At 39.4% G+C, this 72,089-nt stretch overlaps 3 long non-coding RNA genes and 2 pseudogenes across 6 annotated transcripts in view; 2 read left to right on the top strand and 3 right to left on the bottom strand.

The window, feature by feature from the left end:
* Positions 1–20,796, bottom strand: part of LOC145550330 (protein NLRC3-like) — a 64,046-nt pseudogene extending 43,250 nt beyond the window's left edge. The window contains exons 1-4 of the transcript XR_014086237.1: positions 20,203–20,796; positions 19,400–19,531; positions 19,135–19,254; positions 17,546–17,692 (exon numbers count right to left, since the gene is read on the bottom strand). The product of XR_014086237.1 is annotated as a protein NLRC3-like (transcript). The remainder of the gene's footprint in view (positions 1–17,545; positions 17,693–19,134; positions 19,255–19,399; positions 19,532–20,202) is intronic.
* LOC145550337 (uncharacterized) lies at positions 1,433–3,021 on the bottom strand. Of its 2 annotated transcripts, XR_014086244.1 has the most exons (3): positions 2,869–3,021; positions 1,627–1,697; positions 1,433–1,539 (listed from the first exon to the last, which is right to left on the bottom strand). It is a non-coding gene; the product is annotated as an uncharacterized LOC145550337 (long non-coding RNA). The 2 variants fall into 2 exon arrangements; XR_014086243.1 differs by lacking the exon at positions 2,869–3,021 and having other exon boundaries at positions 1,627–2,860.
* A 3,196-nt stretch (positions 20,797–23,992) lies between the features above and the next one.
* LOC145550331 (uncharacterized) lies at positions 23,993–25,515 on the top strand. Its single transcript, XR_014086238.1, has 2 exons — positions 23,993–25,173; positions 25,334–25,515. It is a non-coding gene; the product is annotated as an uncharacterized LOC145550331 (long non-coding RNA).
* Positions 25,516–38,673: 13,158 nt separating this feature from the next.
* On the bottom strand, positions 38,674–62,853 carry LOC145550329 (NLR family CARD domain-containing protein 3-like; annotated as a pseudogene). Its single transcript, XR_014086236.1, has 8 exons — positions 61,923–62,853; positions 59,962–60,075; positions 48,271–48,349; positions 47,885–48,113; positions 45,950–47,741; positions 44,954–45,476; positions 39,312–39,358; positions 38,674–39,164 (listed from the first exon to the last, which is right to left on the bottom strand). The product of XR_014086236.1 is annotated as an NLR family CARD domain-containing protein 3-like (transcript).
* On the top strand, positions 56,780–59,086 carry LOC145550332 (uncharacterized). Its single transcript, XR_014086239.1, has 2 exons — positions 56,780–57,232; positions 57,356–59,086. It is a non-coding gene; the product is annotated as an uncharacterized LOC145550332 (long non-coding RNA).
* Positions 62,854–72,089: the final 9,236 nt, after the last annotated feature.

Here is a 72,089-nt window from a genome sequence, read left to right as displayed (position 1 = left end):
ATGGTTTGACAGGAAGAACAGAACCAGGACCAGAGCTCTTCTGTATCAGTGTGGAGGAAGTCAGATGATCCACAGAGCTGAAGAAAAGCAGTAGAGAACTGAGTGGCAGTGGAAGGGTTAATAATCTGACAGCGCCGAACAGCAGCACGACTTTTAACTGCAGTAGGTGTTAAACTAGCAGTAAATAAAACAGACAGGTTATCCGAGAACAGAGTCACAGATTTCCAGGTTAGTCACAGGCAGACCGCAGGAAATAACCAGGTCCAGTGTGTATCTGTTATCATGTGTAGGGCCGTATACGGCCTGTACCAGGTTAAAAGAGTCCAGAAGGTTTAAAAAGTCCTTTACCAGAGGCTTATCTGGACAACACACGTGTATATTGAAATCTCCAACAATAAGAACATGTGCATAGTTAGTTATAATCCCAGATAAAAAGACAGAGAAGACAATTATAAAATCCTTATTATATTTGGGGGCCGGTGTTCTGTCAGATAGCCATGCGTTGTCAGATTGTCATACGCGTATGACAATCTGATGGCTATATCTGTCGGATCATCATACGTTGTCAGATCGCAATACACGTAGGACAAACTGACAGCTATTTCTGTCAGACAACTGTACGCTATGATCACCATATTTTATATTTAATCATCTTTATTAAGTCAGTGTTAGACCGTCATACAGCTGCTAATGTAATAACACTTTGTTATTAGCGACTGTATGACTTCCTGATTTATTAGTTAACCTGTCTGATTGTCATACACTTTATTATTAGCTACTGTATGACGTCCTGATTTATTAGTTAACCTGTCTGATTGTCATACACTTTATTATTAGCTACTGTATGACGTCCTGATTTATTAGTTAACCTGTCTGATTGTCATACACTTTATTATTAGCTACTGTATGACGTCCTGATTTATTAGTTAACCTGTCTGATTGTCATACACTTTATTAGCTACTGTATGACGTCCTGATTACTCAGTTAACCTGTCTAATTGTCATACACTTTATTAGCTACTGTATGACATCCTGATTTCTCAGTTAACCTGTCTGATTGTCATACACTTTATTATTAGCTACTGTATGACGTCCTGATTTCTCAGTTAACCTGTCTGATTGTCATACACTTTATTATTAGCTACTGTATGACATCCTGATTTATTAGTTAACCTGTCTGATTGTCATACACTTTATTATTAGCTACTGTATGACATCCTGATTTATTAGTTAACCTGTCTGATTGACATACACTTTATTAGCTACTGTATGACATCCTGATTTCTCAGTTAACCTGTCTGATTGTCATACACTTTGTTGTTAGCGACTATGTAACTTCTTGATTAATACCAATGACATCAGTTGTATAATGCAATATATTTAACATAGAACATTTTACTTCTGTATTTTTAATAATCCACACTATCACTGATGGGGTAAAACTGTTTAATTGATGTTACACTTTTCACATTTGAACATGTCACCCATGTCTGTGGCACATTCTTTGTGTGTCCACCTTGAGCAGTAGTCACACTGTATCTGTGAAGTGGACAGAAAAAGAAAACAGTTATGAGTTAGCAAGTGTAATGTGTTTGAAGTGTTAAATTGTACAGTTTAATTGTTTACCATGTCAATGATGTTCTCTGTTGCATTATAATGAAGCATGTTGCATGCCACACAGTACTCTTCCACCTTGTCTGGGAACAAATAAAGGCATTTTGAGTGTACTTTACCAAAAATAGTCAAGTACTATCTCTTTATATTCTGTTGACAAGCCATAATGTTCTACTTGTACATAACAGAAAATACTGCAATTTAGTATTTCATATATCTTTGGATTTTTTTAATGCTTTGGACTGTTCCTACATGGCCTATGGGAAAATTTGTTCTTTTTGGAATGAGAAATTCTGTGATATGCTCCTAAGCCATCTTGTGTTTTTGATTGTTAGAATATTAACAAAAACTGATCAACAGGTTTCACACAGACTTCCACAGTTCCCTGAACAGGGGAACTGGTTCTTTATACCCAACATTAATATAATTTTTTGTGTTCTGACCAAAAACTTCTTAGAATCATAGCTGTCCAAAGCTATAAATCTCCGAACATTCACAAAAAAAAACCTTCTAATCTACATGTTTATGAATGTACATCCAACAATGCAATTCTTGAAATACTGCAGAAAACGCAACAGCGAGTTTAAATGCAATTGACAGATCCCAATTTTTATTGACAACACTGGTGGACACCATGTCCTTCCTGGCAACGCATGGTGGACACAGGGACTTCAAGTGACTCAAGAACATCTCCTGTCTTTTATTAATTGAGGCAAAAGTCACACAGATAGTGACTGTTGGCTACATAACCCAGGGGCTGTACTCGGGTATGTGATCTGTTAACCAGAAAAGCCTTCATGTTCCAAAAGCAACCTCAATTTGCAAAATCTTAATATATGTAAATGTGAAGCACATATAAAAACAAACTTAACATGAATGCTTTTCATATACATTAATAAAGATAAAGATTTATTTCGAAGGTGAAACACTGGTTTTGCCCCAGTTTCAGTGTGGGTAATACCCATACCAATACGGTTTCTGCTTGTATAGTCTGGTAGCGTGAAGAAAAAAAACGATAAGGAAAGTAAAAAAAATAAACAAATAATTCAAATTCAACATTTAAGAGTTTTAAGTAATCCTAATAAGTAAACCTATGTGTCGAAGCCCTATCTGGAAAGCCATCACTGTATCCAAGCTAGCAGACGTGTTATCCAACCCAAAAATATCAATGAACTGGGGAACGTGAATTTAAACGGGGCTTGTTTTGTAGTTTACTGCAGCTGCAGCAGCATTAAATTTGATTTATTTACTTACTTTTTATTAGGTCTTGTTTTTTCTTCTCGCGTATGACGAGCTGACGGCTCCTCTCGATATCGCAGACCTCCTGCAGAATGCGCATGCGTGCGCATGCGCACTTACTACATGTATGCTATTCTGACATGTATGGCTATCTGACAGAACACCGGTAGAGGACAGCACAGAAAACTGGGTTTACGTGTCTCATTTCAAATGACGTAAACTCAAAGCTGGGGAAAGACGTCTGTAGAAAACACTGCTTACATCAGTAGTCCTGTTCGTAAACAGTCGCCGTGCCTCCCCCTCTCCCTGAAGCCTGTGGTGAATTAAAATAAGAACAGTCCGCTGGTAAAAGCTCAGCTAGAGCACTGGACTCACCAACATTCAGCAACGTCTCATTTGACGTTGTCGTGTAAACGGGGCCTGAGGCCCCGTTTACACGACAACGATTTCGGGGGAAAACGGAAGAGTTTTGTTGCGTTTGTAGTGTGCGTTTACACGAAACCACCGAATGTTTTCTCTAACAACGGCACAGATTGAAAACGGGTTCCAGACCAGCTCATGCATAGTATGACGCAAAACATAGCTGCTTCCTACAATCCACAGAAGAAGAAGAAACTACTCACAATGCTGGTGTTACTGTTTCCCCATCAGATTCGGTTCCCTCAGCGTCTCTTCACCGCTCCGCACCGCCCAGGTGGCAAAATACACGGCTGCTTGTTCAGCGCTCTTATCTAGAGAACTACGGACCAGCCCGGCTCCAGACGAGTTTAACAGGAGGGGCACCGACTTATTTTGGGGGGCAAAATGAGTCTACGTAGCTGAACATAGACAACAACACCAGCAGCCTACAGGCTACTTGTTAACAAGCTTAACGTGCTGTATTGATATTAGCTAGTCATCTTTTAGCTAACATCACCTGCATCCAACAGCTTTACTCAACTCAGTCGGTTAGTTCGGGGGAAAAACTGTGCCAAGTTATTTACGTTTTGCTGGTTTGCTGCCATGATTCTAACACACACCTGCGCAGCAGCAGCAGGTCTCCTTCGCTGCCTCACAGGTGTAAACCCAGCGCAAGCGTCTCAGCGTTCATGTTGCGTTTGAAGGCGGCTCGGAAAAACAGGTTACGACTTGTTAGCGACGGATAAAACTGTTTTAACTGCTGAAAAAGGTAACAGAGGACACGGATATGGGACGTGCGGGAACTCCTATTTTATCAAATTGATATAGGAATAACAGACTGTTGGCCATTCCAAGGTAAAAACAATAAACAGCTTCCAGTCCGGGCCGCTAGACACCGTGAAAGCTCAAACAAGGTTTTTCGGCAAAGTTATCCCACTTTTTCCAACTGCATGCGCCCTAATCAGACGCACACAATGCGTGTTTTCTCACGCAAATCCACATGCCTTCAAGTACAACTTTTTTTAAACACATGCCCACTTTCAAAGTTTCAAAGAACCTAGCACCAACTAGGCGCAGCAAGAGCATTACACGTTTTCGATGTGCACCGTTACTGTGTAAACACAGATCGTAATCAGAACGTTATCGTGTAAACGATCCAACAAAAACGGAACAAAAGTGCCGTTTTTGTTGGATCGTTGTCGTGTAAACGCCCCCTCAGTCACAAGCAGAAAATCAAGGTTTTGGTGACTTAAAAAGTCCCGAAGAATAAAAGTTTTATTCACAAGCAACCTGGCGTCAGGCCAATCCTGACAGGAATTGGATCATGGGCTTCCCGGCACAGCAGTCTCAGGTTTTGGAGACACTGTCGGCGCATGTTGAGCCGGTCTTGTGAGAAATTCTGTTCCCCTGAGAAAATCTGTTCCCCCTGTGTCGGGAGCGCGCATTGCAGCCAGAGAAGTGGATCCGGCGGATCTGACCATATTTACGGCGCTTCTGATCGATTTCTCGGTAAAACCACTCATATGATCACGTCACTTTTGTAACTTTCAGTTTAATCGGCAGCTATCAAAATAAAAATACATACATACATAAACGTGGTCTTGTGTGGAGGTCTTTTTACGCTGTTTTGTGTTATTTTAAACGCGAAGTGAATCGATCTTTTTTTCAGCTTTTGTCTCGTAAGCCTGACAAATAAAAGTCAGTCAACAAACACAGGTTTCCAACACGTTGTGTGCATTTATAATTTTTCATTTCTCATAAAGGAGGAGGAGGGAAGCTGGCCGATAGCAGGGCAAAAAAATAAAGACTTCCTGAAAAGATCAGAGTGTAAACTTTTTGGTAAATCCCGTTCTAATGTAAAATAAGACATTACTGGATTAAGGAAATGTCTAGTATGGTATCACACATAATATTTTTGAGAATTTGGAAACAGGTGCTTTTTATTTCACAAAGGCATTGGAGGAGAAGAGGAGAGGATGGATATTTCAGCTGCCTGAAATAATGTGTTCGCCCTCTATAAAATGGAAAAAAATTAATTTACCTGCAAGTCTTTTGCTGTATTCATTCCTCTTATGATCAATAAGAAATCCTGCAAGTTTGAAAACATTTGCTCTTTTTTTTGACAAAGTCAGGATGGGGGAACAAAATATCTTAAGCGCCTGATAAAATCTGTTCCCTCTCTCTAAAATGGAAACCAATTAATTTAACTGAAAAGTCTTTTACTGTGTTCATTCCTCTTTATATCAACAATAATTCCTGTGATTTTCATAACATTTGCTCTTTTTTGACAAAGTTAGGATGGGGGAACAAAATATCTTAAGCACCTGATAAAATCTGTTCCCCCCCTTAAAATGGAAACAAATTAATTTAACTGAAAAGTCTTTTACTGTGTTCATTCCTCTTTATATCAACAATAATTCCTGTGATTTTCATAACATTTGCTCTTTTTTTGACAAAGTTAGGATGGGGGAACAAAATATCTTAAGCACCTGATAAAATCTGTTCCCCCCCTTAAAATGGAAACAAATTAATTTAACTGAAAAGTCTTTTACTGTGTTCATTCCTCTTTATATCAACAATAATTCCTGTGATTTTCATAACATTTGCTCTTTTTTTGCCAAAGTTAGCATGGGGGAACAAAATATCTTAAGCGCCTGATAAAATCTGTTCCCCCCTTTAAAATGGAAACAAATTAATTTACCTGCCAAGTCTTTTACTGTGTTCATTCCTCTTTATATCAACAATAATTCCTGTGATTTTCATAACATTTGCTCTTTTTTTGACAAAGTCAGGATGGGGGAACAAAATATCTTAAGCGCCTGATAAAATCTGTTCCCCCTCTCTAAAATGGAAACAAATTAATTTAACTGAAAAGTCTTTTACTGTGTTCATTCCTCTTTATATCAACAATAATTCCTGTGATTTTCATAACATTTGCTCTTTTTTTGCCAAAGTTAGCATGGGGGAACAAAATATCTTAAGCGCCTGATAAAATCTGTTCCCCCCTTTAAAATGGAAACAAATTAATTTACCTGCCAAGTCTTTTACTGTGTTCATTCCTCTTTATATTAACAATAATTCCTGTGATTTTCATAACATTTGCTCTTTTTTTGACAAAGTTAGGATGGGGGAACAAAATATCTTAAGCGCCTGATAAAATCTGTTCCCCCTCTCTAAAATGGAAACAAATTAATTTACCTGCAAAGTCTTTTACTGTGTTCATTCCCCTTATAATCAATAAGAAATCCTGTGATTTTCATAACATTTGCTCTTTAAAATAAAGTGTTAAAGCGGGGGAACCGTTTATTTTAAATGTCTGTAATGATCCATTCTCCCCGTAACATTGGAATAAATAAATACATTCTATTAATTCTTTATTATTTTTCCATATAAAGTTTGAAGTCCAAAATGGTTTAAATAAATATGACTGTTTCACAATCTTTATTAAATGTATTTTATGTTTAAATATTTATCAACAAATTTAGTAAATTTTTTTTCTGATATTGCATCTAACAAAGTACATTACAATATAAAGACATACGGTGTTTTCTGGAAAGTCAAAAATCACGTGACACTATTCCTTCAATCAATTATGGAAATATCCATGTCCGCTCGGTGTTTGGCAGGTTGTTTATCACTTTTTGCTTTATGTTAAGCCAAATATTTCATTAATATAAGGTAGCTATGGAAAGATGGTTTAAATCACACAATGAAGTACAAATATTTTAAAACACAGTAAAAGACTTTGCAGGTAAATTAATTTGTTTCCATTTTAGAGAGGGGGAACAGATTTTATCAGGCGCTTAAGATATTTTGTTCCCCCATCCTAACTTTGGCAAAAAAAGAGCAAATGTTTTCAAACTTGCAGGATTTCTTATTGATCATAAGGGGAATTAACACAGTAAAAGACTTTGCAGGTAAATTAATTTGTTTCCATTTTAGAGAGGGGGAACAGATTTTATCAGGCCCTTAAGATATTTTGTTCCCCCATCCTAACTTTGGCAAAAAAAGAGCAAATGTTTTCAAACTTGCAGGATTTCTTATTGATCATAAGGGGAATTAACACAGTAAAATACTTTGCAGGTAAATTAATTTGTTTCCATTTTAGAGAGGGGTGAACAGATTTTATCAGGCCCTTAAGATATTTTGTTCCCCCGTCCTAACTTTGGCAAAAAAAGAGCAAATGTTATGAAAATCACAGGATTTCTTATTGATTATAAGGGGAATGAACACAGTAAAAGACTTTTCAGTTAAATTAATTTGTTTCCATTTTAAGGGGGGGAACAGATTTTATCAGGTGCTTAAGATATTTTGTTCCCCCATCCTAACTTTGTCAAAAAAAGAGCAAATGTTATGAAAATCACAGGAATTATTGTTGATATAAAGAGGAATGAACACAGTAAAAGACTTTTCAGTTAAATTAATTTGTTTCCATTTTAGAGAGGGGGAACAGATTTTATCAGGCGCTTAAGATATTTTGTTCCCCCATCCTGACTTTGTCAAAAAAAGAGCAAATGTTATGAAAATCACAGGAATTATTGTTGATATAAAGAGGAATGAACACAGTAAAAGACTTGGCAGGTAAATTCTTTGTTTTCCATTTTAAGGGGGGAACAGATTTTATCAAGTGCTTAAAATATTTTGTTCCCCCATCCTAACTTTGTCAAAAAAAGAGCAAATGTTATGAAAATCACAGAAATTATTGTTGATGAAAAGAGGAATGAACACAGTAAAGACTTTTCAGGTAAATGAATTTGTTTCCATTTTAAGGGGGGAACAGATTTTATCAGGCGCTTAAGATATTTTGTTCCCCCATGCTAACTTTGTCAAAAAAGAGCAAATGTTATGAAATCACAGGAATTATTGTTGATATAAAGAGGAATGAACACAGTAAAAGACTTTTCAGTTAAATTAATTGGTTTCCATTTTAGAGAGGGGAACAGATTTTATCAGGCGCTTAAGATATTTTGTTCCCCCATCCTGACTTTGTCAAAAAAAAGAGCAAATGTTTTCAAACTTGCAGGATTTCTTATTGATCATAAGAGGAATGAATACAGCAAAAGACTTGCAGGTAAATTAATTTTTTTCCATTTTATAGAGGGCGAACACATTATTTCAGGCAGCTGAAATATCCATCCTCTCCTCTTCTCCTCCAATGCCTTTGTGAAATAAAAAGCACCTGTTTCCAAATTCTCAAAAATATTATGTGTGATACCATACTAGACATTTCCTTAATCCAGTAATGTCATATTTTACATTAGAACGGGATTTACCAAAAAGTTTACACTCTGATCTTTTCAGGAAGTCTTTATTTTTTTGCCCTGCTATCGGCCAGCTTCCCTCCTCCTCCTTTATGAGAAATGAAAAATTATAAATGCACACAACGTGTTGGAAACCTGTGTTTGTTGACTGACTTTTATTTGTCAGGCTTACGAGACAAAAGCTGAAAAAAAGATCGATTCACTTCGCGTTTAAAATAACACAAAACAGCGTAAAAAGACCTCCACACAAGACCACGTTTATGTATGTATGTATTTTTATTTTGATAGCTGCCGATTAAACTGAAAGTTACAAAAGTGACGTGATCATATGAGTGGTTTTACCGAGAAATCGATCAGAAGCGCCGTAAATATGGTCAGATCCGCCGGATCCACTTCTCTGGCTGCAATGCGCGCTCCCGACACAGGGGGAACAGATTTTCTCAGGGGAACAGAATTTCTCACAAGACCGGCAAGGGCGGCGGTGTAGAGGTGCTTCAACGCCGACCACTGGCACCAAGCAGACATCAGCGGGATCCAAGAAACGCCGAGGCACCCGAGAGCCCAGAAACGATCCATGCGTCAGATAAAACTTCAGCTTCACCATCCGGCCGCTTCGTCTACCGCAACGACAATGACGTCTCGGCCGTGAAAGCAGCGCAGGAACAGGTGGCTCGGAATCTCCGACAGAAGCGGGGGCAAGGATTGTTGGCCAGCAGCATCAAATAACTCCATATCCTGGACCAATGGTTGGAGGTCTAGTTGTGTGTTGTGATCGTACACCAGCAGAGACTCAGTTCCATAGATGACACAGGTCAGAAACACCTGTGTCAGTACAAACATAAGCAAACGTGAGAAAGAGAGACGAGCAGCCACACACACACCGGCGCCATCTTGGATCTTCTTCTTCTTCTTCTTCTCTTCTTCTTCTCCTCTTCTTCTTCTTCTTCTTCTTCTCTTCTTCTTCTTCTTCTTCTTCTTCTTCTCTTCTTCTTCTTCTTCTTCTTCTTCTTCTTCTTCTTCTTCTTCTTCTTCTTCTTCTTCTTCTTCTTCTTCTTTTCTATTATGGCGGATTGCAAGCAACTTTAAGGTGCATACCGCCACCTACTGTACATGAGTGTGTAGCAGCATTTCTCTACATCTTTTAAATTCTATTTATTAATCTTGTGTTTTTAAGAAACGTAAACAGTGCTTTCCTTAGTCTATAAATATCTTTTATGTTTCCTTCATTTCCTAATATTCCTTTGAGACTCCATTCTTGTCCTGTCCTTTTGACTATTCTTTTCAAATATTCCCTTTCGGATTCATATATTCTACAGTTCATTAATACGTGTTCTACGTTTTTTCTCCCCACATCCTTCACATTTATCATTATTTTTCTTCCCTATTAAATATAAGGTGTCATTTAAATAGGTATGACCTACTCTTAATCTGGTCATGATTATTTCTTCCCTTCTGTTTCTCTCGTTAATATTTGTTATAAGTACTGACTTTTGGACTTTATACAATCTTCTCCCTTTTTTTCCTTCATTCCATCTTTTTTGCCATTCTTCTATTTCTTATTTTTGATGCATGATTTCCCTTCCCCTTTCCCAAAAGGAATTCTAATTGTTATTGCCATTTCTAAGGCCCTTTTTCCTAATTTGTCTGCTTTTTCATTTCCTTTAACCCCTTCATGAGCTGGTACCCAGCAAAACCGGACATCGGTACCACCTCTATATAATCTAAATAAACTATGTATTGTTTCTAATACTAGATCTTTTCTATTATTTCCTTCTCCCTGGATGCTTTCTAAAACTGCTTTAGAATCTGAACATATCACCACCCTGTCTGGGCGAACCTCCTCTATCCATTGTAAGCTTAATATAACTGCCATCATTTCTGCAGTGAAAACAGATAGGTGGTCTGATATTCTTTTGGAGATGTTAATTTCAAACTCGGGTATATTTATTCCTATTCCCACACATCCTTTGGAATTTTTTGATCCGTCTGAGTAGATTTCAAGGTAGTTATAAAATGTTTCCCTTAAATATACATTAGTCTTTACACCTATTTCATTTAACTTCCAGTCTCTTTTCATTTTAAGAATTGTCATGTCTACATTAGTTTCAGGAAATATCCATGGAGGAATAACACTAATTGGATTAATTTGAGCTATTTCCTTATCCTCTAGTCCGTATTTTTTGGTTAGTTTATTTATCATCCATCCGAATCCATTACTCTGGAACTTTGTATATTCCCAACAGTTTTTTATTATATTTGATGTTATGTTTTCATCTCCATTACTTTTAATTTTCATCCAATATACTAAGGCTAATTTTGTTCTTCTCATTTCCATTTCCATCTCATTTCCATTTCCATCTCATTTCTCCAGTTTCTATTAGAAGTGCATTAATAGGTGTCGTTTTTACCATTCCTGTACATATACGTAAAGCCCTACTTTGTAGTCTGTCTATCTTTTGTAGTGTTGTTTTAGCTGCTGCTCTATATATGAAACTGCCATAATCAATTATTGATCTCATAAGAGCCCTATATATGTTTAATAATGACTCTTTGTCTGCACCCCAGTTATTTCCAGCCACAGCCTTAAGTAAATTTATGACCTTCTTACATTTAGTTTCTAGCTTTTCTATATGTGTTTTCCATGTATAGGACTTATCTATCCATAGTCCTAAATATTTAAAGTCTTTAACTCTTTCTATAGGTTGTCCATATAATGTTAGTGTTCCTGCATTTATATTTCTTTTATTTGTGATAACCATAAAGCAGGACTTACTTGTTGATAGTTTAAAACCCCATTCATATGACCATTTTTCCACTTTCTTAATTGCTTTTTTAATTTTTTCTACTACGAACTTTACGTTTTTTCCTCTCATCCATATGGCTCCATCATCTGCGTATAATGCAGAATTTATGCATTTATCAGTGTCAGAAAAGATATCATTGATCATTATATTAAATAATATTGGGCTGATTGCACTTCCTTGCGGAATCCCATTCTCCACATTAAGCTCTTTTGAGTAATCATTTCCGATCTTAACTTTTATTTTCCTATCCCTCAGAAAATCTGCTACCCAATTGAACATCTTTCCACCAATTCCCATCTGTTTGATTTTTATAAGTAATCCTTCTTTCCACAGTGAGTCGTATGCTTTTTCTATATCAAAGAATACTATAATCATTATTTCCTTCATTTTCAGAGCTTTCTCTATGTCATTACATACTCTGGCTAGGGCATCCATAGTTGATCTTCCTGTTCTAAAGCCACACTGGTATCCATTTATTAGTTTTTTATGTTCCAAAAAATATCCTAATCTAACTATTATTTTCTCCATCCATTTACTTAAATGCGAGGTTAAAGCTATTGGTCTATAGTTATTAGGGCTAGTAGGGTCTTTCCCTGGTTTATTAAATGGAAGTATTATTGCCCTTTTCCAGCTATTTGGTATTAGACCTTCGTTCCATATTCTATTAAATAGTTGTAATATTAATTTCAATGTTACTTCTGGTATTTGTTGAAACATAACATAGCATAGTTGATCCTCCCCTGGTGCTGAGTTTCCTGTCCCTTTTAGTACCGTTTTCATTTCCTTCATGGTTATATTCATGTCTAGTGATGACTTGCATTTCTGACATTTTTCCAATATATTTTTATACTTTCCTAATTTTTGTATTTTCTGCTGTCTATGAGTGTTTGTAAGATGTTCTCCACTGTGTACTGCAGCAAAAGTCTCCCCTAGTAGTTCTGCTTTATCTTTATTTAACACTAGTGTATCCTGTCCTCGAACTAATGCTGGTATTTTAACTTCATTTCTTTTCCCCGTCATTTTCTTAAACATTGACCAGACATTCTGTAATTTTATTTCTGAGCCTATTGAGGAACAATATTCTCTCCATGTTTTCTTTTTAGCCCCTTTAATAGTTCTCCGCGCTATTGCTCTTTTCTTTTTATATTCAATTAGGTTTTCGATTGTAAAATTTTTCTGTAATATTTTAAATGCTTTGTTACGTTCTTTAATTGCTGTACTGCACTCATCATTCCACCAGGGAACTACTTTTTTCTTACCTTTGACTTTGATTTTTGGTATGCTAAAATTTGCAGCATTTAGGATGTGTTCTGTTATCTGTTTTGTGCATTCCTCAATGTTATTATTTAATGAAATCTTGTGGCTGGTTTTTTCACAATTATTTTTGAATTTTTCCCAGTTAGCTTTTTTAAAGCACCATCTTGTTATTATGAATTCTTGTTGCCTATTTATATTGTCATTAATTAATGTGCTTACTGGAAAGTGATCACTGCCTAGTGTAGTCTCTCTGTGAATATCCCATTCACATGCACTAACAAGACAGTTGGTTATTAATGTAATATCTAGACATGACATTGTATTTTTGTATATATTTATTCTTGTATCTTTTCCATTATTTAGACAGACCAGTGACCTTTCATCCATCATTTCTTCAATTATGATACCGTTATGATTTGTTTTCTTGCTACCCCATAGCCTATTATGTGCGTTAAAATCACCACACCATAGTTCTCTTTTATTTATATTTCCTGCAATTTCTGTAAATATTTTCTTATCCAGACTTTTACTAGGGTTGTAATAATTTATACATGTAATATTTCCATACTTTCTTAGTTTAAATAATTCTATATTTACACATTCTATATCTTTATTTATTATGTTTCTCTTATATGCTATTCCATCCTTAATTAGGGTGGCACATCCACCTCCACTACCTTTACTTCTGTCCTGTCTTTCTACATTATATCCTGGGATTTTAAATTCTAGATTAGGTTTCAGCCATGTTTCTTGTATACATATTATGTCTGGAATTATTTCTAAATCATAAATATATTTTTTAAGTTCTTGTCCATTGGTAATTAAACTTCTAGCATTCCATTGAAGAATATGAATACTTATTATGAGAGTTTATTCCTGAGTATTCTCTGTCGTTTCTGTGGCACTTAAGATGGTGTGAATCTGGTCTGCTTGAATTTCTTTCATATCTAGGAATCTTCCTGCCGCTGTTACAATTGCTTTTATTTTATCACTTTTCTTCTTCATTTGCACTGTGACATTAATAATGTGGCACATAAATGCGATAAAGTTTTCTTTTTTCACCACCATTGAGTTTTCATCCACTTTACATTTGTGTGAACATGTTTTTTGAATAATTGTTGTTGGCGCTAAGCTTTGTCTTTGCTCACTCTGCCCTTGATTTGAACTCCAAATTGTGTTTCTTTGTTCCGTTTCTCCTGTTCTAATTTCTTTTGGGTCATTTTTCCTAGCTCTTTTTAAGGCTTCTGCGTATGAGACTCTTTCTGTTATTTTGATTCTTTGAGCTTCTTTAGCTTCCTTTTGTATTTTGCATCCACCATATGCTGCACTATGTTCTCCTCCACAGTTACAGCATTTGATTTTAGCTTCTTTTTCACATTTTCCATATTCGTGTGGCCCTCCGCATCTTGCACACCTGGGTTTTCCTTTACAATCTTTTGCGATGTGTCCTATTCTTTGGCAAGCGAAGCATCTGAGGGGTTTTGGGATGTATTCTCTGACTCTGTAATTCAAATATCCTAGTTGAATATTTTCTGGCATGAGGTTTTCAAATTGCAGAATTACTGCCATTGTATCTTTGAGTTCTCCATCTCTTTTACTTTTAATCCTGGTGGCATCTGTTAACTTTCCTCCTTTAATTTCTTTTTTCAACTCCTCCATTGATATTTCTGTTGGGACTCCTGATATCACTCCCCTCAGCCTTGCTAGGGACCCTGGAATATGTGCTTTGATTCTCTCCCCCATCAAGTTTTCCATTCTGATTATTTTTTGTTGTTGAGTTTCGTTGCTAGCATAGATAAGCACTCTTTTTTTACTCATGATTCTAGCCGTTTTAATTTTTCCTATCTCTTTCTCTATTGCTCTAGTCAGTTTAATTGGGTGGATAAATCCTCCTTCTTGCTTAAATTCCACTATTGCCTTATATTCCACTTCTCTATTCCAGTTATTCTTTTCTCTTGTACTCGTGCTGTCGTTAGTTTTTGTCTTTTTGTTGGTTTCTTCTCTGGCTTCACTTTCTTCCGACCAACTTCTTTCCCTTTCTTGTCTCTTCCTAAGTGTTCTTTTCATTCTTGCTGACCTTGATATCACCCATTCCATTTCATTACCACTATTCCCTCCTGAAGTAGAAGCCATGCTGCTACAGTCAATGCACAGTTTATGCAATCCGCCAAATCGCTCCTACCGTCTTCGTTTGTTTGTTTGCTTGTTAGTTTGTTGCTTCCGTCCGTCCTCGCCTACCGAGTTGAGTTGCTCAAGTGGCCATCTTGGATCTTCTTCGCCACTCAGTGTTGAAGAACTGAATAACTAAAGGTGTCACATTAAAAGCAGAAAACAGAGCATCACATGAACACAATACAAAGAAGTTAGAAAGAGGAAGATGAACTACAAGGATGAAGACCAGTAACACCAGAATCACCAGTAGACATTTTAAGCAGTTGATGCTGAACTTGGACTTCAAACTGTCCACACTGTCAGCAGATCTGATGCTGGTGGAGACAGAGTCCCAGAGCTTGGGGACAGTGGAAGTGAAGGCTCTGTCCACACAGGTCTTCAGGACAGTGTGGGACATCCATCAGGTTCTAATGACTGGATCTGAGGTGATGTGGACATGGAGGAGGTCTGAGATATGTGGGTGTGTCCATGTGGGATCCTCTCCTGGATGTTATAGAGGATTTAAAATGGATCCTGTAGATCCTGGAAGCCAGTGAGCTCACATTATATCTGTCCACACAGAGACAATCAGAAGGTAAAGGTCCATGAAGTGATATCTGGATGTGAGCAGTGAACCAGATGATCCAAGTAGCTGTAAAGATTTAATGTTCCTGCTGATCCACTAAGAACCAGCAGAACCTCTGATGGTCCACATCAGCTCAGTCTGGTTGAGTTCCAGCAGATCTCACCAACCACATCATGAAGCTTTCCTTCCTGCTGAACTGATCTCACAATGCACACAGGAACCAAGTCCTGATGGACCAGACTGGTTTACCAGGTATTTCCCAGTGGGTGGTGGAAATGTGTCCCACTGTTAGTCTGACATGGAGCCAGGAAGCAGCAGAACATCATCATCACCCAGAGATGAAGATATGAAGGTGTTTTCATTAGAACAGAGCAGCTGGTTTAGATAATGGATCAAACCTCTGTAAATATAACTGGGAACATCTGAAACTTCCTGATTCAGTTTACAGCAGTTAGAAACAGCTCACCTCTCTGATGGTGGAGATCCAGGAGATTTAAAGTGAATGGGTTCAGTCTTTGACCTGTCACTCTTAAAGGACACACAGCTGGCTCTGATGGATCAGACTCAGAAATATATACACAGAAATATTTTCTCATTCAAATATTTCTGTGTATTTTTTCTGTAAAGTTTATTTTGAATGTGGAACATTTTCAAATTCTGAGCTTTGAGACATAATAAGTCTGCTGCATATCTTAAAGACACAGCCCTTCGTGTCCAAAGCCAAATCATGGTTTCGTTCACACCGAGCTTAAGTGCAGCGGCTCTATTTCCCTCCAATAATTTTCCCTTTCCTTTATAAATCCTAATTTACGGGAAATAAAGCAGCTGCTTGTCGGCCTGTCACCTCTATAAATACATATTATGTGAAGCAGTAACCATGGCAACGTCCTTGTTTGAAGCAGTATTGGTATTTATAATAATAATAATTATATATTTTATTTAAAATGTGTTTTAGGGCACATGAAAGATCTAAGTTCAAATGGCTGTTTGAGCAGCAGATCGTTCAGCCAGGATTTAACGACAGACAGAGTCTCTGAGTGGGAAAGTGGATGTTTATTCTAAATAGTAGAATCATGTTTATAAGTTTACATTTACAGAATAAAGATGCTTTATGTCCATAAGGTTCATTCACAAAGCGGCTCGACTGAAGGATGGCTGCAGCTGGACCGGTACCGCTCGGCTCCTTCTTTAAGTTCTGCTCAGAGCTCCAGGATGATCAGTCTGGATTAATCTAAACACTAATAAACCATCAGATCAATCAGATCTGTGATTAATCCTCCCTCTGAATCCTTCCATTGTTCTCCATCAGAGCCAAAGCTCCTCAGGTAGCTGCTCACCTTGATGCAGCTACTGATGGACCTGTGATTGTCTCCACACTTGATCACCTTCAATAATCAAACCTGTTGATTGTTTTTAATCAGCAGGTTTGAGTTAATCTGCTGATCCAACCTGTTTTCTTTTTTAGTGAGAATGAAATTCAGATTTCAGTATTTAGTGAGTTTTGACTCTTTGTGGTTTAATATTGTCCACAGAAAAAGTTTGTTGGCTGCTGCACATTTTCACGCCAGCGAACAAATGTGTGTATATTTATGCAAACCTTGACGCAAAGTTAATTTTTATACATGTCGACTTTTGCATAAAATATGGGACCAGACATTTTTTTGTGTGGACAGTTTATGCCTGAGGCTCCAGAACATAAACTGCTGCAGAGAAACAGAAAGTTTAAAGTTCTGGATCATCAACCTGGATCACATGGTCCCAGTGTTCCCAGTATATAGACTGGTCCCAGTGTCCCCAGTATCTATACTGGTCTATATACTGGTCCCAGTGTTCCCAGCATATAGACTGGTCCTAGTGGTCCCAGTATATAGACTGGTCCCAGTGTTCCCAGTATGTAAACTGGTCCCAGTGTTCCCAGTATATAGACTGGTCCCAGTGGTCCCAGTACATAAACTGGTCCCAGTAAAGAAGTTCCCTCTCTCAGTGGGTTTATCTCTGAATTGTTGTTCTCTAAAGTTCTGGTTGTTTCTGTTTCCATGGATCATTTCCATCCATCTCTGACTCACTGAAGCCTCATTAAAACTCCTCTGATTGGCTGACATTCCTCATGTCTACTCAGCTTCAAGTTGGCAGAAAAATTAAGTTTCTTTTTATTTATTTGCTGAAGATAAACAAGTAAATATTAAATGAATCTGTGTGGAGTCACAAGAATCAGATAGAAACTGGTTTCTTACTTCCTGTCTGAGGGTCCAGGTTCATTACTGAAGTCTGGAGGATGATCGTTGGACCGGTCACTCCTCATAGAGGGACAGACGGATCCTGGAGGTTCTGCTCTGTCCTGCTTTAGGTCCAAATCGTCCATCTTCTGGATTTCAGTGAGTCTGAAAGAGAAACCAGAACCTGTCAGTTCCCAGTGATCCAGTAAGCAGAAAGTTGATCCCATCATGTGTTCAGAGGATCAAAGGAACCTGATCCAGCAGGAACCATCTGGGTTTGAATTGTTCTCTCCTTCACTTCTTCATGACCTTCTGATGTCTGCTGGCTGATCCAGAACCTTCTGGAGAACTTCTGACTTTATTAACAACATTTAAAACCTGAACTGGAATCATGTTCCAGGTCTGCAGAAACATCCAGAGTGAGGTCAGATGTAGTGAATGAAGGAGTGAACATTTCCTATGAAGTGGTGATGTGTTGGTCCTGAACAGATGGGCTCAATTAAAGCAGCGGTTCTGAAACCTTTGGGGTCGATGCTCTACGGTAGGAAAATCTGACAGGGCACCACCTGTTACAGTCCAGGTGGAGGTGGTGGAGTGTGTAGGGAGACATCAAATTCCTGGACATCCAGGTCACCTCGGACCTGACCTGGTCACTGAACACCTCTGTTCTGATGAGGAAGGCCCAACAAAGACTCTTCTTCCTCAGGAAGTTGCAAAGGGCTGGACTTCCTGCTCAGCGGCTCCAGAACGTCTACAGAGCCGTGATGAAGAGCATCCTCTGCCTCAGCAGGGCTGGGTGGGACGACAACAACCCAGGACCAAAAGGACTCGGCCCGGGTGGTGAGAACGGCCCAGTGGATCGTGGGATCAGTTACCGAACCTGGACCTGATATCTACTGGCCGACTGCAGAGGAAGGCCAGTTGTGTTGCTGCTGATGATCCACCCACCCAGGACACAAACTGTTGGTACCGTCTGGAAACGCTGCAGGTCCAGAAAGTGAACAACCACTTTATGGATAAAGATCAGCTTTTCACCAGAGCTGAGAATCAATCTGTCCACCTTCCATCCTCTCTGCCCCCTGCAGACACACCCACAGCCTCATGATGCCCCCTAAGGGCTGATTAAGACTTTATTGATTCATCTATTGATCACTGAGGCACCACTCCAGTTTCATTATGTTCTAGAAACATAATAATAAAAACATTATGTCTGAAAACGACAAGTTATTTCTGTCCTCCGTCTCAAAATGGAGCCTGATCTGAGGAACAAAGTTAGTTTCAGTTTCTGTTTCACTCAGTAACATGACTTGTGTTTTCATCATAACAGAAGCGTCTAAAGTCCTAATTTGATTTGTGGAATAAATATTTACAGTTAATAGTTCAGATACATTTTAACAATAAAGTTAGAAAACTTTCAGTGTTTCTATATTAAAAGGTTCTGCAGTCAGAAGAGTTCAACTACATTTCCCATGATCCTCTAGTGGCTCAACAAACCTGTTGATCAACATTGAGATCATAACAGGCTATAATGGATCAAACCTTTGTAAATATAACTGGGAACATCTGAAACTTACTGGTTCAGTTTACAGCAGTTAGAAACAGCTCACCTCTCTGATGGTGGAGATCCAGGAGATTTAAAGAAAATGATGTCATCCTTTGACCTGTCGCTCTTAAAGGACACACAGCTGGGTTCTGGTTCTGGTTCTGGTTTGAGTCTCTGATGGATCCTGACAGAAACATGATGATTAAAACTGAATCTGTTCAGTCTGGATGAAGCAGCAAAGAGGAGCAGCAGCAGCTTCATCACCACATCTTTTTTGGCCTGATATAGTGAACGCTGTGTGAAAAGGGCTGTGGAGATGGTGACCTCACCTCTGACCTTTGCTCTGGCTCTCATCTTCCCCACACAGAGTGGTTTTAGAGGGAGGGACTCCCTCCTCTCTGTCCTCACACTGATCCATGCTGCTGAATTCACATCAGCTCACACACACTTTCTAGCTTCACCTGCAGAGGAAACACACATCATTCATCTGCACATCAACTCTGATCATCCTTTACATCATTAGTGCTGGAAAAAGATCAGCTGCTCCTCCTCTGATTGGCTCTTCTTCTCTGCTTCATATCAGTGTCAGGTGAATGCAGTCAGACAGCAGAGAGGCAGAGGAAGCTGCCATCAGCTGCTGCACTTCTACTATCAGTCCACTAGATGGAGACATGGAGCAACATTTACATTCACTGACTTGAACTTCATTCGGACTGAACATCAGGAACTATTTTTGTTCACAATCATTAAACCCAACAAGTGGATTATCTGCTCCTTCAAGATGAACTATTTAATAATCTGACTGAATCAAACATATTTTTATTATATTTTTTAATTTTGAATGGAAGCAGCAGGAAAATCTTGTTTTTGAATTTAATAATTAAGACCAGAGATTTATTCTAGGAAACAAAATCAAGAAGGATTCGTTCAGAGAAGAAAATACAGATACATCAGCTGGTCATCACGTTGTTAGATTCCAGTTAATCAGTAATCTAATAATCCTTTAGATTAACCTTCAAGCATGAGAGAGATTAAACTTTGAGCTGAAATCAGAAGTGAATTTGTTCTCCAAACATCAGAAAGAAACAAGTTTCTGAAGACAAAGTTCACATAGGAAACAAATCAAACTTACAGTTTATGCAAATTATCCAAATAGTTGCAGAAGAACATCTGAACAACAAACTAAAACCCAACAGAACCGCATTAGAACCAGACTGGCGCCTGAACAGATGAGGTTAAACTGAAGGTATCGTGAGGAGAAATGAGCCAATAACAGAGTTTCATGTTGATTCTTGTTGAAGTTTCTGGTCTGACAGCTCAGACTGATTGTGAGTCAGATAAACGTTCATCTCCTGACATGTGAAGACATGAACCAGGATCACGACTCCCAGTTTGAACACAAACTCTCTGCTGCTGTTATTCTGCTGATCCAGGTTCTGTTCAGCTCCAATGGAACCAGAACCTGTTTAATATGGAACCAACTGGACTCTTCATTAATGGGCTTTTGTCTTTATCTGGTGGTGAAACTATAAAATACATGATGTCTGTTTATTAAACCCAGATGAAGTGTTTTTTCTTAATGATCCAGAAATGTTAGTGAAGGTAAAATGTGATCAGAACCAGAACCAGTTCTAAGGTTTCATTAATCAGGACATGAATAAAATATCATTTGTTCCTCAGCAGCTCTTAAAATGAGCTCAGATTACATTTCACCATTATTTATTCACCAGAACCAGAAACAGTGAAAGACTAAGTAAATTTTTCTGCTGCCAGGTCAAAGGTCAGCAGCATTAAGAAGCTGATTATCAGCTGGAAACCTGAACCTTGACTTATTTGGTCCCTTTAACACTAAATAATTTAGTTTAAACTGATTAATTTGTTTCTTTGACATCAAAAACATAAAAAAATAATATAAATCCATAAAATAAGGATCTACTTCAAATACAAATAAAAACTAACATGAAAAATCAACCAAAGCCACAAACTAAACATTCGTCCTTGTTTCCTGCTGCAGTAACTGGTGAGAATATAAATAGAAACAGAAAATAATCAGAAACTCAAACAAACTAATCTGTAGTTCTTAACATCACCACATTACTGCAGCTAAAACCACACGTTGGTATAATATAGATTATTAATATAGCTCCTATATAACCATTGATCATCATGTCAGGGAGGTGAGCAGAGTGAGGACAGTCTCTGGTTAAACCAGGATCAGCTGAGCAGGTTCTGCTGATCCAGGTTGAAACCCTGATTTCATTTCAATCATCAACCTGAATCTAAAGTCAGATCAGCAGCAGAGAGGTGGCAGCTTGTTCCAGACTCATTATTTACACATGATGCAGCTGTTTTCCAGCTGTTCTCCACAGCTGGAGGGAGGGAGGGGGATGTTTGGAGGAGAGAACCTGAACATTCAGCCTCCAGGTTTTACAGCTGGATTCTGACCTCAGCAGCTGGAACAACGACACAGATGAAACCAGAGACTCCTGGAAAATGGATGTTTGGATCTGATCAGGTCTGCAGATTCACTGACTGGGATTTATTCAGAAAATGTCTCAGAGCTGAGAAGAGCTGAGCTTCTTCAGACTGAATGCTGGGAAACCTTCACTCCTCCCATTCAGTGATGTTCAGGTTCTGAACTTTAAAAACTAGAATCAGTTGGAAACATCAGGAATTTGGTCCATTAAAAGTGTTAATAATAAAATCAAACCCTTCTGCTGTTAGTTGAGTAAAGTCTGTTTCCACTAAGAACTGTGAGCGTTTCCTCCAGTCTGTGTTCGGCTTTAATCTCCTGCAGGAAACCAAACCTCCACGTCTCGACTGGAGTCGCCGTGGCAACGCCTTTCAAACATTAGGACAGTGGGTTGAGACCGGATGAGAGCCGATGAGTTGTTTTTATTTAGTGGCAGAGCTGCATTCATCCATTCATCATCCCAGTTTTCCTGCCATGCAGATTAATCTCCACTAATCTGATGCTTGTGTAACCCGTAATTAGTCAATTAGTCAGACTTTTATTTTTACGGGCCCACTTCCTGTTTTGCCCCCAAACTCTTCAACTTATTTAAAGCCCCGCCTCAGCGCAGTTTAAAACACCACCTGTTCCACTGTGATTGTGACTGGCTGTTGGCGTCTTGCTGATCATCTCTCCTTGGAAAATTCACCCAAATCTCTGAAAGTGATTTGAACTATTGGTGAGTTTGCTTGGGTGATAGCAGTATTGTTCAGCATGAAAGTTTGCTCGATTGCTCATTGGAGCATTGTTTTATTAGAACTGTGGCAGTTGTTACCTGGGCTGTCACCGGGATTCACAGCTGATCACAGTCTAGCACTCTCTGCTGAAAGGTAATTGATAGTTTTGTGCAAGATTTCATTACTTTTGTAATGAAATTGATTGAAAATAGGATGTAGCTACATTTAAATTGATATTGCGCAGTATATTTTCTTTTTCCTCACACTGCTTGAGTATATTGAGTTAATTTATTTCTCTTGATTGATATTTGAAAGTGAACTTTGATTTCAACTTTAACCTTAAATGGATTAGTTTGAAATATGATTATTCTTTTTGTTTATCTAAATTATGGTTAAGTTAACCTGACTGAAATGTTTAGTTTAATTATTGAATTTGATATTTATTGTATTTGTGTGTTTGCACATACTTATTGTTGATAAACCGCCTAATGGTTTTTTTTTGGCCTTTTAGGTCGGGTTTTTTTTGATGGATCAGATTCTCAGATCCACTTCTGAGCAAAGGATGGCGAGCTAAGGACAAGAACTTTGATCTTTTGAATTTATTTATTTTGAATTAATTTGACCCTCATTGTGTATTTGTAATTGTTTGTTGTTGTTTTTTTTCCCCCCTATCATCAATACAAAAAACACCAAAACTAAAACAGTGATTGTCTTCATTCACACCTCAGGCTCCTTCAAGAACCATCTTCTGATACTGCTTTTGTAGCCGCAGTTAGCTGCGTAGCCCATAACTGTTACACTTGGAGACCAAAATGTCACAAACTGGGATTAAGAGAGTTGAGATGTTGAAATCTGTCACATTTAGAAAAGAAGCTTCATGATGCTGTGATTTGTTCATCTGAACAACTTTTTAAAAATATTTACTCTTTATAACAAATCAAACTGATCAGATTTATTATTTTGAAGCAACAACCATCAGTTTAATTTATCAATTATGTTATTGGCAAACTAATATAAAGTAAACTGATGTATGGAAGAACAAACATGCCTCAGTCAAGATAATCACCATTCATATCATATTTATAACCACATTAGCTAACAAAGCTAACATCTTGTATTCCACATATGTAAAGATTATAACCTTTAGATTAAAATGTGTAGAAAATTATAAACTTATGTCCAGTTTTATTTGCTACAACAGAGTTTTAGGGCCACACTAAGGAAAAAATATAAAATAAAATCACAAAATAAGTCTGTCTGTGTGGTGGAAAATGATCCTAAGTTCCCATCAGCTGATCATGTTATATTGATGTTGTGAACTCTGACCTGAAGAACCTGTTTGGGTTAAACACACACCAGGTTGGAAGTTGTTTTCCTGCAGCTGAAGGGAACCAGACTGTCTCTGCATGTTCTGGATCCTGGATATAAAACCTACATGTTGACTCTGCCTGTTGGAGCTTTTCATCCTGAACTGATTCATTATTGATCGTCTTACAAGCTCTCTGCATTGGGCACAAGATACAAATAAACCTGATGGAGTGATTTCATCTAACAGAAATTAATGTTTTCCTCAACAATTTGGTGCCGACCTGGACACTCGGCTCCAGCCTGAAACCTGGATTAGGATTAAAGAGACGAGGGCTGCTGGTCGGCTCCACGGCTCCAGAGCTGAGATCAACGAACTCAATCCACTGATATCTGCTGAGACTCTCAGTCAGGTCATAAATTAACTTAATAATTATAAAATCTAAAATAGTAAAGGATCCTAATGACCTTTTTCCCTGAGGATTGAGATTGACCAGATTAATAGAGATTACAAGAGAAAGAAAAATAAGTAGGAAAGTAAGAGAAAAAGAGAAGACAGATCTTTGTAAAAGTGTAAGATTATTTTCTTGAAGATTCCTGCAGGGTGTCTGTCAAAGAAATTGATACTTATAGAGATTTTTTAGTTTTTCCTGTAAAGCTGAATAAAAACCTTTACAGAGTTTTGATGGAACCACAGGTTCTAGGATGAGTCCTAGTTAAAGTCCTTATCGGAGGATAAGGCAGGTATTTAATAGAGTTTTAAATTCAGGGAACCAAACCTTTAGAGAATCCTAAAGACTTTATGAGAAATAAAAACCTGTTAGAGGATGAAGAGGCAGAGCGACCACAAAGCTGGTTGGTTGGATTCTGTGGAGACGTTTGCAGTCTAAAGAGGAAATCCCACCTATTCAGAAGAAACGGGTCTGAGTGGTTCCTGGGTCTTTTCTCCTCCTCAGGGTGAATCGATTCACTATATAATAATGAAACATGGAGAAAAAAGTTTGCATGATGTGAATGAAAGGATGAAAAGTGTCATTTCTCCTGTTCGTTGAAGCTGATCGTTTAGAAAGGAAGAGAAAGATAATTAGAAGCAGAGGAAGTGAACTGAGGCAAAGAAATGAGAAACGAAGAGTCGAGTTGATCCTGAGAAACAAGGAAAGTTTGGAAAGTTGAATGAAAGTCAGTCAGTTTCCTCCCCACTGGTTACATTTGATGTTTCCTCAGATGATCAGGAGGTGGCGATGAATGAAGGAGCAGCCTGTTATCCTGACCTGCAGAACGTCTGCTGACCTTCCTGAGGACACTTCAGTGGACTAGACCCTGAAGACAAAAGGCAGCAGGTTGTGAAGTGAGGTGGAGAAGCTAGTCTGCTAACATCCAACTCAACTGCTTGAAGATCCAAAAACATCAGATGGGAACCCCACCACCACACCAGCTCCATGCATCACTCCAAGAAGTAAATCATTACAGTTGGACACAGTTTCCTCTCTATTTTTTATTTTGCTTCATTCGTATAAATTTAATCCAATAAAGAACTTTTATCTCCACCTCCAAGCCTGGATCCACTCTCAGGCACTTCATCCCAGTCAAGGCTGATGAAGAAATTAAGGTCAAGGAAATTATAGTCACTCTGTAGTTAAGCATTTAATAAATCTTGTCAATTGTTATATTCATTTCAAATCATAATAAAAAGAGAGAATAGTTTATTTCATAAACAAAAATGTATCTGTGTTTAACTTCCTCCCCGTTTCTTTCTCTGCTGCTCTCAGCTGGGATCTGATGAACCGTCCTCCACTCTGTCACTTCAGCCAACCAACTTGGCTCGGGGTGAATGAAGGTCCACATCATTTGGAGTCACTATCTACTAAATTGTCAAGTATTTCATTGACTAATATTTTGTTTTTACAGTAAATTAAAAAAAATCACAATTTAAATAAAGAGAATGGATTAATTTTGTGGACAACTGATGTATATTTTTAACTTTGAGAGTTTTTCTTTCTCTGCTGCACCAGCTGCTGAGCTCAGCCTGGATCAGATAAACCAACAGCCCTCTGCAACGGTCACTTTACCCAGCTAGGGATGGGAAATAGTGAAAGTCAAAGATATGTGGAACCAGTAAACTGTCAACCATCAATACATTTTAGAATAATAATAAGACGAGCATACTGTTACAATTATTACAATAGTTTAATCCTATGAACAAATGTTTGCTGTTTCCTTCCCTGTGCTGCACTCGGCTTGTATCAGAAAACCCAGCAGTTTGTCTCCAACAGCCACTTTCAGCTGTTGCTTATTTTTAAAAAAGTCAAGGAAATCTGGTTCTACTTTTCCCTAACTCAACAAGTATTTACTAAGCCATCAACATGTACAAAAGTATTAATATTAGTACATGTTAATCATCTTAAATTAAGTTAGAATTGCTTACCATGTCTTTAGTTTTGTTTTTCTTCTGTCAGGTAGTTTTCTATATATCATTTTAAACTCCTCTCCTATCTAGAGAAACCAAAAGAAAAAAACACCACAGCACTAGCACACGATTAAAGAACGTACTTTTTCATAGAGATTAGGACAGAGCACAAGAATGACAGGACTGAGTAGAAGTTTGATAGCTTGACCTCTAGTCACACCTGACCCCATATGAAAATAAATGCATAATTAAAGATTAGCTTTGTGCATTTCATCGTAAACCAAAATGAACCAGCTTTAAAAAATCTTCTTGTTCATGCATGTCAGGCTTAAACACACAGGAAAGAAGAATCTCTTGTTTAATATTAGTTTATGGAAAACTATTTTAATATTTGGTTGTTTTGTCTTTTTTCTGTGACTGAAACAAGCTGAATAACTGACCTCTATGTTTACGCTACAACTATCAAAACCTGCACAACACATATGAGGAACATTTTTATCATCCTGTCTGATTTTGCACCGAGAGGCAGACCCAGCAAAACAATAAAATAAATAAAAAATGCATTACCCATTCTGTTAGTGATTCTACTCAATCGTTCAACCTTATTTTTCCTCAATATCTTTCCTAAAACCCATTTAGTACCATCTATGGTTCAATTACTGGTTGCCATCTTCAAAACACCAGGGCAAGAACATGCATGCAGTTATGAACTAGCATCAGGTGTTGTAGGAAATAAACCTCCCTGAAAGGAGAAAAGTTGAAAAAAAACAGGAAAACATCACCACAGAAGCATATCCACTCAGACCTGGTCTCCAAATTCAATTCTGAAGCAAAACTGCATCAGTAGATCCACAAGTCCACCACACTTTTCAGATGTTTTTTTTCTAATCCTTAACTTTATAAACCATGTATCCCATATAATTGTCAATCTATTGGAAAAATGGAATACACTGAAATATGTGGTTATTTACTTTCTTACATTTGTTACGCTCCTGCACTGTACTTTGTTTTTTCTCTCCAGTTGTATGTCTGAATGTTTTAGCACTTTGAATTCTCTCGTTACTGAAATGAGTACAAAGTTTCAAAAAGGAACATTTTTCATTTTCATATTGTTTTCTTGTAAGCTAACAAGTGAACCATTCTTTATAATAAATCCCTTTAGTCAATATGTCATCACCAACAGTTTACTTCATTAGGATGAAAAGGTGATTGGGCAGTTTAGCTGAAATGTTAATTTAGTAGATTTTTTTATTACCTCAGAGGCAGAACTTTGATTAGACCCTAACCTGCTAATGACCACACAGCAAAGTTCCTTCTGCTTCGTCTAATGTAAGTTTTTGCATCAGTGAAATAAGAACATGTTTAGTTTATGGTCAAGGATGTACTTGCAGCCAGACCCGAGCCATACAGGACACAAACTTTCATCTGTTACCTTCTCCCTTTTGCAAGTAATAAGTTATTTTTTAAAAAGTAGTTGACAGTTTTTTGTTTTTTTGCTCGTCAATATGTGATCGCAGTAAAGTCAGAAACACAAGCATTACGCTAACAAAGTATTTTTTTCTCTACTAAAATGTTTGATCTTTCAAATTCATCTATGTTGTGAATTTGTACTGTTACATTCTGTGCTGTGTAATCAAAAAGATAGTGACCAAAAAAAAAAAACCCTGCAAGATATGTTTTTGACAACCTTGATTTGAGTTTTAACTCTGTCTGCTAGGAAGGGTCCAGTGAACATTTTAGTTTATTTTCAATTGCATCTGTTTGGCTTTCCACAAATAATTTTTTTTGGATCTTCAAGCAGTTGAGTTGGCGCAACCTTCTTCTTCATGAAATGTAAGCAAAGATGAAGTAGAACCGAGACCCGGGGTGGATTCACACAGCCCTGTTAGCTTCGCTTTAATCCAACTCCAGTTCGTTTGTGGAGGTTTGAATTCATTGAACCAAAAAAGCAAACTTTGGTCCACCTACAGACCTAGTCCAGGGAAAATAAAAGATGTTCCTGGATTGGCAGCTTTACAAATGCCAGCCAATAGCCTGTCAAGTAGCTTTATGCTTTGATATTCTAGCTTCCCGAGCTTAAGATTCATTCACACCAGCCCTGTTTGGTCCACTTCAATCAAATTCTGGTTCACTTGTCTAGAAAGTCCGGTTCGTTTGAGGGAGTGTGAATCTAACTTGGGTCCTGTTACAAACCTTCATCTGAAGTGAACTCTGGTGCAGTTTGAATGCATATGTGAACACCAAGTGGACCAAAGGCTGCTCCAAAAGCAGGAAGTGGAATTCTGGGTAAATACAACCCCCAAAAAAACATGCTAAGTAGCATTAGCAAGAAGAAATGGCATTTTTAACCCGAGAAATCGTACCACCGCTAAATCTGAATTTTTTTTGCAATTTGTGAAGAAGGCCGTTGCGCTCAGTGTCTTCTTCTGAGGTTTTCTTGTTGGTTCTAGGTGCAGCGCCCCCACAGGCAAGGAGGGGAACAGGTTTGCTCTGGTTGGACTCAGAGTAGTGTGAAACAGAACCACAGCAGCTGAAAATGTAACAAACATTGCATCTTTGGTCTATCAGTGATAAAACCAACCTGAGTCCCTCTAACTCAAACATTGCAGTGAATTAACCGTCGTGTTCAGACATGTTTAAGTTGCTCCAAAGATCTCAGGAAGTCGTGTTTATTTTCGGGCTTGTTGGCAGCTCCATCAGCGCCCGACGTCGTTCTGCTCCTGATTCGTTTTCAGATTCCCATCAGCTTGGATCCCGTTGTTTCACAGTCGGCTGCTTTATGTTTTTAAGCAGACACCAGAAAGACGCCCTCAGGAGTTTCTGCTGTTTGCTGAGACTTCCTCCTTCCTATAAATCTTTTATGTCTCACTGATTCTTATGTTTATATTCTGATTGGATACGGTGGGACTTTAATGGGGGAGTTTTGATTTTATTTTATGGTACGCGCAGCTTGGTGGGAGTGAAAGAATGTGGTTGTGTTTATTCTACATTAATCCCCCTCCACAGTTATTAGCAGATCTAATAAAGATGTGAACAAAAGCCTTGAAATTTGCCAATAAGCTACTTTTCCCTGTAACAGTAACCAGTGGAGATTTCTTTACCTCCTCACTGCATGTGACGCCATCTTGGCTTCTCATCCAAACTCGTTTGTTTTAAAGGTTTTCTTGACTATAAATATGAGTAAAATTAAGTAAGAAGCTATTTTCCTGTTGCTAGTTTTTACATATAGATTATAGAGTTTATGAGTTTAGGACCAGGGGTGAAAGTAGTTTTACATTTTTGGGGGTATTATGACAATAAATAAATAAAAATTATACATATCTATATAGATATATATATCCATTACCTAGATCGCTTTTCTGCTTTTGTTTCTTTTGTTTGGTAAAATAGTCACAGCATTAAATTGTCTGCGAAAGTTAATAAAAATAAATATAATAAGTCACAGACTGTTCCTAGCACTGTGCAACGATTAATACATGAATAATCCTAATGAATTAATAGTAATTAAAAATAATAGTGGATCAAAGGCTTCAGAACATTTATGCCACAGCAGGTATGGAAAACCACAAAAGCAAAAATTAAATCATATACAAATCTATTAATCTCTTCATGTTAAATAAAGAAAAAGTATAACGTTTTATTTAAATATGCAAATATTTATGTCAGCTTGCGTCCTGCAGAGCTGATCTGATCATTTCCATAGCAACGATCAGAAGCAATGTGTTGGCCAGAAGTCCAGTGAGCTCACTGATGAGGTCATAGATGACATCATGTACATCACAGTAGATCAAAGAAGTTCTAATGCTTGAATACTGGAATCTCTAAGCATCAGTCAGGATCCAGACATTTCTTGGAGTTTCAAATTTGTGTAAAGCAACCATGTTCAGTTTTGCGACGGCGCTTGTTCCCCTGATTTTCCCGGTTGGTTGGGGCATCGGATATGCCGTGACGACTGGGATGAAGAAAGTGTGCGATCGTTTCTTCCCAGGGAAGGATTCCAATGAAGGATACGATCAGGATGAAGAGGACGATCCGTTTTGGAAAGGATTTCCATCAACTTCCAAAAAACAAACCGACCCGGCTGGGGAGGTTTGTTCTCAAAAGGCGATGGATGTTGGGACCTCGGACTCTATCTCGTCCTCTGTACGAGACGGTACAGAGGACGACAGTACTGTCTCTGGACAAGCCGGCCCGGCTGGGGAAGTTTGTTCGGAGACGATGGTACAGCACGAGGGTGAGACTGCAGTCGCAGAAAAATCTAACCCGGCTGGGGAAGATTTGTCTGCGGCTGATCTCGCAACCGAAGCTGTGGCTGAAGTGACGGCCAAAGCTTTGGTTTCGCTGGTCCCATCCATGCAGGAGAGTCCTCTGAAGGCCACTTTCTCAGGGTCCTTTGAATCACAACGTTCCCCAGATGGGGAACGTTTGTCCTGTGCTCATTTGTCTGAAAAACCGTCTGTGAATGTAAAGATTTCCGTTGATGTCGAGGTTTCCTGTTCCCCTAATGTTAATTCAGTAGATAGCGCTGGCTCGGATCTGCTGGATGTAGGGAGGACATCTGCAGGACCAGGACAAGCGGAGGAGAACTTCAAGTTCTCCGATGAGCTCCAGAACAGCTGGGTGAACGCAGCGTTCCAGAGCGTCCTAAACCTGAGCGTCACAAAGCAGTGTCTCGCTAAGTAAAGGATTTTTCTGGAGGCATCGTCCATCCCCTGCTGTTGGAGTCTCCTCCTCTCTGCTGTCCGTCAGCCTGGCAAGCACTTTAGTCAACAAGACCTTTCCCCAGTTCTGATGGAGCTGAGGGATAAGAAGCTGCTGTCGGATGTGGGAAAGGACTACGACACAAAAAGTTTGCTGGAGTCTGTGCTGGTCTGGCTGGATTCGTTTGGCGGCGACACAGATAGAGAGTTGTATGACAACGACTCCTGCTCTAACTGTGGAGCCACTTCCCTCAGGCGGCTGAACGACGGCGCCCTCATTGCCCTTCCACCAGTGTTATTTTCAACCAGTATGCCTATACTGCTTGAATACTGGTTGGATTTGGCGTGCAGACGCCGTTGTTCAGGCTGCGGGTCACCCTGGCAGAAAAAACATTGCCTGACCGATAACAAGGTCCTGGTATTTTTTCTGCACAGGTTTACCAGGGAATACCAAACAAAAGCCACCCAGACCATCGATGTCCCTGCAGAATGTGGGACGGAGACGTACCACCTGTCCTCCGTCATCTGTGCCGATCCTAAGCTGACAGACGTCTACTGTTACTTAATGAAGGGAGAACGAACCGTGAAGGCAGACAAGGAGCATGTCTTCACTGCAGACAGCGACTGCAGTGAAGACATGTCCAACAACGGATTCATTTACATTTACGAGAAGATTTGATCAGACACCAGAGGACAAAAGGTAAAAAGATTCGACAGGTTTCCTGTTTGCAGGTTTCTCTCCGGGCGCTCCGGCTTCCTGCCACAGTCTGAAATCTCCACTGAAATGATCCAGTAGGCAGAGGTCCGATCGATCGATCAATCGATAGATAGATAGATCTATAGACATATAGATATCTATAGATAGATACAGATCTATAGATAGATAGACAGATCTATAGATAGATAGATAGATAGATAGACAGATCTATAGATAGATAGATAGATAGATAGATAGATAGATAGATAGATAGATAGATAGATAGATAGATAGATAGATAGATAGATAGATAGATAGATAGATAGATAGATAGATAGATAGATAGATAGATAGATAGATAGATAGATAGATAGATAGATAGGCAGATCTATAGACGGATGGATGGATGGATGGATGGATGGATGGACGGACGGACGGACGGATGGACGGACGGACGGACGGACGGACGGACGGACGGACGGAAGGAAGGAAGGAAGGAAGGACGGAAGGACGGACGGACGGACGGAAGGACGGATCTATAGATAGATAGATAGACAGACAGATCTATAGATAGATAGATAGATAGATAGATAGATAGATAGATAGATAGATAGATAGATAGATAGATAGATAGATAGATAGATAGATAGATAGATAGATAGATAGATAGATAGATAGATAGATAGATAGATAGATAGATAGATAGATAGATAGATAGATAGATAGATAGATAGATAGATAGATAGATAGATAGATAGATAGATAGATAGATAGATAGATAGATAGATAGATAGATAGATAGATAGATAGATAGATAGATAGATAGAATCTACAACTAGACACATATGGAGGACCAAAATTGACATAATAAAAAATATAAAATATGTAAACAAAAGAATAAATATATATTCGACGTATATAAAGAAATAACAAATATACAAAATAACACACACACACACACACACATATATATATATATATATATTTCTTTTTTTTAAGATAAAAAACATTAAAACCCCTTTAGGACTTCAGTTAAATGTCGTTTAACTGGGTTTCACACCCTCAGGGACTTTAGTCAAAAACACCGTTTGACAAGGACTCCAACCTCTAGGTTTTTAGTTGAACGCCGTCAACTGGGACTCTAAACCCTGTAGAACTTTAGTTAAGCGTCGTTTAACTGGGACGTTTTCCGGGGGGCTTTACATCATTGAAACGTAAACAGTGAGAAAGAGAATTAAAAAGAAATTAAAAAGTAAAGATAAAAACATTAAAGAGATTTTTAAAAAGAAAAAGATTAAAAAGGTAAAAACATAAAAACATCAAAGACATCAAAACCCGCACTCTAACCCTAATTTAGCCATAAGCAACTCTAAGCTGGTGGGTTTTAAGTTGAGATTTAAAGGCACTCAGTGTTTCAGCTGTTTTACAGTTTTCTGGAAGTTTGTTCCAGATTTGTGGTGCATAGAAGCTGAATGCTTCTTCTCCTCGTTTGGTTCTGGTTCTGGGGATGTAGAGCAGAACCAGAAGATCTGAGGGGTCTAGACGGTTGGTACAGCAATAACTTTCTTTAATGTATCTTTAATGTATTGTGGTGCTAAACCGTTCAGTGATTTATAAACTAACATCAGTATTTTAAAGTCTATTCTCTGAGCTACAGGGAGCCAGTGTAGGGACTTTAAAACTGGTGTTATGGATAGATAGACAGATATATATATATATATATATATATATATATATATATATATATATATATATATATATATATATATATATATATATATATATAAGCTGGGTAGCTCTTGAATTGCTACAAAATAAAGCTGTATTTCCTCCTTCAGCCCACTGGCTGCAATGTTGACACCTTGAGATGCCATGAGACCTAAATCCTGAACATCATGGCATGGAGTTCATCCCAGTTTTCCATGTCTGGCATATAACCATTAATTTTAGCTTTTAAACTGGTTCTATTGATCCTGTGTCCAGACAGAGGGATAATCAGTAGCCCAGCATCATGACCTGTTTGTTCTGAAGATCCTGCAGCTTCCACTTCTCTTCCTAACATGGTGCCTCCTCACCCTGACTCTCATACTGACAGCAGGAACCACAGAGCTCTGTTAGGTTAAAGCTCATCTTCTGAAGTTGGGATATTTTTCCTCCAACAGGTTCCAGAGGAATCACCTCAAACCAGATGTTGGACTGGATTTTATTTCACTGTTATTTGTGAATGTTTCTCATTTTCAACAGTGGAGCTATAAAGGTTGAAAAAGGTTATCATTTTGGAGAAAATCTCATCAACATCAACATTTCCTCTAAATAAGAGGCAAAAAACAAAATAGTTTGATAAAGAAAAAGCCTCTCAGACTCTGAACCCGACAGCACCAAACTATTTTTTATATTAGACAATTAATTTAATTTCACATAATTATCGCGGTAGAAGCCATTTGTTTGCTAAATACTTAATGAAACATATTTACCGTGTTTGATGTTTGTTGTAAATGACGTATATTCACAAAGAACGAGGTAATTAGTCCAAGTTTGTCGTTTATTGAACGTTCAGAAATTACAGCGGCTGTGATGAGCCACAGCAAAGGTAAAACAATCCGAACAGGTGATCAACTCTAAACCACTCGCACATTTTTACTCTCCGTCTCTCTCTCTGTCATTTAAGCACACCCGTTGCCATGGCAACCTCCTGTACTCCACAAGCCGACCCGAGATTATGTTAAAAACGTTCAGTCCATTATGATATCAGGTCTGCAGGCTTGATATTTATTTTGCGATCATTAATAAGCCTCTCATGAACACAAAGGTGGTTGATGAGTTAATTTTAAACTCCTGCTCTGCTCGTTATTTTGATAATGGAACCGAAACGCACAGAATTTCGCAACACCTTGTTGAAACAATGATCACTGAGATTATATCATTAATTTGAACATGTTTTGTTGATTTTTTTTTTGTTCTTTAATAAAGTTACGAACGTTTTGATAAGGACCCAGAGGACGACGTTCTGCTCTCAGCCTCCTGGCGCCGTTCAGTTTGTCACCTCATGCTGAGATCGACTCAAAACCCTCAGCGATCGACGTGTTGCAGCCCTGCTCTACAGCACGAACAGTTCAGAAACAATATGAAATGGGAAAAAAAGTTATTTAATAACTGATTAAGTCATGTTTTAGATTGTTCCTGAAAAACGAATCAGTCACGGCTGATTAGTGGGTGAACTCACTGCTGCACAGTCAACCTACTGATGTTATACAGCAGACAGCCGCTCCCCTCTCTTGCAGGTACTGCGTACCCCCGCTAAATCTTTTAGGGGTACTCAGTACCCTGCCGTACCCCCCTACTTTCACCCCTGTCTAAGACCAACTGTTTTCTGTTTGACCTTTGACTCTGAGACTTTTACCATTTGCTTCCTCTGTTTTCAGTCAGATCACTCTGACCAGAAACAGATACTCTGAAAACCAGAAACAGGTAGAAATGTTTGGCAGCTAGTACCAAAAACATTTAAGTACTTTTTGTTTGTTTTTCTCGTTGCTCTATATTTATTTTACTTATTTTTTGACAACTGAGCCAAACTGCAGGGAGTGACAGTGACAATAAAAACATAAAATTACCAGAATTAACAGTGGCAGTAAATAAGTCTATGTTTTAATAATATTGATTTAAAATGTGGGGTGAAATTAGTTATATTGGTGCTAAAATCGTCCTAGATTGTTGGGTTGTAGGTTTATTAGCCAGGATTTATTAGCGTGTTGCTAGCTTTCAAGTTAGCTAGTTAGCTTTCCAGGGTAGTAACTTTTCAGGAAGCTAGTAAGCTAGCTAAGTTTTAATCAACACATTGGATATATTGCTGAATTTCTGTAAGAAGCTGTAATTAGCTAGCTAGTTTGCTGTTAAGATATATAGCAAGTGAGGATCATAGCTATTACTAGCTACAATCGTCTGCTAGCTGCAAAGCTAGCACAGTTCTTTGCAGGCCGTTTTTTCTTTTACTCATTAATTTCTTATCTATTCATATTTTTGTAGCTCCAAGCCCAGAGTTAATTTTCATAATATAAGAAATAAGAAATCTCAGTTTTTATGTAAATTATTTATAAATTATCTCCTTAAAACTTTATATTTATTCGTGTTTTGGCTGATTGTGATTGTTGTGCAGATTTTTTTCCCAGAAAAACATTCAATAAAATCAACATTTTGTTTTTTTTTGATGTAAAAAATACAAAATGTGTTATTTCTTAGGAAACACTCTGTAGCAGTCTGTCTTATTCTCTTTTGTCTGTCTGACTTTTCCAAAAGTAATGCTTTATAAAGTGATAAAGAACAAAAATTAGCTTTGCCCCAGTTTGTAATGAGAGAAAAACAAATGTAAATGCTCCATATTAAGCCCAATTAACTGCACCATTAACCATTATGTCTGTTCATTTTGCTATAAACAACATTCAATAAAGAATCGAGCGGAAACACTCGAGCTGTACGTAGTTCCGTCTTTATGACTCGCTCCATGAATGAATTGGCATCTAAACTGCAGGGATTTTACAGCCTTTTCCTCAGCGAGTCCAGGTTCTGCCGCTCTGCTGGGCTGGCATCGGTTCCTGTGATCCATCATGTGGCAGCGTCACCTCCGCCTCACGCTTCTCCACAGGCTGCTGCTAATTAGGAGAAGCACAGAGACGTAGCGACGTAGCTCCGGTCTGATGAAGAGACATCCAGAAGCAGAAACGCTTCGGGTTTAATTCACTGCTTAAAAAGTAAAGTTCTCAGAAAATCTCAGGTTTTCTTTATGTTTAAGCTGAAATGTTAAATCATCTGTGGGACTTTTTCTGTATCGGCCACACCGGACGGTTCTGTATGGAAGCCCATTTCTGCCATGCAAAAAAAAGATAAACAGGAAGTCATAATTTCGACTTTCAAAGTCATAATTATGAGATTTAAAATCATAATTTCGACTTTCAAAGTCATAATTATGAGATTTAAAGGCATAATTTCGACTTTCAAAGTCATAATTATGAGATTTAAAGTCATAAGTCATAATTTGGAAGTCGAAATGATGACTTTAAATCTCATAATTATGACCTTCAAAGTCATAATTATGACTTCTTGTTTATATTTTTTTTATGCATTGCGGAAATGGGCTTCCATAGTTCTGGGAACTAATTTCTCATAATCTTTGGGGTTTCCAGTTGAAGTATAAGAATCTCTTCCTGGAATATTTGGTTAATTTCAAACTCTGTTTTGGTCTCCAAATAAGTGGAAGTTGGACTCATTTTTATCTAACTTTTACATCATTGACGTGAGATGTGTCGTAATCCTGCACCAGAAGAAGACAGAGGAGTAAAATCCAGATGTAAACAAAGGCTAACAATTAAAATTATTGCAAACTAAGAAGACGTTTTACTGAGCTGATGAGAAATAGCTTCTGTTTTCTGAATTAAAAATAATAATAAAAATAATTTAAACTCGGAATTTAGCACTAGATAACGCTAGCGCACAATATCAACATAGTACTTATTAACAACTAATAACAAAACGCTTCACCAACTCAGTATTTCTCAGTAGCTAGCAGTAAAGTGGTACACAAACATTGTATGTAGCACTACTTACTCTAATGCCTTAGACCTGTATTTAGCTTTGGCTATTGCTAGAGCGCTACAACCCAATATTTGGCACTAGCAAAGGCTAGTGCAAAATACCAACATAGTACTTATTGTCAACTAATGCCAACACGGTACAATAACTCAGTATTTATCAGTAGCTAGCTGTAAAGCGCTACAACAACATGGCATTTAGCACTAGCAAATGCTAGCAGACAATACCAACATAGGATATATTAGCAACTAATGCCAAAGCGCTACATAAACTCAGTATTTATCAATAACTAGCTGTAAAGCGCTATACCAGAGGTTCCCAAACTCTGGGGTGCGCCCCCTAGGGGGGGGCGCCGTGCCTTTGCAAGGGGAGCTCGGGAAGCCGTCTGGATGAAAAAAAAAACATGAACGCTGTATGCGTTGGGTTTTTACCTTAGAATGGCCAACTCTCTGTTATTCCTATATCAGTTTAATACAGCAGGGGCTTCCACACTTCCCATATCTGTGTCCTCTGTCACTTTTATCAGAAGTTAAAACTGTTTAATCCGTTGTTAATATGTGGTAACTTGTTTTTCCGAGCCGCCTTTAAACGCAACATGAGCGCTACAACGCTCGCGCTGGATTTACACCTGTGAAGGAGACCTGCTGCTGCTGTGCAGAACTACACAGGTGTGTTAGAATCATGGCAGCAAAACGCTAAGAACTTTTCACTGTTTTTCCCCCAAACTAACCGACTGAGTTGAGTGAAGCTGTTGGATGAAGATAAAGTTAGCTAAAAGATGACTAGCTAGCTAATATCAATACAGCACCTTAAGCTTAACAAGTAGCCTGTAGGCTATCAATGTTGTTTGTGTTCAGCTACCATTCATTTTGTCCCTGAAAAAGTTGATTCTTGTTTGGGAACCACTGCGCTATACCAACATGGTATTTAGCAGTAGCTAACACTAAAACGCTACACTAAGGCATTTATCTTAAACTAATGCTAAAGCACTACAATAACATAGTACTTAACAGGAGCTAATGCGCTACACCAACTGGTGTATTTCTTCAAACCTCAATTTGGTGGGACAAACCTGTATTTAAATGACCCAATGTTGTAGATTATAATTTTTTCTCTTTCACCTTCATGGGATGGGATTGTTTTACTTTAATTAGGACTTTCTGAAAGGCAGAGTTGATGAAAAATATTTTTAATGCAAATATTTAAATTTGAACATGAAAAGAACAGAATGAGCAGCAAATGAACCAAATGCAGAAGAAGAAAAATGTTTTTATTTCTCTAAAACACATGAAGAAAAACTGCAGCAAATAAACAAAAGGAAGATTTAATATTCAAATCTGACGAGTTTAGAAAAATAGGAGCCGACAGAAACAGAAAATGTTCAGTGATTGAGAAAAACTGATCAACATTTCAATGAAATCTGATGAATGAAAGGAAAAATAAGAGAAACAACATCTTGATATTCAGTGTGAAGCTTTGACTGGAAACAAACAGGAAAACATGAGGATCCTGGAATAATCCTGGAATAATCCTGGAATAATCCCAGCTTCCATCTTTAAAGGACTGGAAGAAGAAAAAGTTTCCAAGGACTCAATCAGAAAAGTTTCACCAAGAAATAGATTGTAGAGATGAACTATCTGTTCAACAGTGAGAGAGTTTCTCTGACAGGAGGAAAATCTTTAGACTCAAATCAGCAAATAAACACTGAAGAACTAGAACTGACTAAAATCCAGGAATCGGAGGTTCAGTGAATGTGGTGTTGAAGGTGTGGAGGTGGATCAGTGAGTCAGAGGAGACTCTGAAGAAGGACAGAATGCCAGCAGGACAGTCCACATACACTGATACTCTGTTAGAGACGGAGGAGGAGGAGAGACGAGTTTGAATGTCATTGTGCCAGACAGAGTAACCATGAACATCAGAGCATCTCAGACTCCAGGAATGATCATTATATCCAAACACACAGTCTCTACTGTCTCCTTTCCTCCTGATTCTTCTGTAACTCACTGATATAAAAACATCTCCTCTCCACTCGACCTCCCAGTAACAGCGACCAGTCAGACCAGTTCTACACAGCAGCTGATGATAATAATCAAATCTGTCTGGATGATCAGGATATGACTGAAGCTCCTTCTCCCATGTCACCTTCCTGTTGTCTTCAGACAGTTTGAGGTTTCTGCTCACTGTGTTTGTGTCGATGGTGAGTTGACAGGAATCTGATGGAGAGAACAAACACAATCCAGCTGCAGTTATTGATCATTTATTGATCTTTGATGATGATCCTGAATGAGTGATGTGACAGTTTGAAGATGGTTGAATGTGAGCTGCTTTGTTGTCATGAATCAGATGAAAAACACACTTACACTTCCTCACACCTGGTGTCAAGAATCGGCCTCCAGCAGGCTCCACCCTGAAAGGAGGAGGGGGGTCAGACCATCAGTCTCTTTCAGCAGCAAACATGGACATTACATGTCTCTCAGACACACATTGTCCTCCACTGAGACAGGAACAGTCCAACATCTGGACTGCAAACTGCAGTGGATGTAGGAAGGACAGTTGGTGCTGCTGCAGCACAACTCATTTCTCCAAACACAGGAAAAGCTCCAACAGAGAGGAGAAAGGAAATCCCTCAGTAACAACCTGAAGAAACTCACTGAAGCCTAAAAGGACATCAGGAAACTAAGGAAACATTTCTGGAAGCTCAACCTGATTTAATAATCAGCATTAAAATCCATGTTGTGTTCAGTTTATTTTCATGATAAGTGACTGATTTACAATTATATGTTCAGCATAATTTACATGATGATTATTATTAATTGAACTGAACATGATTGTATATAATTACAAAGGTGAAGTGAAATATATTTAAGTGATTTATTTGAATAGAGGAAGTCTTTTATTTTGAAGAGTGCTTCAGGATCTGCTTCTGTTTTGCCACCATCTTGCTTTTGTTGACGTTTGGTTGCTAGGTTACGAGCAGCTGTGGCCGTTTTTCTCTTCAATAAAAACTGGTCCATGTTTGGGATTTGTGAAACCTTTATGTGATTTTTCAGACTTCAATAAAGATCAGATTACCATTCACACTTGTTCCATGTTGTCTTTTTCCAATTCAATTCTAATTTAAAACCACTTTATTAATCCCAATGGGAAATTAAATGTGGTGTAACTCATTAATTCTTCAAAGAGTCATTGCAAATGGTGATGGCTGAAGGAAGGAAAGATCTTCTGCAGGTCTGTTAAGTGAAGTTTCACAAATCGCAAACATGGTAATAAAGATTCTTCTTGAAGAGGAGAATAATCTAGTCCAGATTTGAAGTGTCTCATTTTTTATTTTTTATAATATATGCAGGATGTTGGTGGTTTTCTTGACCCTCAACCGCATCTACTTTTAATAACTACAGGAAATGAAATTATTAACAATTTCAATCACCACTGTAAAGAATAAGTCTCACAGCAAAAAACTGATTGAAAATCGATTCATTTACTGCAAGTTTATGTCTGTTGAGGCTCAGATGGACTGAAAGCAGCTCTTTAAACCATTCAGACGAACAACAGAGACAATCAGATGACTGATTACCCGCGATAATAACTCAATAGTCCCTGGAAAAACCTTATAAGCTTGTATTAAAGCAGAAAGTACGGCGGCCACCGTAAGAAAGACTCACAGTATCAATTATGCCGCATGAACTGATCAGTAGATTATTGCGAGGGAACGCAAAAGAAAAAAAATTCCCCATGTCCCCTGGAGGCTCTGTAATATATATATCAGTGACGTGCGGTGAGGTTCATTGCTGGTGAGGCTCTGACTTATGACTTTTATAGACACCATCCATCTTGTTGGACCTACGGAAATTTTGCGCATGCGTATGTGGTGGGATGGTGTTCCACCCTCCCCCACGCTGTACATCAGGTGTAGCGAGAGGTGCACCACTGATTGGTGGGCGGGGCAGATGCCTTTAAAGCTGGGCAAGCCGTTGCGAGGTGTGTGTGTCCTTGTTTCCTCCACTGTCTGCACAATTGGCGGCTACATGTTGGCGGTGTTTGATCAGCTCGTCTGATATCATAAGTGCCATTTTTGCTATCCGGGGCTGGGATCGTGGTTGGCTTTTTTGGGTGCTACACCTGTCGTGCGTTTCCGCAGTGCGGCTCTGCTGGCGTTGCCGGCCGTGGCTGGAGGTTGTTGTGGTGTGTGGCTTCTGTCTAGTCCCCGCCTGCTGATCTGTTCCCTCCTGGTGTAGGCTGTGTCTCCACCCCTGGGTAAGCTACCTGCCATCTAGTTTTTGGATTATTTTATTTTGTATTTAGCATTAATGGGTTTTCAGTTTCAGGCAACTGATTGTTTGGAGCTGCAGTGCTTTGGACGCTCTGCTGTTTTGTCTTATCACTGTTTGTTCTGGCCGCTCTCCGCTGAGCCTGTTGTGGATTGGGCAGGCTGGTGGGCGGGGCATTACTCCTCTGGCCCCCATAGAAGGGCACTTGGAGAGACGACGACAACTTGTTCCATCATTTGAAGTATTTTCTTTTACAGTTGTTGAAGTATTCATTTGTTTCTTTTGAGTGTTGTGTTATTTCTTTTGTGTTGCATGTTCTTTTTTTCTTGCTTTATTTTGTTGCATTTGCATGGTTTGCTTGTTTTTTTTGGAACAACCCCATCTTGTTTGTCCCTTTTTCTTGTGTGTTCCCTTTTTCTTTGGTTCCAGCGACCAAGTAGTGAGCCCGATGCCTCGGATTTTAAAAGAAGTGTTTTAAAATAATTTTTAGATAATTGTTTAATAAGTATTGTACACTGTTAAATCTGTGTTCTGGTGTGTCTTGTTGCTTTTTAGAAATATCTCCACCTGCTGGTCACAACGCTGGGAGGCAAAAAGACTAATCTTTTACATGTCAGCCGCGTTAACTCAGTGAAACTTAGAAATGTAGGAATTAATTTCGTGCTATGATCCACAGCAAAAGGAAAGAGTTTTATCGCTCTGAATCCGCCAAGCTACACGCAGACTCGTTGCCATAGCAACTGACAACAATGGCACTTCATGTTTTAGGATTTAACACCAAAAAACATTCAAGAATTTTTCACACAGAACATTTAGTTTGTTGTTGTAGTTCGTTTTAGGCTTAATGTTAATAAATAATTACTGTGGTAGATTAGCTACCGCTTCTACTTTACTGAATTATTTAAACATTAACTGTAGCCCACAAAACGCACATTTAATTAAAAAACTAAACAAAAACATCTTATTGCTGTCTTACATTTACGTATCAATAAAATCCATGCACCGTTAATTCTGCACAATAATATCCGTTTATCCTCGGCATGTCTTTTCTACTCCGTTTGGGAATCAAACTATCTGGAAGTAAAACTTTCAGCTCCGGTGTTGGTCTTCGTTTAGTTATTATCTCCTGCTTCAATTGAAAACCCACTTTAGAAAACTGTTTAAGTGTAGTGTGACGGAGGAGCCGTCATGAGCCGGGACTTGATGAGTCCGTGTTAACATGCACGCCCACACACAAACACAAAATGTATGAGAGGCCCCCAGGGACAAAACCTACAAACTCTACAAAGTCTCTTACACGTACAGTCAAACTCTTTCATTCACTATCAAAGTCTCTTACAGAGTTTGATTGCAACGGAAGTTAACTTAAAATTTCAGTTTCTGATTGGACCCCAGGCAGGAGTAGGCGGGTTTCACGGACAGGAAAATAGCTGAGCGCCAGCGACTCACAGAGGCAACTATGACATCGTTAGCGCTCCTATACAGTAATTATCAGAATTGTTTAGAAGCCGACAGCCAGCATCAGAAACCCCATCTATCAGTGGGATAATCTTACATCTTACATTTGAAAATCACACAAAGCATCTATTTAAAACCTGTTTCTTTCATCTTTGTAATATCTCCAAAATTCGTCCATCTCTCTCTTTCTCTGATGCCGAGACTCTCGTCCATGCCTTTGTCTCATCCAGGCTCGACTACTGCAATTCTCTGTTCATTGGAATCCATAAACATCTTCAGAAGCTTCAATACATTCAAAACTGCGCAGCCAGGATTCTATTGAGAGTCTGGAAATCTGCCCATATTACACAGATTCTGCATGATCTTCACTGGCATCCTGTCACCTACAGAATTCAGTACAAAATCGCTCTCATCACCTATCAATGTTTAAACGGAACCTCACGGGACTATCTGAAGGACCTTCTCATTCCACATTCATCCACCAGATCTCTACGATTACAAGCCTGCAACTTCCTCCACCTTCCTCAATCCAGATTAAGGACCATGGGAGATCGGGCATTCGCTGTTGCTGCCCCCCGTCTCTGGAACTCTCTCCCGGGTTATTTGAGAGCTCCGCAACCACTGGATGACTTCAAAAGAGGCTTAAAGACTTTATTATTTAAGTAAGCCTACTATGCCTCCACAGGATTTTTATGATGTTGATTTTATCTACGATTTTAGTTGCACTGTGTAGCACTTTGAGATTTTTTCTAATGAAAAGTGCGGTACAAATTACATTGATTATTATAATGTTAGCTGCCTCTAAGAAAATGGCAGTAAAGCCAGCCTGCACTCGATTTTAATGTGCGCTACAGCACAAGTTATGGCGCTATCTTTTCAAAATAAAAGCACATCTCCGGTTTATGTTTGATTCATGTTTCTCTCCTGCGGCTTTAAAAATGTAAAACTTTTGTGTTAATTGATTAGCTAAAGGAAATCATGCATCTGAAAATAAATTAAAACATTATGTGGGCAAAAAATTCTGTAAACCACATATGTGCTACCATTGCTGACATTTGACATGCAAAAAATCTTTCAGATTACATAAACCACGGGTGCCCAAAGTTGGTCCTTTAGGGCCGGCATCCTGCATATTTTAGTTCTCTCCCTGGTTTAACACACCTATATCAAATGATGGCTTGTTAGAAGCTCTAAGAGGAATATTGACAAGCTGAAAAGGTTTTTACTGCCACCAGGGAGAGAACTAAAACGTGCAGGATGCCGGCCCTCGAGGATCGACTTTGGACATCCCTGACATAAACAATACTTTTCTCACTTTCAGGATGATGCAGGGACATCTATAAGACCAATTTTAACTGAGGTTGCACATATTAAATTTTTTCAGATACATAATGTCGTTTTATTTATTATTTTTCCTGAATGTGACGTCAGAGCTGTGGATCTGGAATCTGATTGGTCGGATGGATATTTCCCTGGTTTTCCAACATGAAGGGTCTCTGCCTTTTTCCAAGATGTTGGGAATTTTTCCCAAACTTTATTGAACAATCCCAAAAGCTTTCCCAACTACTGAAAACCTAAACACATTAGTCTTTTCTTGGAGCTGAACTCTAAAAGGTCTTATTATTGTTTTTAATTTCTACCACGGTCAACAGAGCACAATTCTACTTTTTCCTCATCATTCACTGCAATTCTCCATTTCCTCTGGAAAACAAGGAATTTCAATTCTCTCCTGATTCCTCTCATTCATTTGATCATTTTCCAGATGTCGCCCCCTGGTGGAGAACAAACTACTACATTTATTTTATATTTTTATTAAATCCTGAAAGTTGTGAGTTTTGTTAAAAATCTTTATTTCTCTCTCAGAACTTTTAAACATCCATCTGACCAACATGGAGTTACTTTTCTTCTCATCTTTGCTCCTTGGGGCTGATTGGTCTGGAGCTCCATCAAATATTGTTTTAAAGTCCTTTCTGTCATCAGTAGATCATCATGGAAATCTAACTGAACTTCACTTTTATTCATTTAGTCAGAGTCCCTATTAAACTCTATTAAATCCATCCCACTCTTTAATTTTCCTTGTGAGCCGTTCTTAGTCAGGAGAATATTCCAGAAAACTGGGTAATGATCTCTGCCTCCAGATGAGGCGTCTAAATATTTAATTATCAAACTAAATATTTATCTTCAAACTAAACATTTCCCATCAGACTGACTAAAGACGTTTCTCCTCTTCCTCCTCTATCAGACCTTCTCTGCTCCTGCAGCAGGTTCCTCCATACCTGAGAGCTTCCAGTCTCCAGTCTGGATCCTTCAGTCCAGCCGACAGCAGCTTCACTCCTGAGTCTCCTGGATGATTGTAGCTCAGGTCCAACTCTTTCAGATGGGAGGGGTTAAAGGTCAGAGCTGAGGCCAGAGAAGCACAGCCTTCCTCTGAGACCAAACAGCCTGATAAGCTGCAGACACACAATTCATCACATGATGAGAAGATCATCTGAACTGGTCGCTGACTGGTGGATGGATGGATTTGTGACATGTGAAATAAATAATAAAGCCAAGCAACTGCTGAATCTATAATTATTCTTTCTTTTGCTCCTAACATGCAGCAATTTGTCAAGAGCCCAGAGTTACCTGAGAGTTTCCAGGTTGCAGTTTGGACTCTTCAGTCCAGCAGAGAGAAGCTTCACTCCTGAATCCTGCAGGTTGTTGTTACTCAGGTCCAGTTCTCTGAGACTGGAGGACTGGGAGCTGAGAACTGAGGACAGAGCTTCACAGCTTCTCTCTGAGAGGTTACAGCCACTCAGTCTGAGGAGACAGGGAGGAAAATATTAAATAATTCTTCAAAATGTATGCTTTTTGTTCCAGATAACGATGTTCTTTTTTCACAGATTGAAGTAAAATGTGATATTTTTCACATTTTTATGATACAAGTATAGAGAACTGGTTTGTTTTTTAGTTGGGCCTCCAGCCTTAAAAGACTAAGTTATAGCAGTAAGTAAGGAGGCTGGCAAGAGAAATATTAGTTTCATTAATTTCCATAATGAACAGCATTAATCCAGTTCTGATTCAACAGAAAAAATAATTTCTGCTCTTTAAACATGTAGCATTAAGAATAGTCACCTATGAGAGCTGGTCTCTCTTTTACTCATCATCTGCTAGCGGCTAACATTGAGGAGACAATGAACCAGTAAACAAACTGATGAAGCATGACTCAATATTTACCTCATCACTAACAAATTTCTTTAAAAAATACCAGCAGTAACAATGTGTGTCCTTACAGAGCTTTGTTGGAGGCTTTAACCACTGGCAGCAGCCTCAGAAGAGCCTCCTCTGAAGCAGAGTATTTCTTCAGGTCAAACACATCCAGATCTTTTCCTGATGACACTAAGATGAAACCCAGAGCTGACCACTGAGCAGGAGACAGTTTATCTGTGGAGAGACTTCCTGAACTCAGAGACTGTTGGATCTCCTCCACTAGAGAACGATCATTCAGTTCATTCAGACAGTGGAACAGATTGATGCTTTTCTCTGCAGACACATTCTCACTGATCTTCTCCTTGATGTACTGAACTGTTTCCTGATTGGTCTGTGAGCTACTTCCTGTCTGTGTCAGCAGACCTTGTAGGAGTCTCTGATTGGTCTGCAGTGAAAGTCCCAGGAGGAAACGGAGGAACAAGTCCAGGTGACCATTTGGACTCTGTAAGGCCTGGTCAACAGCTCTCTGATGGAGAGACTTTAGTTTAGGTTTATTAAATAATGAAGACTTTTTAGATGTTTGTGTTTCTTTCATCAGGTTGACTCCAGAGTTGATGAATTTCCGATGAACATGAAGAGCAGCCAGAAACTCCTGAACACTCAGATGGACGAAGCAGAACACCTTGTCCTGGTACAGCCCTCTCTCCTCTCTAAAGATCTGTGTGAACACTCCTGAGTACACTGAGGCTGCTCTGATATCGATGCCACACTCTGTCAGGTCTGATCCATAGAAGATCAGGTTTCCTTTCTGCAGCTGATCAAAAGCCAGTTTTCCCAGAGACTCTATCATCTTCCTGCTCTCTGGACTCCAGTGTGGATCTGTTTCAGCTCCTCCATCATACTTGACCTTCTTCACTTTGGTCTGAACCACCAAGAAGTGGATGTACATCTCAGTCAGGGTTCTGGGCAGCTCTCCTCCCTCTCTGGTCTCCAACACATCCTCCAGAACTGTAGCAGTGATCCAGCAGAAGACTGGGATGTGGCACATGATGTGGAGGCTTCGTGATGTCTTCATGTGGGAGATGATCCTGCTGGCCTGCTGCTCATCTCTGAATCTCTTCCTGAAGTACTCCTCCTTCTGTGGGTCATTGAACCCTCTGACCTCTGTCACCATGCCAACACACTGAGGAGGGATCTGATTGGCTGCTGCAGGTCGTGTGGTTATCCAGAGGAGAGCAGAGGGAAGCAGTTTCCCCCTGATGAGGTTTGTCAGCAGAACCTCCACTGAGGTGGACTCTGTTGCATCAGTCAGGATCTCCTTGTTGTGGAAGTCCAGTGGAAGTCGACTCTCATCCAGGCCATCAAAGATGAACAGAACCTGGAAGTGTTCGAAGCTGCAGATTTCTTTGGTTTCAGTAAAAAAGTGATGAACAAGTTCCACCAAGCTGAACTTTTTCTCTCTCAGCACATTCAGCTCTCTGAAGGTGAATGGAAATATGAAGTGGATGTTCTGGTGGGCTTTGTCTTCAGCCCAGTCCAGAGTGAATTTCTGTGTTAAGACAGTTTTCCCAATTCCAGCCACTCCCTTTGTCATCACTGTTCTGATTGGTTGATCTCTTCCAGGTGGGACTTTAAAGATGTCTTCTTGTCTGATTGTTGTTTCTGGTCTGTGTGGTTTCCTGGATATTGTTTCAATCTGTCTGACCTCATGTTCATCATTGACCTCTCCAGTCCCTCCCTCTGTGATGTAGAGCTCTGTGTATATCTGGTTCAGAAGGGTTGGACTTCCTGCTTTAGCAATCCCCTCAAACACAGACTGGAACTTCTTCTTCAGACCAGATTTAAGATGATGTTGACAAACTGCAGCAAGATGTTCTAAAATAACAGAAATAGTAAAATCAGAGATGAAACAAAAATACCTTCTGAAGATGATTTAAATAAATGTGATTCCATTTCTTCAGACACCAGTAAATGTATCATTTATCCATCAGGTCAAATCTTTGTAGAAATCCTCTTACTGCTCTGCAGACGGTCAGCCAGCTCCTCCTGCTTCATCCTCCTCAGGAAGTTCAGTGTGATCTTCATCACTGCCTCTCTGCTGCTCCTCCTCTGCTTTTCACCATCACCTCTCAACACCTCACAATTCTCTTTCTGACTCTCTGAGGATTCTGGGTAATCTGGACTAAGAACATTCTGGATTTTCTTCAGCTCATTCTTCACAAAAGTGACAATGTTTTCCTCCAGCAGCTGGAACAGAATAATAAATCAAGGAAACATCAGGCTGAAATCATGGAGCCAAACACCAGATGGATGTTGGACAGACTGACAGTCCTCTGGTCTACAAAGTGCAGCATGGAGACGACTGTGAATAAAACCATGGAAAAGTAGTTGTTCATGCACAGACCATAAATATGGAGTCAAGCTTTGTTTGATGCTGCTGGGCAGACAGGTCACTGGGAACCTCTGAGCTCGGCTGGTCCACTCTGTGGAGGAACCAAGAACAATCAGGAAGGCAGGAAATATTCATCCAGCAATATTTTCTAATAAAATAACTCAGAGTGTCACATTAAAAGCAGAAAACAGAGCATCACATGAACACAATACAAAGAAGTTAGAAAGAGGAAAATGAACTACAAGGATGAAGACCAGTAACATCAGAATCACCAGTAGACATTTTAAAAAGTTGGTGCTTAACTTGGACTTCAAACTGTCCACACTGTCTGCAGATCTGATGCTGGTAGAGACAGAGTCCCAGAGCTTGGGGACAGTGGAAGAGAAGGCTCTTTCCACACAGGTCTTCAGGACAGTGTGGGGGGTGCTTGAGCACCTGTCCCTTTTGCTCCTTGCCCGCAAGTGCCCTTTCGGTGCATTTTTTTTTTGTATTATTTCCTAAGCCGTCTTCTGACACATAACGTACTAAAATTATTTGTTTTTTGTGTGTTTTTTTGTATAACATAATAAGCCAGTCACCTTGTTACCTTTGACCTTTTGCCCGTGACCTATGACACAAATGCCTCTCGTGCAGTGAGATAAGGCGGCCAACTGTGGAGCTCAAAAGTTTCAGATTACAGAACAGTTTTTGGTGAATTTAAAAAAAATGTTTTTGGTGAATAAGGTGGAGTAGACTTGCTACTCGTCAGATGATGGAAAACATTAAACGTATCGTTTCTGCTTCAGCTTTGATTGTATATGTCACAATTTTGTAATTTATCATTGTTTATTAAACTCTGAAAGCTGTGTGGCTTTGTTAATATTCTGTTCTAAAATGCGGTTAGATGTGCATTTTTTTTTGAGCACCTGCCCCTTTAGTGGTCTCTGCACTGCCCTGCTTTTTGATGTTAACTTGTCGATGTCTCAGTTTTATTCACTGGGAAAATTAATAAGCAGCTTGAGGTTGTTATTACCCAGTAATCAGCCACGCCCTTAACACCTCCCATCTCTAACGGACTGACTACTGACCAGCTCTCCAACTAACGGGTCCGGAAAAGTCTCTAATTCCTGGGTATTACAACGGCTGAATTGTAGAGGACATTTTGTTTAAGCTGGCTGCGAGAGAGACACGTCTAAGCTCTAACTACCTTCAATCCGAACGTTATGACCCGCTACAGTTCCTGTATCAGACATCGGAGTAGCCTGCCGGTGCCCGAGAACAAAAACCACATTCGTTAACGGTAGCTCTCTCTCTATTAATAACGTGCACTTGTTACAGCTTAGAAAATTTTAGAGACTCGGCGTGAGTCCCAGGGTCATTATTTATCATAACCAAAGAAACATCTGAGGGCCCCAATGTACTAGGATCATGAACATTGATTTTACATTAACCTGAAAAACTAGTTTCTGAGTGACTTAATTAATTTAACTGTCCACAGCATCAATTTAGACTTTAGTATTTTATTAGCAAGCTTTAGCAGGGGAAAATGACATACAGTTTCTTAAATCAAAAAGAAAAAAATTAAAAGATTAATATAAGTAAAACTTTTAGAAATGACACTCCCTACCAGTCCCTACTGTGTCACTAACTAAAATGAGAGGCTTTGGGATGCAGCTCCACCTGACCCCCGATGATGAGGTTAAACTTGGCAGCAGAAAACTTTAACATCCATGGACAAGGTCCTGTCTTGAGAAGGCAGGATCCCATTTAGAATAAATCCAAAGTTGAACTGGTGAGAATCCTCCATGAAATCAGTTCTTTATCCATATGTGATCTTTGTTTATTCCCCATGTCTGCTGCTGCATCGTTGAGATGGTCTTGGGTTGAGTGTAGGACGGTTGTCGAATCAGAACTCGGGTTGTGGGTAACCGGATCTTGTTCCTTTCTCGAGCGGCGCAAAGTCTTCACCTCCCCGTAGTGCCGTTGCATCGCCCTTATCTTAATTCTGCATCTTCGTGTGGTCTTGACTCGAACACCGAGGAACTAAGAACACCGTTTCCTCGCCTGCATATATTTTTATACCTTTTACATTTCGGGGGGGCACGTACACAGTTCTTTCACTTCCTACATCCCCGCGTACTTTCCCTGACATCAGGTATCTTCAGTTAGCCTCGACCTTTATTCCACTTAACTTTTAACCTTCCTTGTTCTTTAAAACTTCTTGCTGAAGTCCTCTATCTGTATTCACACCTGATGCAGATATAGTCTAAAAATCTCACTTCCTCTTTTCTCTCTGCTTAACTGTTCTTTCACCCCTCCAGTCTATATTTGTAACACAGCATCAGACACTTTTTATCTATCTATGGTCTTTTCATTTCTACTCTCCAACCTGTAACCTTTAAAGAAAGGATTACATGTATTTTACTCATCTTTAAAACATAATAAATTCATTTTGCATTTAAAAACAAAGATTACATTAGTTTCTTTCAACATTAAATCATAATACAAGATTACTAGTAGTTCCAGGCCTTTGTGACCTGTTTTCTGTGTGTCCTGGAAAGATCTCAACTAGTTCCAGCCAGGTTTCTCGACAAGGTGACTCTGCTGCTCTCTAGTGGCGAGAAACCGCAATGTTGGCTGGTAACAAAAGGAATGCATTGTGGGTGATGTAGTTTGTAGTCAATTCATGTTCAAAACCTATTTTAAGTCAATCATGGGCCTATAAACGCTGGGGGCCACATAAAATTATGTTGACACATTGACACATGTGTTATAGAGGATTTAAAAGGGATCCTGGAAGCCAGTGAGCTCACATTGTATCTGTCCACATAGAGACAATTAGAAGGTAAAGGTCCATGAAGTGATATCTGGATGTGAGCAGTGAACCAGATGATCCAAGTAGTTTTAAAGATTTAATGTTCCTGCTGATCCCACTAAGGACCAGCAGAACCTCTGATGGTCCACATCAGCTCAGTCTGGTTGAGTTCCAGCAGATCTCACCAACCACATCATGAAGCTTTCCTTCCTGCTGAACTGATCTCACAATGCACACAGGAACCAAGTCCTGATGGACCAGACTGGTTTACCAGGTATTTCCCAGTGGGTGGTGGAAATGTGTCCCACTGTTAGTCTGACATGGAGCCAGGAAGCAGCAGAACATCATCATCATCATCATCATCATCATCATCATCATCATCATCATCATCATCATCATCATCATCATTGTTAGAGTTATTATGTTTGTTATCATTCTTACATGTATAATTTTATGTTACTAGTTTTTATTTAGAGGTTTAGTGTTCAAATTTGTTGCAACTTGGGAGACAAAATTAAATCTTCCTTAATCAAGCATGTTTGTACAGATGGTGACTTAGATCTTCCTGGGAAAGTCCTGAGCTGTAAAACCTATCTATGTGTTAATTTAGTTTCTGTGTCTCCCCTCTGTCTGTCTGAATTCACATCCTACTGTAAAGATAGGATGTGGGTTTCACCCCCTCCATTCCTGTTCACACCTTTCTCTCCCCTGCTAATAAAAGAGACAAACAAACTGAAGGTTTTGAGAACGCTCTGTGAACGGCTCGGAGGAGCTGACAGAGTTTTTCTCCTTCTGCAGAAGTCGGCTAAAAACTCATATACGTTGTCTGTGGTTCTCTTTTTCCATGTAGGTTTCAGAAAATACCTATCAGTTGGTGCCGAAACCCGGGATCTCAACATACCCGTTTCACTGACAGACAAAGGACGACGCGCTGAAACCGTGCACGGCCAGAGTCAACAGAACCTGGAAACAAAGTCCCGGGAAGTGAATTCTTCGCCAGGCCAGCGTCCTAGGTCCAACTTTGTCTGCCAACAACGGTTGACGAGATCCGAACAGACAAAACGAACCAACAGAAACGTGAGTAAAAATAGCTGTTCGGGTTTGAATCCCAAAATCGGGTTTGAGTCCCAAGGAAGGAGAGGTATATTTAGAGCCCCTCTCCGGATTAGGAAATCTCTTTGACCCTATAAAGCCTGGCCCATCAATAATAGTTTTAAAGCAAGAAGAATAAATAAATAAATAAATAAATAAATAAATAAATAAATAAATAAATAAATAAATAAATAAATAAATAAATAAATAAATAAATAAATAAATAATAAAATTTGCCAGGTCATTTGTTTTACTTAACATATAGGGTTAAAGGGATCCTCGCGTAGGCAGGGAAAGGAAAGAGAGGTATTTTAGAGCCCCTCTCTGGATGAGGAAATCTCTTTGACCCTATAAAACCTGACCAAAAAAAAAAAATAATAGTCAGAAAATTCTAATCTTTTTAAAACTGGGATGATCTTCATGAAGTACAAAACCTAGGGTTAAAGGGATCCTCGCGTAGGCAGGGAAAAGGAAGGAGGGGTAATTTAGAGTCCCCCTCTGGATGAGGTGGCCCTTAAAGGGATCCTCGCGTAGGCAGGGAATATTCTTTTTTGTGTGTGTGCAAGTGTGAATGGTGCTCAACATTGAGAGTAAAACTTTCTGTCCTCGGAATTAGAATCCTAGGTGAAGAACCGGACCAGAACTAGTCTGGCCTAGAAGACTGTTCTTCAGGGGACATTAAGCGCTCACTTAGAGCACTCTTTTTGAAGAAAAAGCACAAAATACCAAGCCATTATAAGCTAATTGCAGTACTGAAATAATGGGAAATAAATGTTGTAATTCCTCACTTGCTGAGGATCTAAGAAGGGATGAAAATTACGCTGTCCAGACTTCTTGGTGGCATGACATACATGTCAAAATGGAAAAAAGAGCAGCACTTAAAAACTTATTTGTAAAACCAGAAGATAATGAACTCAATGCAGGCAGAGAAAAGGCCATAACATTGCAGGGAGCGCAGGCTCCTGCAACCACCCCTCCCCAGCCACTGCTGCCGTTCCATCTGCCCCAGTCCCAGCAGACAATAAATCAAGCATTTCTGCTATTATTGTTTTTCATATAGATGATATTGAAGAATTAGAAACTTCTGCCTTGTTCCAAAGCCCCCGTAGGGGACGAGGCAGAGGCAGTCAGAGGGGAGGGAGACCCCTTAATGGGACCCCAAATAATCCTCCAAAAGATCCAGAAGGTTGCTGGAACTGTGGTGATTTTGATCACTGGGCGAAAGAATGTAAAAAGAATAGATGGAATAACAGAAGGGGTGGTGGAGGAAGAAGACGGCAGAGGCTAAACTCCTCAGCTTGATCAGACTCTACCACACCCCAAAAACACAAACCACCAGACCAAATTGATGAAATGCTAGAGACATGTGCATGCAGTTTGGGACACGTTAAGTAAAACCATAAAAGAAATTGAATTCCTGTAAGAAATCAGTGTATGCAAAATAATTTTTAATGTTACTAAAAAATTTGGTTTAAACCTCACAAGTGAGAAATAATTTGTTTTAAGAAATACTGATGTTTGTTTTGTTTTTCTTTTTGAGCATTCCTACACCTTTAAAGAAAAACCAGTAAAGAGAGGTCTCACTGAAATAAAAACATGGGAACAACTTCTTTGTATGCTAAAAGTGGAATCATGACTTTCCTGAAGGAGGAGAAGCAGGAAAAATAAAACTAAATAATAAAATTCTCCTCAGAGAACAATGTTTAATGTATAGCGTCGTAATTAGATTATAAAACCAACTTGGTGAAACGATCCTCTGGCTTCTATCTGGAGGGGTCAGCGGTCAGAGTAAGGTACCGACCTGGACATTAACCAGCCTCGTAAACTCTCTTAGGCCTTGAGAGGAGGGCTGCCCGCTGACTTCACAGTCTGCAGCACTGAGATCAACAAATTTAGAGAAATCCATTGTTCTCTGGTGAGACGTGTCTTAGATGAAGTTAACTTAAACGTACATTCTACATTTTACAAGTTAATGGTGAACATGATGAAAGAGACTACAGCTTTTAACATGTTTCATGTTTATATGTGTTTGAATAAGGAAATGGTTTATGACTTCTTAAAAAGTTGGATAATAAGTGGCTAAAAACTATACGATGAAAAGAAAAGAAAGTTATATGGAAAATGTTTGTGTATAAAGAGAAAAAAAAGGAACACAGAAAAGCAAGCAAACACTAATTGACTCTTATTTGCTTCTTTCCTTTTCCTCTGTCTGAGCCTCGCTGCGCTGCGTCTGACCTCTGACCTCAGCTCAGATCTGTCCTGCCAATCAGATGACGTCCCTCCTTCATCAACAGCCAGTTGATAAAGAAGCGAAAAAGGACAGGACAATTTCTACCACCTGGACACTGAAGGCAATAAAGTGTCCATTGGTCCTAATTCCTTGACATCTGGGAACTGCCATGCAGCAAAACTACTGTATGGAGTCCTGCTAGACGTTTGGAAAAAGAAAGCAAACTGAACTGTTTGCCGCTTGTTTCATTGGTGGACAAAGGGACGGTCTGGACAACTTATAAATAATCCAACATCGGCAAGTTGGACTGACAGGGAGCAGGAGAAGAGACAGAGGGGGGACCAGCTGCAGCGACGCCAGCAGCAGGAGCCGGAAGCGAGAAGTGAGACAGGAGAAATGCGAGATAAGTTATACACACACACTGCTGTGACACACACTGCTACTGTAATGAGGACTTGCTTGCTTACTTACTAGCAGGAAGGAATTATCTAGCTAGAAAAGGACATATTGAAGGCTTTTAGGTACAATGTTAAATAAAATCGTCCACTTTGTACCCGTTAACTCAGTCCTTAACAGAAGGACCAGTGATCTCTCAGGGTCCACAAGCCATAGGTTGGGAAGCTGTGAAGGGAAAACTACAATCACTAAAAGCTTAGCAATGAACTAACAGACTTAGGCTAAAATATGATAAACAATAAGCACCAAAGAAAGCAATAAGAACAGACTGGAAGTTTGACTGATAAAATTTTGGCTGACTGCAAATATGTTTTATGTTTCTGTTAGTGTCGCTTGTATGTGGAGGTGATTTTGAGGAATTAAACAAACTGTACTCTAGAACTGAGTAACTAATCAAATTATTAATCATTTACTTTAAAAAAAAAATAACATAAAAAATTACACTGTCAGTTGGACCGAAATACAAAGTTAAGGACAATTTGATATCTTAAGCCACTCTAGTGGATGTAATTAGTTACTCCAAACTGATGATTTTGAATTAAAGCAATCTTTTCTAGACTAAAGTTTAAAACTTTTAATCTAGGGTTGATTAATTGATGATTGTTAAATTTATAAAGAAATGGAAAATTAGAGGATTTGAGGTTTTGGTTTAATTTCAGGATGGTCGTTTTTATTTAGAAACAGTTATGCTTTGATGAATTTGATAACATCTACAGGGAAACCAGTCACCCATGCATCCTTGCTTAAGAATCTTTTGCAGGCCATACATTTACCAGCTAAACTAGCAGTTTGTAAGTGTGCAGCGCACACCACGGGACAGGATGAGGTTTCAAATGGCAATAGATTAGCTGATAAAGTAGCAAAGGGAGCTGCAGCTGGGAGGCATGGGGGAGACAATTTCTCAATACAGACAGAAGATCCTCAAGTGATAGACAAAGCTGTGTTAAAAGACATGCAAGATAATGCTCCAAACGCAGAAAAACAAATGTGGATAACTAAAGGGGCGACACTGAATGATGATAACATTTTTTCAGTAAATAGAAGCCGGTCCTTCCAAACTCTCTATTTAGAGTGGCAGCATTTTTGACACATGGACAATGTCATGTGTCAACAGGGGGGATGATCTCTATGCTACAACAGCATTTTACCACATATGGATTAAATTCTTACTTAAAAAAAATTTTGTACTGCATGTCCAGTTTGTGTCAGAAACAATCCTCAAGGAAACATTAGACCAAGAAGAGGAAGTTTCCCAAAACCCTCATCCATTTCAAACAATGCATATGGACTTTATTGAACTCACACAAAGTGGACCACATATTGTTTGGTGATGATTGATGCTTGTTCTAAATGGGTTGAAATAGTTCCAGGAGAGCATGCAGATGCTTTGACAGTAGCTAAAGCTATATGTAAAACTATTATTCCAACACATGGCATCCCACAAACTATTTATAGTGACAATGGGCCACATTTTGTAAACCAGGTAGTACAAAACATGGTTACTCACTTAGGAATGACATTAAAGAATCACTGTGCCTACCACCCCAGAGTGCAGGATTGGTGGAAAGAACCAATGGTACTGTGAAAAGCAGATTGAAGAAATGCATGGAAACTACTGGCAAGCCAAGGCCAGACTGTTTAGATTTGGTAAAACTATATATATGAGAATTACACCCACACAGGAAGGGTTAACACCATTTGAAATAATTCATGGAAGGTCATATAGATTACCTATATTTCCTTCAGATTTACAGAAAGCAGATAAGGAGCAAACTTTGGCAGATTATATGATCAGGATCCTGAAACAGAAAGAGGTGTTAAATGCAAATTTACTGCCGTCTGACTGTTCTCCTCTACAGGAAATAAATAAAACCACCCCCATCCAGCCAGGAAACTGGGTCTACATAAAGGTCATCAAAAGAAAGTATTGGACCAGCCCATGTTGGGAAGGACCCTTCCAGGTGCTGATGACCACACCAACAGTCGTAAAGATTGCAGCTGGATACATCTCAGTCACTGCAAGCTGCAGGGAGTGTGTGAACCCCTAAGTAGGCGGAGGGAGGAAGACCGGACTTCAAAGGGGGGCTATTTTTTAGAGTAGCTCGTCTCAAACCCGGTGAAGAAACGCTTAAGATTCCCCCGTCTTTAGTTTGGGGGTTTTGACATCTCTGTGTGCCGAGCAGCAATGGGGACTCCATATGCCAGATGGATCTTCTACTGCGCTGTGACAGCAGCATGTTTGATGTTTGGAGGAGGAAGTGAGCCTGAGTTCCACAAACACGACTACAGCACCAACCTGTGGTGGAAACTAATGAATAGAACCGCGTACGAGGGACATGCTGTGAACTGCTACGTGTGTGCACAGCTGCCGGTTTCTATTCACAACTCAGGCCTCCGACCAGGTGATATTACTGACAACATTCAGATGTGTCTCTATGGCCTGAGCACACAACCACGACTCAGCGTCCCCAGGCCAAAGGGATGCAAATGGTGCAAAAATGACTATTCTGTTCTACTTCGGATAGGAGATGCCGCGAAGGAACGTTTTGGATCTATGAACTGTTCCTTTAATGCTGACGTATTTCCATTTCCACTAACCGCATGGAAAATACCAGAGACCATTTCTTTAGCAGGAGCTAAACCCGGGTCTCTGAGGAGCTGCGTGTTCAACAACGGACACGTTTCTCTTGGGATGTTACCTTGAAACTTGTGTAACAAAGTTTACACCTACTGCGAAACGACACCGGATTACATCAACTGCATTGCCTGCAGGGGTCAAAGGATGACTCCACACTGCAAAGTCTGGAAGGACAACCTAGACTGTGACGACTTGTTTCAGGAGAGGAGTTTCAACATCACGCATAAGACAAAGAGGAAACAGGAGACAACGCTGTGCAGTGCCATAGTGCCAGGAGACTATGGTTCACGGGTGATGGCAGACTGGTACTTCTTGTGAGGAAATGGAGCTTAGCTGCCCGCTCCAAGCATGCAGTTATGCCAGAGGCCTCACTACAGACACTGGAGTTCCTTGGGAATTCAAGATCTGGAACGGTGGAGAAAAGTTTATGCAAGGCATATTTCCATGGGTCGGAGTAGGAGAGGTTCGGGACCACGTTGAAATCAACAGATATGGATTACTGCGACTCATCAACAGCACACACCAGCTGGCAAATGGCACCATGAGAGAGCTGACTGAACTGAGAAACATGGTTTTGCAAAATCGTGTTGTGCTTGACCTGCTCACAGCCTCTCAGGGAGGTGTTTGTAAAATCATTGGCCCAGCGTGCTGTACATTCGTTCCTGACGAAACAGGAACTGGAGGAACTATTTCTGATGCTCTATATGAGCTGGAGGATCTTAAAAAAAATATGTGGAGAGTGGAACACGCGGCTCATCCTTTTTTGATTTGTTTTCATGGCTCATGTCTGGTCCATGGTGGACTTTACTGTTAAAGCTCGTGACACCTATTCTGATTGTTTTGGTTCTGTTCTGTCTTTTTACAAGTTGCATTATTCCTTGTCTACGAAGTGATGTTTAGAACAGTTAACACAACTGTTGTCAGCTATCAGATGACGCAGGCATCCTATGAGACGAATGAAGAGGACTTGTTTTGAGATTCTGACGATTTTCTGTACAATGATGATGTTCTGTAATCAATGAACAGATTAATTCATTTGCTGAATGATTCCTACACCGAAAATGTGAAAACAAGTGGTGCTTGTGATGAAAGAAAATTGCATTTGGTTTTCTACTGTTTCGTTTATAATTCATTTTTTCTTTTTTATGTGTTCTTTTTCATTTTAAGATGTTGAGTGACTTTTGTATAAGAATGTTAAACAGGGGGGAAATGTTAGAGTTATTATGTTTGTTATCATTCTTACATTTATAATTTTATGTTACTAGTTTTTATTTAGAGGTTTAGTGTTCAAATTTGTTGCAACTTGGGAGACAAAATTAAATCTTCCTTAATCAAGCATGTTTGTACAGATGGTGACTTAGATCTTCCTGGGAAAGTCCTGAGCTGTAAAACCTATCTATGTGTTAATTTAGTTTCTGTGTCTCCCCTCTGTCTGTCTGAATTCACATCCTACTGTGAAGATAGGATGTGGGTTTCACCCCCTCCATTCCTGTTCACACCTTTCTCTCCCCTGCTAATAAAAGAGACAAACAAACTGAAGGTTTTCAGAACGCTCTGTGAACAGCTCGGAGGAGCTGACAGAGTTTTTCTCCTTCTGCAGAAGTCGGCTAAAAACTCATATACGTTGTCTGTGGTTCTCTTTTTCCATGTAGGTTTCAGAAAATACCTAACAATCATCATCATCATCATCATCATCATCATCATCATCATCATCATCATCATCATCATCATCATCACCAGAGATGAAGGTGTTTTCATTAGAACAGAGCAGCTGGTTTAGATAATGGATCAAAACTCTGTAAATATAACTGGGAACATCTGAAACTTACTGGTTCAGTTTACAGCAGTTAGAAACAGCTCACCTCTCTGATGGTGGAGATCCAGGAGATTTAAAGTTAATGGGTTCACCCTTTGACCTGTTGCTCTTAAAGGACACACAGCTGGGTTCTGGTTCTGATCTGAGTCTCTGATGGATCAGAGACTCAGAAATATATACACAGAAATATTTTCTCATTAAAATATTTCTGTGTATTTTTTCTGTAAAGTTTATTTTGAATGTGGAACATTTTAAAATTCTGAGCTTTGAGACACAACAAATCTGCTGCATATATTAAGGACGCAGCCCTTCGTCTCCAAAGCCGAATCATGGTTTCATTCACACTGAGCTTAAGTGCAGCGGCTCTATTTCCCTCCTATAGTGCCAGATCGACATCCCTCAACTTAAAAGCTGCATCATACGAGTTTGAAACATTTCTCTGTCGTGCCTGCTGCTAGCATGTGGTTGTTCTAGAGATTCATAAAGACACAAAGGAAACTATTTAGTTTTTCCTCCAGTTTGTTCTGTTTTCTCAAAGATCACAACTGAAAAAATAACTAAAATGATTTAAAATGATGTTTTGGTCTCCATGAATCAGTTTCTAAGCTGAAATCAAAGTTTAAATCCTGGTTGGTCTCTGCAGAGTCACATGAATCAGTTAGAAACTGGTTTCTTACTCTGATGGTTCTGGTTCAGTACTGAAGTCTGGAGGTTTTCCTCTGGACCGGTCACTCCTCATAGAGGGACAGACGGATCCTGCAGGTTCTGCTCTCAGTCTGAGGTTCTGATCTCTGAAACACAAAATGTTATTCAGATCAATTACTGAGAAACTCTGAGATAAAAACACTGAAGAAGATCAGGGGCCTCATGCAGAAAAGACGGCGCAGTTTTCACACTAAAACTTGGAGAACAGAGAAATTTAGAAAAGTTCGGCACACAAAAGAATCGGATGCATAAAGTCGTGCGCACCTTTCCTTTATAAATCCTAATTTGCGGGAAATAAAGCAGCTGCTGGTCGGGACGTCGCCTCCATAAATAAATATCAATGTAAGTTAGTATAAATACCTGGAAGTCTGCCACCATGTGAAGCAGTAACCATGGCAACGTCCTTGTTTGAAGCAGTATAAGTATTTATAATAATAATTACATATTTTCTTTAAAATGTGTTTTCAGGGCACATGAGGTGACTTCACAAAAATAAAAATACATTTTAAAGAAAAAAAATAAGAGATCTAAATGTCTGTTTGAGCAGCAGATCGTTCAGCCAGGATTTAAAGACAGACAGAGAGTCTCTGAGTGGGAAAGTGGACGTTTATTCTAAATAGTAGAATCATGTTTATAAGTTTACATTTACAGAATAAAGATGCTTTATGTCCATAAGGCTCATTCACAAAGCGGCTCAACTGAAGGATGGCTGCAGCTGGACCGGTACCGGTACCGCTCGGCTCCTTCTTTAAGTTCTGCTCAGAGATCCAGGATGATCAGTCTGGATTAATCTAAACACTAATAAACCATCAGATCAATCTGATCTCTGATCAATCCTCCCTCTGAATCCTTCCATTGTTCTCCATCAGAGCCAAAGCTCCTCAGGTAGCTGCTCACCTTGATGCAGCTACTGATGGACCTGTGATTGTCTCCACACCTGATCACCTTCAATAATCAAACCTGTTGATCATTTCTAATCAGCAGGTTGGAGTCAATCTGCTGATCCAACCTGTTTTCTTCTTTAGTGAGAATGAAATTACTCCATAGATGCATTCAGACCGATGAGTCACATCTTTATGAGGCAAAAACTGAGGGAAAGTATTATTTACATTCTAGTGAGGTTTTCACATCCTTTCACTTTTATTGTGTGTGTGTGTGTGTGTGTGTGTGTGTGTGGGGGGGTGTGTGTGTGTGTGTGTGTGTGTGTTAGCTTATTGTCTGAGGATAAATGCAGTTCAGTTTTATCGTTTATGTTTAAGCAATAAAATATTCAAAACATGAAAAACATCGAGTTTGATGCTTCTTGGTCTAAATGGTCATATTTCAGTATTTAGTGAGTTTTAACTCTTTGTGATTTGATATTGTCCACAGAAAAAGTTTGTATATTTATGCAAACCTTGAAGCAAAGTTAATATTTATACATGCCGACTTTTGAGTAAAATATGGGACATTTTTGTGCAGACGCTTTATGCCTGAGGCTCCAGAACACAAACTGCTGCAGAGAAACAGAAAGTTTAAAGTTCTGGATCATCAACCTGGATCACATGGTCCCAGTGTTCCCAGTATATAAACTGGTCCCAGTGTTCCCAGTATATAGACTGGTCCCAGTGTTCCCAGTATATAGACTGGTCCCAGTGTTCCCAGTATATAGACTGGTCCCAGTAAAGAAGTTTCCTCTCTCAGTGGGTTTATCTCTGAATTGTTGCTCTCTAAAGTTCTGGTTGTTTCTGTTTCCATGGATCATTTCCATCCATCTCTGACTCACTGAAGCCTCATTAAAACTCCTCTGATTGGCTGACATTCCTCATGTCTACTCAGCTTCAAGTTGGCAGAAAAATTAAGTTTATTTTTATTTATTTGCTGAAGATAAACAAGTTAATATTAAATAAATCTGTGTGGAGTCACATGAATCAGTTAGAAACTGGTTTCTTACTTCCTGTCTGAGGGTCCAGGTTCAGTACTGAAGCCTGGAGGTTGATGTTTGGACCGGTCACTCCTCATAGAGGGACAGACGGATCCTGGAGGTTCTGCTCTGTCCTGCTTTAGGTCCAAATCTTCCATCTTCTGGATTTCAGTGAGTCTGAAAGAGAAACCAGAACCAGTCAGTTCCCAGTGATCCAGTCAGCAGAAAGTTGATCCCATCATGTGTTCAGAGGATCAGAGGAACCTGATCCAGCAGGAACCATCTGGGTTTGAATTGTTCTCTCCTTCACTTCTTCATGACCTTCTGATGTCTGCTGGCTGATCCAGAACCTTCTGGAGAACTTCTGACTTTATTAACATTTAAAACCTGAAACCTGAACTGGAATCATGTTCCAGGTCTGCAGAAACATCCAGAGTGAGGTCAGATGTAGTGAATGAAGGAGTGAACATTTCCTATGAAGTGGTGATGTGTTGGTCCTGAACAGATGGGCTCAGTTAAAGCAGCGGTTCTGAAACCTTTGGGGTCCAGACCTCCTTTAGACGGGCTGCCAGTCCTCCTGCTGAGAGTCGGTTCAGTCAGAGAGGCAGGAATATGTGGAAGGAATATTTTCCAGACGGACCAACAATCAGAGAGATTCAGGATCTGGTGATCCATGGAGATCATGAGTAGGATCTGATCACTCTCAGCTTCCAGCAGATCTGTTCAGGTTTCCAGCAGCGCTTAGAGAGACAAAGAGTTTCTCACTGCTGCCAGGAGAAACAAGAAGTCCGACTGGAAAAGAAACCACTCAGAGGAGGAAGAGAGGGAAATCTGTTGAGTTTAAATCTGGTTTGACTCCACAGATCAGAGAAACATCAGTTTCTGATGAACCCCAGACTGCAGAGGAAGGAGAGATGTGTCACATTTTAGGATTTAAATAATCAGGGGAAGCAGTTTAACAGGATGGAGTATTATGGACAAACTAAGAAAATATATAAAATATGAGAATAAAGTCAGAATATTACAACTTTATTCTGGTAATATTATACATTTCTTAAAAAATTATATTTTATTTTTATCTTATTATGGTTTTAATATTCTGTTGTAGTTTAAAGTGCTTTTGTTCTGGTTTTTCCTACTAACATAAAACCAGTTCTGCTCTTTAAAAGACTCATTAAGTTCTTATTTAGTTTATATTCATGATCACCTCCAGGTGTTGGTGCTGCCTAAAGGTGGGATCATGTGGGATCCTGTAGATCTCAGTTGCAGTAACTAAGTTGTGGCACTTTGTTAAATATTTCTCTCATGAAATATAAATGTGTTTCTTCATGTAACAACAATTTATAAGCAGCAACGATTCACAATAAAGTCTCCATTTAAATTAATTTAATTTTCCGTCTAAATACTGTCTTTCTTAAATTAAAATAAATCCACTAAAGCTCGACCCCTAAAGGACCCATGACAGACGATCTTCTATCCGTCCCACCGAGAGGGGAAGCGCAGATCGATGCTCTACGGTAGGAAAATCTGACAGGGCACCACCTGTTACAGTCCAGGTGGAGGTGGTGGAGTGTGTAGGGAGACAACATCAGATTCCTGGACATCCAGGTCACCTCGGACCGGACCTGGTCACTGAACACCTCTGTTCTGATGAGGAAGGCCCAACAAAGACTCTTCTTCCTCAGGAAGTTGCAAAGGGCTGGACTTCCTGCTCAGCGGCTCCAGAACGTCTACAGAGCCGTGATGAAGAGCATCCTCTGCCTCAGCAGGACTGGGTGGGACGACAACAACCCAGGACCAAAAGGACTCGGCCCGGGTGGTGAGAACGGCCCAGTGGATCGTGGGATCAGTTACCGAACCTGGACCTGATATCTACTGGCCGACTGCAGAGGAAGGCCAGTTGTGTTGCTGCTGATGATCCACCCACCCAGGACACAAACTGTTGGTACCATCTGGAAACGCTGCAGGTCCAGAAAGTGAACAACCACTTTATGGATAAAGATCAGCTTTTTCCCCAGAGGTGAGAATCAATCTGTCCACCTTCCGTCCTCTCTGCCCCCTGCAGACACACCCACAGCCTCATGCTGCCCCTAAGGGCTGATTAAGACTTTATTGATTCATCTATTGATCACTGAGGCACCACTCCAGTTTCATTATGTTCTAGAAACATGATAATAAAAACCTTATGTGGTGGGATGGTGTTCACCCTCCCCCACGCTGTACATCGGGTGTAGCGAGAGGCGCACCACTGATTGGTGGGCGGGGCAGATGCCTTAAAAGCTGGGCAAGCCGCTGCGAGGTGTGTGTGTCTTTGTTTCCTCTACTGTCTGCACAACTGGCGGCTACATGTTGGCGGTGTTTGATTTGCTCGTCTGATATCGTAAGTGCCATTTTGCTATCCGGGCTGGGATCGTGGTTGGTTTTGTTGGGTGCTACACCTGTCGTGCGTTTCCGCAGTGCGGCTCTGCTGGCGTTGCCGGCCGCGGCTGGGGGTTGTGGTGGTGTGTGGCTTCTGCCTGGTCTTCGCCTGCTGATCTGCTCCCTCCTGGTGTAGGCTGTGTCTCCATCCCTGGGTAAGCTACCTGCCATTTAGTTTTGGATTATTTTATTTTGTACTTAGCATTAATGGGTTTTCTGTTTCAGGCAACTGAGTGTTGGGAGCTGCAGTGCTTTGGACGCTCTGCTGCTTTGTCTTATCACTGTTAGTTCTGGCCGCTCTCCGCTGAGCCTGTTGTGGATTGGGCAGGCTGGTGGGCGGGGCATTACTCCTCTGGCCCCCATAGAAGGGCACTTGGAGAGACGACAACTTGTTCCATCATTTGAAGTATTTTCTTTTACCGTTTGTTGAAGTATTCATTTGTTTCTGTTGAGTGCTGTGTTTCTTTTGTGTTGCATGTTCTTTTGTTTTCTTGCTTTATTTTGTTGCATTTGCATGGTTTGCTTGTTTTCTTGGAACAACCTCATCTTGTCTGTCCCTTCTTGTGTGTTCCCTTTTTCTTTGGTTCCGGCGACCAAGTAGTGAGCCCGATGCCTTGGATTTTAAAAGAAGTGTTTTAAAAGAATTTTTAGATAATTGTTTAAAGTATTGTACACTGTTAAATCTGTGTTCTGGTGTGTCTTGTTTCTTTTTTTTTTAGAAATATCTCCACCTGCTGGTCACACTTATATCTGAAAACGACAAGTTATTTCTGTCCTCCGTCTCAAAATGGAGCCTGATCTGAGGAACAAAGTTAGTTTCAGTTTCTGTTTCACTCAGTAACATGACTTGTGTGTTTTCATCATAACAGAAGCGTCTAAAGTCCTAATTTGATTTGTGGAATAAATATTTACAGTTAATAGTTCAGATAGATTTTAACTATAAAGTTAAAAAACTTTCAGTGTTTCTATTACCTGTTAAGCCCGAGGTACCCACGGGTGGGTCCAGCTGCCACGTGACCTCAGCTCGCCCTGTAAACAAAGGCTCCGCGTGCTTTTAACATTTTTTTTTTAATTATTATCCGCTAAAAGAGGCTTTAATCTTTCAAAAACTATTCCGCATAAAGGTTTTGCACAAAATGTTAAGATTTTAGAGCTATTTAAAAACAGCTGATGAGATTTAAAGGTCCTCGGGCGATGACGCAACTGCCTGGAAAACCCCCGATCAGCTGATCATCACGGCCATTTTATGGCTTCACGTGAGAGTGGAAAGACTCTCAGAGTATGGCACAAGATGTCGGCTACGCAAAATCATGACGTATTTTCCGGAACCCGATCTAAATGAATGCGTAATTCATGCGCTCTCCATGCGCTCTCCGTGCGTTAGCAGGTGTGGTATACGGGAGTCTGAGCACGTGGAGTTATCTCGGTTCCGTGAGTTCAGTTTTGATTTATTTATGATAAATCGATCATAGCAGCAGAAACTTGACGATTTAGAGGCTTTTGAAGGCTTTTGAACAACAACGGTTTTTCGATTTGCTACGAGTGGAGCTAAATCTTGGAAAAATTCTCTCAATGGCGCGGAGGAAAATGTCCGATGTGGAGGCGCTGGAAGAACTATTTCGGAGCGATTTTGAGCTGGAAGATTCTTCTGATAGCTGGTGGGATTCGGACGAGGAGGAAGAGGAAGAGCAGGACACAGCAGACAGACTTGATCTCGGTGTTGTGTAAGTTTTCCGCCGCAATTTCACACAATATATTTGATGTTTTGGTTCTATTTATTTATTTATTTCAGTGATTATATGCTTGTAATAACGGCAGGAAGTAAAACCACGCGGTTATTTGTTTATTTATGTTTTACTAAAATATGTTTTATTTTACTAGTAAGGATTTCATGTTTACTTTGGTTCATTACTTTGTAATAAACCTCTAATTCTTCAAATACTTTATTTTTATTTATAGTCAAGTGGAAGCCGAACCATCAAGCTGAACCTCCCCCCACCTCTCATGATTCTTCATCTTCTTTGAGGTAAGATGTCCATTATGCCAAAAAAATTGTTACAAAATAAGAAATGTGTTGTTACAGTGTAACATTGGTGTCTTTGCTTTATTTTATAAGACTGTGTGATGCAGCTTCATTTTCAGTATTTCATTTTTGACAAATTTAGTCTTCAATATATTTCATTCTGTTTCCAAAGTGGAGATCTTGCAGGAGAGGCTGATGAAGACTATGTTCCACCAGTTCCTTTGAGGTCTTCAGGGCGTGGAAGAGCTACAACCCCAAAAAGAACAACAACCAAACACAAAAAGGCAAGGAAACAACAGAAAGTCAGCTCCTCAGCGCACCAACAACAAGGCGAGGATTGTTGGCACACTAGAGAGGAACTTGATACGGAGCCTGGATGTCCATTATTTACTCCAAAGAAAGACCCAGGACCTCAGATTGACTCTACTAAAAGTTGGTCACCCCTGAGCCTGTTCAAACTTTTCTTTAGTGCCTACACCATTCGGGAAATAGTCAAAAACACAAATGAAAATGCACAGCGTTTACTTGCAGCTGGAAAAAAATTCAAATGGTCACCTTTGACAATGGACGATTTTACAAATTTTTAGCCATAATTATATTCAGCGGACTGGTACAAGTACCTTCAAAGTCAGACTACTGGCGAACAAAATGGCCATATAATTTTCCATTTCCGCGTAGCTGCATGACCCGTGACAGATTTGAGTCCATCCTTTGTTCCCTTCACCTGTCCAACATCAAAAAAGATGAAGAAAATGAACAAAAAAAGGGAACACATCAGTATGATCGGCTATTCAAACTGAAACCACTTTATGATGACATCAGAGTTGCCTGCAAGACTCATTTTCAACCAATGCGAGAAATATGCATTGATGAACGGATGGTGGCCAGTAAAGCATGAATTGTCTTCAAGCAATTTATGAGAGACAAGCCTACCAGGTTTGGGTATAAGCTGTTTGTTTTGGCTGATTCCAGGACTGGCTACACTTGGAATTTTTTCATTTACCAGGGTCTGCCGTCGTTCGGGAAGAAGGCCTCAGCACCACATCAGTAATGGACCTCATGGAGTTTGGACTTTTAGGAAAGGGCTACCATTTATATCTGGACAATTTCTACAGTAGTCCTTACCTATTTCAAAAACTGGCTTCAAACAGCACAGCTGCATGTGGCACCATCCGGCAAAATCGTGTGGGATTTCCCAAAACAATAGTAAACAACCTTCCAAGATCTGCACAGAGGGGAGAGATGCGGTGGATCAGAAAAGACGGACTCCTATTCGTCAAGTGGAAGGACACCAAGGAGGTGACGGTCTGCAGCACCTTCCACAAAGCTTTCAGTGGAGCAACTGTAAAGAGGAGAGTCAAAGAGGCAGGGCACTACATAGTGAAAGATGTTTCCGTCCCTGACTCTGTGAAAGACTATAATAAATTCATGGGAGGAGTTGATCTGTCTGATGCCCTGATTCAATACTACTCAGTGAGAAGCAAGACAATGAAATGGTATAAGACTTTTTTTATCATTTTATTGTCATTTCTGTTGTGAATAGTTTTATTATTTTCAAAATGCTTGCAGAAAAAAGAGAGGAAAATGCCATTTCCCAACGGCAATTCAGAGAGAAACTCATGGAGGAGCTCATACTGGAGTCTAAAGGAGAAACAGCTTGTCCTCAACCAAGCACATCATTCTCAGCTCAACCCGGTGCATTCAAATGCCCTGGGTCAGTTCCCAGATACTTTGGGGGAACAGCAGAGGAAAAGCGAAGGATTTGTGTGTGGTGCAAGCAGAATGGCAATAAGAGAAAAAATACCACTATACTGTCCCAAATGCAGCGTTGCCCTGTGTCTTCAGCCAGACAGGAATTGCTTTGAGGACTACCACAAAAACTTGTAGTTTGTGGTCTTTTTTTTATTTTGAACTTGTTTTTGTTTTTTTTTTGTTTGTTTTTTGGTGGTGATGGTGGTGGTGGATTTTCAAAATTGTTTATTTGCTCTTTTAAATTATTCAAAAGTATTTTTGACTGTTTTATCTTGTTTCAATAAAAGTTTTCTATTTGGAGTCAAAGAAAGAGCTTTCACATCATCATTATTATACATATTACACTGTGCACAATGGTACATTTTGCATATAAATGGGGTAAATGTCATGACCAATGGTTATATTATATGTAGAAAGTGTCATTAGATGGTAATAAACTATTTAATTTTAACAAACCCCCAGTATTGATGTAAAAAACACATTTGGCACAGTTTGGTGACATTTTGGATAAATGTGCCAAAATGGCATCTCCGCCTAAGAAATTTCTCACTAATACCATTCTAAAATAAATATGATTCATCTGATTGAGTCCAAATTTGGTATACTTTTACACAACATTTAGATTTAAAAGTCTGTACTACTTTTTTGTGCTACAAATAATATTTTGGTAGTGTTTTCAATGTTTATTTCAAAGAAAATTTTGGCGAGGTTAAAAAAAAAAGCAAAATATTTTGTATTTTGTCCCTAATATTTCAGGCAGGGTCAAAGCTACAATGGTGCTGACACCAGAAAACCATTCTATGACATCTTACCTTTACAGAGGTACCAAAAGTTTCTTATTAGATCTAATAGCTGTGAGGCTATAAGTGACTTACTTTTGTGTGTTTTTGTCAGGCGGAAATGTATTTATACCCCCTTAGGGGATAAGAGGTTAAAAGGTTCTGCTGTCAGAAGAGTTCAACTACATTTCCCATGATCCTCTAGTGGCTCAACAAACCTGTTGATCAACATTGAGATCATAACGTCCAACAGGCCGCTCGCTGTCTGACAGGCGTCAAAACTTAAAGACGTTTATTTCCAGAGGAAAAGTGACAAACTTTCTATTCAGAGCATCAAATGACAGCAGAGCAACAATAAATCTGACATTAAAACACTTTTACACAAACAGAGAGATTATATTTAAACAGCGGAAGTTGATGCTCGGATTAGTTCAAACTGACTGAAACCTCCTTCCTGCTGACCAACACCAGCAGGAAGGAAGTGAAGTGTCTGACCGACCCAAACGACGAGGCGGGTTGACCAGAATATTCCTGTAGATTAACCTTCAAACAGCAAAGATGCAACTTTTATCTGAAATCAGAAATGAACCTTTTCTCCAAACATCAGAGCAGAAACAGTCAGTAAAGTTCCTGAAGACAAAGTTCATGTAGAAAACAAAGCAAACTTACAGTTTGTTCAAACGATCCAAAGAGCTGAAGAAGAAAATGTGATCAACAAACTGAGACCCAACAGAACCACAGGAGAACCAGACTGGTGCCACACCTGGAAAGACTGTAATGGGACAGGACTGGACTTTTACCTGATCTGAACGATTCAGAGTTCAAAGTCCAGGTGTTATAAATGTTGAATAACTGATCATGTGACGGCTCACCTGGTTTGTAGTTTCTTCTTCCAGAGCAGCAGAAGGTTTGCTGTAAAATCAGAGGCAGGTTGATAAAGTCTTCATGAGGAAGGAGAGAAGTTCTGATGAAAATGTTTCATGATGGTTAATGATGATAAAGCTGCTACCAACACCTGATTGTTTTTCTTTGTGGTAATAATCGTTTATTATGTTCTTAAGGTTTTTTAAATCTTTGTTTTCATTGTTGTTATGTTTGCAACTTAATTTGAGGAGAAATGAGTCCAGAGAAAAGAGCAGCTGGTTGATTCCTGCTGCAGTAACTGGTCTGACTATGAAAACAGTCAGAATATGAACATAAAGTTAAACAAACTAAACTTCTTAACATCACCACATTACTGCAGCTAAAACCACACGTTGTTATAATATAGATTATTAATATAGCTCCTATATAACCATTGATCATCATGTCAGTGAGGTGAGCAGAGTGAGGACAGTCTCTGGTTAAACCAGGATCAGCTGAGCAGGTTCTGCTGATCCAGGTTGAAACCCTGATTTCATTTCAATCATCAACCTGAATCTAAAGTCAGATCAGCAGCAGAGAGGTGGCAGCTTGTTCCAGACTCATTATTTACACATGATGCAGCTGTTTTCCAGCTGTTCTCCACAGCTGGAGGGAGGGAGGGGGATGTTTGGAGGAGAGAACCTGAACCTCCAGGTTTTACAGCTGGATTCTGACCTCAGCAGCTGGAAAAACGACACAGATGAAACCAGAGACTCCTGGAAAGTGGATGTTTGGATCTGATCAGGTCTGCAGATTCACTGACTGGGATTTATTCAGAAAATGTCTCAGAGCTGAGAAGAGCTGAGCTTCTTCAGACTGAATGCTGGGAAATCTTCACTCCTCCCATTCAGTGATGTTCAGGTTCTGAACTTTAAAAACTAGAATCAGTTGGAAACATCAGGAATTTGGTCCATTAAAAGTGTTAATAATAAAATCAAACCCTTCTGCTGTTAGTTGAGTAAAGTCTGTTTCCACTAAGAACTGTGAGCGTTTCCTCCAGTCTGTGTTCGGCTTTAATCTCCTGCAGGAAACCAAACCTCCACGTCTCGACTGGAGTCGCCGTGGCAACGCCTTTCAAACATTAGGACAGTGGGTTGAGACTGGATGAGAGCCGATGAGTTGTTTTTATTTAGTGGCAGAGCTGCATTCATCCATTCATCATCCCAGTTTTCCTGCCATGCAGATTAATCTCCACTAATCTGATGCTTGGAGACCAAAATGTCACAAACTGGGATTAAGAGAGTTGAGATGTTGAAATCTGTCACATTTAGAAAAGAAGCTTCATGATGCTGTGATTTGTTCATCTGAACAACTTTTTAAAAATATTTACTCTTTATAACAAATCAAACTGATCAGATTTATTATTTTGAAGCAACAACCATCAGTTTAATTTATCAATTATGTTATTGGCAAACTAATATAAAGTAAACTGATGTATGGAAGAACAAACATGCCTCAGTCAAGATAATCACCATTCATATCATATTTATAACCACATTAGCTAACAAAGCTAACATCTTGTATTCCACATATGTAAAGATTATAACCTTTAGATTAAAATGTGTATAAAATTATAAACTTATGTCCAGTTTTATTTGCTACAACAGAGTTTTAGGGCCACATTAAGGAAAAAATATGAAATAAAATCACAAAATAAGTCTGTCTGTGTGGTGGAAAATGATCCTAAGTTACCATCAGCTGATCATGTTATATTAATGTTGTGAACTCTGACCTGAAGAACCTGTTTGGGTTAAACACACACCAGGTTGGAAGTTGTTTTCCTGCAGCTGAAGGGAACCAGACTGTCTCTGCATGTTCTGGATCCTGGATATAAAACCTACATGTTGACTCTGCCTGTTGGAGCTTTTCATCCTGAACTGATTCATTATTGATCGTCTAACAAGCTCTCTGCATTGGGCACAAGATACAAATAAACCTGATGGAGTGATTTCATCTAACAGAAATTAATGTTTTCCTCAACAGTTTGGTGCCGACCTGGACACTCGGCTCCAGCCTGAAACCTGGATTAGGATTAAAGAGACGAGGGCTGCTGGTCGGCTCCACGGCTCCAGAGCTGAGATCAACGAACTCAATCCACTGATATCTGCTGAGACTCTCAGTCAGGTCATAAATTAACTTACTAATTATAAAATCTAAAATAGTAAAGGATCCTAATGACCTTTTTCCCTGAGGATTGAGATTGACCAGATTAATAGAGATTACAAGAGAAAGAAAAATAAATAAAGTAGGAAAGTAAGAGAAGAAGAGAAGACAGATCTTTGTAAAAGTGTAAGATTATTTTCTTGAAGATTCCTGCAGGGT

The sequence above is a fragment of the Poecilia reticulata genome, unplaced genomic scaffold, assembly GCF_904066995.2.
Source record: "Poecilia reticulata unplaced genomic scaffold, P_reticulata-male-v2 Scaffold_34, whole genome shotgun sequence".
NCBI classification, from domain to species: Eukaryota; Metazoa; Chordata; class Actinopteri; order Cyprinodontiformes; family Poeciliidae; genus Poecilia; species Poecilia reticulata.
The sequence above is the reverse complement of the archived record's forward strand: the minus strand, read 5'-3'. Positions and strand labels throughout refer to the sequence as shown.